Source organism: Gymnoscopelus braueri, assembly GCF_963280865.1.
Source record: "Gymnoscopelus braueri genome assembly, chromosome: 4".
Classification (NCBI taxonomy): domain Eukaryota; kingdom Metazoa; phylum Chordata; class Actinopteri; order Myctophiformes; family Myctophidae; genus Gymnoscopelus; species Gymnoscopelus braueri.
The window spans coordinates 3,128,366-3,200,060 of NC_137605.1; the positions used below are offsets into that span (position 1 = coordinate 3,128,366).

General features: G+C 41.8%; 1 protein-coding gene across 2 annotated transcripts; it reads right to left on the reverse strand.

Moving 5' to 3' along the window:
- Nucleotides 1–20,778: 20,778 nt before the first annotated feature.
- On the reverse strand, nucleotides 20,779–55,694 carry fpr1 (formyl peptide receptor 1). 2 transcript variants are annotated; one of them, XR_013932972.1, is made up of 3 exons: nucleotides 55,540–55,694; nucleotides 51,956–53,380; nucleotides 20,779–20,900 (listed from the first exon to the last, which is right to left on the reverse strand). XR_013932972.1 is itself a non-coding variant. In XM_080425303.1 (2 exons), the coding sequence occupies exon 2, from the start codon at nucleotides 53,367–53,369 to the stop codon at nucleotides 52,230–52,232; it is 1,140 nt and encodes a 379-aa protein (XP_080281429.1). In that variant the 5' UTR covers nucleotides 53,370–53,380; nucleotides 55,540–55,694; the 3' UTR covers nucleotides 51,916–52,229. The 2 variants fall into 2 exon arrangements, 1 of the variants encoding a protein (XP_080281429.1); XM_080425303.1 differs by lacking the exon at nucleotides 20,779–20,900 and having other exon boundaries at nucleotides 51,916–53,380.
- Between the last annotated feature and the right edge of the window lie 16,001 nt (nucleotides 55,695–71,695).

The following is a 71,695-nucleotide window of genomic DNA, read 5'->3' on the forward strand; positions in this document are numbered from 1 at the left end:
TAACTATGTTTCTTAAAAAAAACAGCATGTATTTTGTGAAAACGATAAGAGAAAGAAAAGAAAAGGCAACAAGAAGCTCAAGTGAGCAAACAAGTGAGAGACCCTGGTTTCCAGGGTACCGGTGCTTCAGGTACTTTCAACCTCAACAAGAAGGCTGACGCCATAGAGGGAAAGAAAGCAACTGGACCATTATTGCAGGCTGATGTTAAAAAGAACCCCAAGAACATTGAAGCTTGTAGTAAGGATAAGCATGTGACTGCAAGGAACACAGCAACTAAAGGTTCCACAATGGTACAAGGGAAGATTCAAGTAGACAGAGATGAGAAGGAGAACATCAAGAGGAAAAGGAGGAGACGGTCATCGTCCTCAAATGAAGATGTAAAAAGAAAGAAAATGACAAAGTTCAAAGAGCAAAGGAAAAAACGACCCCGAGGAACATATCAAGGTGGGAAAGGGCAAAATTGTGAGGCCGCCTGACCGAGGTCTTGGATTGGGAAACTGTAAAAGCCATTGCTTATTGAGTTGATCAGGTCAATGGTCTCAACCCTAAGTAAAAAGGTCAAAGTATCTAATTGAAGCCACAAGGTTGGCAAGGTTAATCTTGTTTTCGTTTTGTTGCACATAAGGTACAAGGTTCTGTTTGTAAAAAGAGAAACACTTGTTTGACTGCTTAAGGCAGAAGTGTCAAAGGTCAAGGTCATTTGTATTTTGTTAAAATGAAGGTGAACATCAAGGTTGATTTGGTGGGAGTGTAGCTGCTGCTACAACTATTATTTTTGTCATTATTTAGCAAGCGGTCCGGAAGTTGTATTCTGACAGCTTGACGGCTGTCGCCTTATATGGTGTGTACCTTATATGGTGTGTACCTTATATGGTGTGTACCTAATTGAGAGAGCAGCTCGGAGAGCGACACTCCCGTGAGAGCAGACGTTTGTTTGTAAGCAGCGTGGCGCTGACCTAAGGTTTGTTTTATTTTGAATGTCAGCGTTTAAGTTAGTAAGTTGTCAGTAAGTTGTATGTTATGTTTCATTATGAGTTTAATTGATCGATTTGTTTTGTTTCAGTTTGTTGTTAGTTGTTTTGGGTTCCTGGACGCATTCATTCTCTTCACTGCAATATGCAGCCAGTGAGGTCAATTTCATTTCTCAAGTGTATTTTCTTTCGTTATGTTTTTATATGCGTTACATGTTTATGTCATTCTGATCGTTGTTTATTTTTTGTCTTGTAACAGTTTTGACGTTGGTCAAGTGAGCCACAAGTGTGCCTAATAAAACCATCAGTGAGAAAACCATCTGACTTTGTTTGTGAAGGGAGTGACACTCATTATGCAGAATGTCCTGTTTCACAGTTATCGTCTAAATGAATAAGACATCTTTTGAAAATAGCAGAACTACAAGCTCACAATGCGTCACATAGCGATGCATTGTGAGCTTGTAGATCTGCTATTTTCAAATGGCCAACGTGTATATAGGGCTGGGCTGAAGTGGGTAATGTATGATTTGTAATAATAATCAAAATCTACAAAGTACCTAAAATTGTCAAATAATAGTAAAAGTACAATATTTGTCTCTGGGATGTAGTGGAGTAGAAGTAAAAGATACCTCAAAATTGTACTTAAGCACAGTACTTGAGTAAATGTACTTAGTTACTTTACACCACTGACTATAGTTACAGACAAGAGAAACCCAAGGGAACTGTGATACATCATTCCTGCCTTGTGATTACCGAACATTACATGTACATCATTGTGATTGCTTTACCATTTGTAACTTTCCTTTACTATTTTAATAAAAAAATAAAACCAGCGTCCCCGCACGGAACCAAATGGACCCGTGGTCCTGTACCCTTTTGCTCGCGGACTAACATAAGCCAAAAAGGCCAAAATGGCAGTAAATAGTAAATAGTTTATGAACAGAGCTAAATCAGTTTGTGTGCCTCAGTAAGGGCTTGTTTGTGTTGTCTTGTTTTTTCTGGGTCGCTGTTGGAGGCGGCGCTGTGTGTGTGTGTGTATGAGAGGAGTCAATTCAATAGTTTGTTTGGCGGTGACGACCACACTGTTTTTTCACGCAACAGCTCCACAGACCATAGAGATACATACACTAGAAAAAGTGCTCCTCGGAGCACAGGTCTCCGCAAGGTCAGGTAGGTTAGTGTGGGCCAGCAATGTTCGGAATTCGCCAATCAGGCAGGCTGGAATGTGAAAAACCGGACAGATCCGTTTTGATGACTTGACTAAAAAGATCATGTGTGCCGATTTGCGTGATGTTTGGACAACATTTGTAGGAGCAAAAATCGGCCTCCTGGTGGCGCTATAATAGGGCAATGTTGAAAGGGTGGCATTTGCCCCTCAATGTAGCGCGAATGTGCGTGCAAAGTTTCACCCCAATCAGACGTTCATGATTTGCGGCATTTTGTTCAAAACGGGCCACTCCTGCAAACTTTAGATGTCAATCTTAGCCAATCAGGATGTAATAAGAAAATCTAACAGATTCATCTTGATCACAAGACTATAGAGATCATGTGTACCAATGTGCGTAAAATTTGGACAAAATGTGAAGGAGTAATATCAGACTCAGTCTGCCTCCTGGTGGCGCTATAAAAGGCAGATGTGAAAAATGATGATTCTGATTCATCCAGTCAACATTATCAGGCAGGCTACGTGGGCGGTCATTATGTGTCATTATGTGCAGGGGTGCACATAACTGGTGCGCATGCGCACCCAAAATAAATGATGCGCGGCACATCAGACGACGGACAGGAATTTCCAAGCTTTTATTTTTCAGCAAAACTAAAAAATAAAAGCCTGGAGATCGAGACTAGGAATTTACTTCCTGAAGCCACACTCACACAATCACGCTAAAGCACGCGTCGGCCCCATGTACAACCATTGCAGGGGGAGAGGACGCATGCTGCACGTGATTGTGTGAGTGTCTCGCATCGCCTCGCATTGCCTCGCTGCGTGCACGCAGCCAGCAGCGGCTGTTAGAGGCACTCGTCACCGATGATAAACGCACCGTGATGGTGCAAAATATGCCGTGAACGTCCCAATCTGGTGGATAAAAGCAGCGCAGCACAGGGCACCAGCCTTGGGGGCTTCACCAAACGGCGTGAGAAAAAAAAAACGGCGAAAATCGGCGGAATTTGGAAGCAGAGCGTCCTTTTTTCTCGCGCAGCCCGCACGCCCCCCCCCCCCCCGCCCCCCCGTTGACAAACCGGCACGGGACCATTTATTTGGTGCAAGTTACATCTCCAGGTGCTCTTCTGAGTACTAGACCTAAAAAGTTATGTGCACCCCTGATTATGTGCGCAGTATCTTTTTTTCCCTCCCACTGTGGAGATGGTGACATTTCATTAAGACATAATGCTATAATTGTATTTGTTGTTGTTGATTAATTGTAGCCTATACTTGTAGCCTTTATCAAAGCACTTTAACTGTGTAGGTGTTTATTGTATGGGTGAGCATTTGCGTGCTATATAGGGTTGTTGAAAAATAAAGTGCCTCCTTTGGAAAAATGAAGGCCCCCCTGCTGATTAGTGCCTGGAGCCGGTACTGGTCACTTGACTCGGTTGAGAGACCTTGTCCTTCATTGGAGCTACTTAGCCCCGCCCCCTATTCTGATTGGTCGATATTTCAGAGTTTCTTTCATTTGTCATAGATTTTGAACAGTTTTTCGCCTCATTGGCGACTTTAAACCAAGTCATTGGACTCGGTTTAAAGTCCCTTTCCTTCATTGGTGTTACATAACTCCGCCCCCTCTTCTGATTGGTAGATATATGATAATTCCTATGTCTTGCCGTAACTTTTGAAAAATTTGTAGTACAGAGTCATGAGTCGTCTCATTGGACTCGGTTGAAAATCCTTGTCCTTCAGTAGAGTTACTTAGCTCTGTTCCCTGTTTTGATTGGTCGATATTTACCCCCAAAGTGGACAGAGGTACGAGGGCCCGGTCATTGCTGCTTGCAGATTTAATTTGTTTTGTTTTTGTTTCCTTTGATTGATCAAAAAAAGCTAAAAAATCCAAGATGGCGACCATTTTTTAAAAGATGGCCGCCACCTTAGCGAAGCAGATAATGAGAGAAGCTTTCAGGTTGTGAAACAAGGATGAATTTGGCACAAATACTCTGTAAGGGCCACTCTTATGGAAAAGGTGCTGGCCACTCAAAAAGTATTAGCATTTGGAAAGTTGTTTCTTATATCAAAATATTTGTATCCATAACTTTAATTTGAAATACTTACCCGTTTTAGCTGATGTTGTTGTTGGTGTTGTCGTCGTCGGTGTTGTTGTTGGTGGTAGCAGTGGTGGTGTTGTTGCTGTTGGCAAATGGCAAATTTGATAAGAATCAAGATGGCCGCCACCTTAGCGGAGCAGATAATGATATAATCTTTCAGGTTGTGATACAAGGATGAAATTTGGCAGAAACACTCTTTAAGGTCACTCTTATGGAAAAAGGTGGATCTAAATTACATTTAAGCCTTTGCATAAGCCTGCAAGGTCATCAAGGCTAGAGAAGTGCTACAGGCTGAGGTGGAGTCTGACACAGATGAGTTTCATTGCTTGCATGCAATAGCTATTGTTTTGTTGATGCACATTTCTAATCATTTAATTTTTCAGTTTGCAAAAAGCTAAACTTTGCTTGCTGGACATTATTCTTACAGATCGTTTTGGTAGGAACAAGTCAAAAGGCTACAGCTGTAGAAATATTGTGCTATTTGGCTATTACAAAATATATACCCTATCTCTCATGCACACTGCACACAATATATAGGCTAATAACAAACAGAATTAGGCCTAAATGAATGCAATAATTGTAACGAAATAATGTTCCTAAATGTCGACGTCTCAAGCCAGGGTACGTGCATTTAATAATGACATCAAAGTGCATGAGTGATAATTACTTTCTGTTGATAAACATTTCCAGTGAAATCCACACAAAGTAGTTTATAAATCGCCATCATTTTGGCCTGCTGCCATAATTACCATAGGAAGTTATTTCATCAAGAAATAAACAAATAATAAACAAAGCACGCACATCCAGATCCAAGCGATCAAATGCACGGCAACATCAGCTCACTGGATAAAGCTCCACAGGTGTTAGTCATCAAATAAATCAGTTATGGAGCTTAATTAGGTGGAAATGATTCCATTCAATACTGGATTCAAAGAATGATGCTGAAAGAATGCGTATTTTGACATCCACGGACTGGACCAATCTCCACATGTGTTGGTAATTAAATGAATCACTTGAGCGCAGACTTTATAGCTCTTATATTTAATTATATTCCATTCAAAGAATACCCCAACATTTAAATGAAGGCATTTAGGGTGGTGCGGTGCGGGCCGCGGCGCAGTGTAAACATCACTTTGATTGGCTGGGAAAAGGGTAGCCCTGGTCCAGAGCGTTAGTGAATTCTCTCTAACGCTCTGCCAGGCGCTCGGCTCTGCTCATAGACAAGGATTTCCACTGCCCTGCGAGGGCTCCAACTGTAGTAGAAATAAGGCGATTTTGTGTTGTTGAAAGTCTATTCTCGGAGGTGGGAAGCCTCTCAACACCCCACCTTCTCTGTGAAATACACTTTTTGGGCTGAAAATAAAATAATAATGTCCGAGAGACGGAAATTATTGTATTTGCTCCACTGCGCCCTCTACAGATCTGGTCAATATAAATTACCAATGACCAGATCTGTAGAGGGCGCAGTGGAGTAAATAAAATGAGTGCTAGGGGTTGAGGTGGAGTCTGAAGAGGTGAGTGCTAGGGAGTGAGGTGGAGTCTGAAGAGGTGAGTGCTAGGTGCTAGGGGGTGAGGTGGAGTCTGAAGAGGTGAGTGCTAGGGGGTGAGGTGGAGTCTGAAGAGGTGAGTGCTAGGGGGTGGGGTGGAGTCTGAATAGGTGAGTGCTAGGGGGTGAGGTGGAGTCTGAAGAGGTGAGTGCTAGGGGGTGGGGTGGAGTCTGAAGAGGTGAGTGCTAGGGGGTGAGGTGGAGTCTGAAGAGGTGAGTGCTAGGGGGTGAGGTGGAGTCTGAAGAGGTGAGTGCTAGGGGGTGGGGTGGAGTCTGAATAGGTGAGTGCTAGGGGGTGGGGTGGAGTCTGAAGAGGTGAGTGCTAGGGGGTGGGGTGGAGTCTGAAGAGGTGAGTGCTAGGGGGTGAGGTGGAGTCTGAAAAGGTGAGTGAGAGAGTAAAGTATTACTACCCAGCTATTCTGCCCACAGAGTTAAATCTACAACTGACATAAATACATATTTACCATTCTTTGGTGGGGGTGTTGGTTCTGGAGTGTTCCTTGCAGTGACAATCATGTACACAGCCACACACCCACCCACAAACAGGCACACAGACACACATGCATATAGACAGACTATACACGCGCGCGCAAACACACACACACACACACACACACACACACACACACACACACACACACACACACACACACACACACACACACACACACACACACACACACACACACACACACACACACACAATGGTAAAATATATAGCATTAAAATGTGCAACAGTACAGATGAAAAAAACTGTAGAAAATGTTTTTAAGCAAAATGTAAATTTGAAGTTACAAAAAGTTTAAATATGTAACTTCCCATTGATCCCGTAGGACCATCCACCAAGTTTGGGACAAATAGGACACTTAGTAAACATTTTCATGAATACTTTATGCTTTCAATCAAGTCTTCTTTTCAATTATCATATGTGTTTAGTAAAATTATGGCCCCAAAAATGTTTTAATTAATGATAAACTAGGGTAATGCTTCTAGGGCTTCTACTGGTTCTACCGAGAGAAGACCCTCCCTCTCTGCCCTTCCAGCCGTTTCCAGTTTGCTTTTCGGGACCAGAAGTTCCAAGATGGTGGATTTGAATTGGCTGAAAATGTGACCTCTTATCACTATTCTGCTATAATGTTGTTCTCTTCTCTCACTCTGTGCTTCTGTTCCAGGCCGTGTAAGCACACTGCTGTTACCCTCTGTCACACAGCAGGAGGTGTTCTTGGTCAAGTTGGTTAGGGTTGTTTCTGAGAATTGCCATCAACATGTACTCACTTTTTGCAATCTGGTGTGTCTGTCTGGCCCGAGGCTGTGTTGGATCTGACTCTTCGAATTGAAGGATCTGCTGATCTCCAGCAGGATCTGGAGAACTTGGAGGCGCTATGAATAAATAACATCATTACAACATGCTGAGGAATAAACTGTGATTCCATTTTAATCTACAATCTAGATTCATCTGTAAAAAGTAGTTCAATAAATCTAATTCAATTTCAGTACATCAATGTTATTGATGAGTTTTATTCTGTGTAAACACAGCCTTTGGATCGTTGTTCTATATTTTACATCACTTCTACCATAACTTCCATCTTTTAAATGATACAGTAAATACTACATTCCCACTGCGAGATCACAAAAATAACTATATAACTAACTTCTCCTTAACGCTATGTTACTTTAGAGCCGTTGCCCGCACAGCCTCGGTAGAACAGGCTGCGCAGCCTCTCGTCTATAGTCAAAATAAGAAATACACTTTCGCTACTCACCAAAACAAACACGGAAAAGAAAAAAATCCTTAGTCATCAGAAACATTTACCAGATCTGTAGGGGGGGGGGGGGCAGTGGAGTAACTAAAACATGTTTTCCTTCCGGTGAAATATTTTATTTTCTGGCCAAAAAGTGTATTTTAGACGTGAGGTGGGGGGCTCAGAGTGTTCCCACTAAGTAGAGTAGGCTTTGAAAATCTTAAAACCATCTTTGTTTTGGTGAGCAGCTCTAAAGTGTCTTTTTTATTTTTACTAGAGACGAGAGGCTGGCAGCCTGCGCCTCGGACAACCGCTCTAAAGGGGATGTGTGGACAACCGCTGTAATGTTGTTTTGTTTAGAGCAGTGGTTTTCAACCCTTTTCATATCAAGGTCCATTATTTGTTGGGAATTTGATGAGACCAGCCAAGACTTAGAATATTGTGTATCTTTGGATAAGATTGTGTCCACAATTCCATGCTGTATTGATGTGGTTCCATTAGGAGAGATAACAGGCAAACCTTGATGAAAATAACAATGCTTTAATCAAGTAATGCAGATGTTTAACAATCATTTAACTCTTGAGAGCGTAAAATGAAACGGGTCCATTTGGTTTAATTTTACACTCAAGGGTTAAAGATCTATAAGGGTCCATTTGGTTACCAAGTCTCCATCATTTATGGAGGACCACCTGGAACCCCCTCAAGGACCACCAAGCTGTGATTAATCTGATTAAAATATGTAATCGTTTGACTGCCTTAATATATGTGTGTGTGTGTGTGTGTGTGTGTGTGTGTGTGTGTGTGTGTGTGTGTGTGTGTGTGTGTGTGTGTGTGTGTGTGTGTGTGTGTGTGTGTGTGTGTGTGTGTGTGTGTGAGTGAGAGAGTGTGAGAGAGTGTGTGTGTGTGTGTGTGTGTGTGTGTGTGTGTGTGTGTGTGTGTGTGTGTGTGTGTGTGTGTGTGTGTGTGTGTGTGTGTGTGTGTGTGTGTGTGTGTGTGTGTGAGAGAGTGTGAGAGAGAGAGTGTGTGTGTGTGTGTGTGTGTGTGTGTGTGTGTGTGTGTGTGTGTGTGTGTGTGTGTGTGTGTGTGTGTGTGAGAGAGAGAGTGTGAGAGAGTGTGTGTGTGTGTGTGTGTGTGTGTGTGTGTGTGTGTGTGTGTGTGTGTGTGTGTGTGTGTGTGTGTGTGTGTGTGTGTGTGTGTGTGTGTGTGTGTGTGTGTGTGTGTGTGTGTGTGTGTGTGAGAGAGATGGTGGTTAAGTGCCCAGTGAATTGACTGTCCTATGTAAATAAATAAATGATTACCATCCAATAGTCCGGAAGTCACTGGAGCATCTGCAAGAGAGAGAGAGAGAGAGAGAGAGAGAGAGAGAGAGAGAGAGAGAGAGAGAGAGAGAGAGAGAGAGAGAGAGAAAGAATGTCAGCAGGACTTTATTAGTATTAGTATTTATTTATTATTAGCATCAATGTTTCCATCTACGTTTTTTAGACAAGCAGGTTTCATGTAAGGTTAACTCAACCTCCAGTTCTGTAGAATTCAAAGGGGAATACCACTCATTTTAACACTGAACTATGTCTTTAATACACCTTAGAGCTGTTGTGTGGAAATAAGAAAAAAGTCCCCCCCCCCCCCCTTCTGTGTTGCCTAGAACTGGAGTATTGATTGAGGTCATGTGATCAGTGACATACGCAGGGTGTACTTTTGGCTCCGCCCCCTCAGCCAAAGGTACACCCTGCGTAAAAATTATGCTTCACCGGCGCGTTTCACCATTTTTGCGCTCCTTTAGCAACCGCTTCTTCTACATTTCGGCACTTTTCGGGGATATTTCTTCTTATGTCTTCTTTCACTTTCTCCACACCTTTAGGTGCCCCCCCAAGGTTGGTGCCCTGTGCTTCATATATATATATATATATATATATATATATATATATATATTTTTTTTTTTTTTTTTTTTTTTTTTCACCTACCCATGAGAAGAAACGTCTTCAGTAGACCATTCTTTTTCATCTTCTTCAGAATATTCTCAGTGATCTGAGCTGCATCTTGAGGGTAAGTCTGCATGATCATATCTGTGGTTTTGGTCCTGTTAGCGTTCTCCAGACGACTCTTCGGGATCCGCTGGAGGCCTTCAAGGTTAACAGGCTCTAGCAGTTGCCAGTGGAAACGTGTCATCTCCTCATCTCCAAGCTCATCCAGAACATCCAAGATGCGTTCCTTAAGTGTCTTCATTGATTCCTACAGTGACACAGAGACAGACACATAGACACACACAGTAACCACATTAAAGGAACAAGAAAGCTACAAATAGTCTGTTGATAAAAAATTGTGTTTTGTTCACTTAATGACTCCAGAGCCATTTATTAGAGAGTTCCGCTAACAGAAAACAGCACCGGTCACGTGGTTCATGTAAACCGGACATTGTGACGAACGCTCATAGACTCCATTCCATTCCGTAAACTTCCGGTTCAGGGCTTTGTCACTATTCGCCAATAGAAGGCTATGTAGAAGACCTGGCCCGATGAAGTGAACAGAGGTGGCGTAACTCTCTAACAAAGGGCTCTGGATTGGTCCAAATTGTTGAATGTTGAACATGATGCAAAGCCATGTTAGAGATCTGACGTCATCACGTGCCTGCGTGCACACACTGTCTAATGCACTCTGCGACTATTATTTGATGGTGACGAAAGGAACTACGCGCTCTGGGAGACGCGGTTCTTAGCACACATGCAACTGCGCGGATTGTGTGACACCGTCGTGGCGGAGCCAGATATCGATGACGACGATGAAGATGCACTCGCTGAAGATGCGAAATACAAAGCTGAAGCATATGCAGAATTAGTACAGTGTCTTGATGACAAAAGTTTGTCTCTTGTGATGCGCGACGTGGACAGAGATGGAAGACGAGTTGAGTGTAAAGGATGCTATGATATTCACACATGGCATAAAATACTTGGCCATTGTAATTTTGAAGATGTCGCTAAACTAGAGAATGTGGTTGAAGGGATGACTATCAAAGGGAAACGTGATAAGTCCCAGTTTAATTATGAGATATGCACACAGGGAAAATTTGCTCAATACAGAAACAGACAGGCAGATGCCAGGGCAAAGGTGCCACTTGAGTTAGTGCGTATATCAATAGCTGGTCCAATAAAGCCTGCAGATAAAGATGGCTACAGATATGCTATTGGATTCACAGATGATTATAGTGGGATGAGTTTTCCTTACTTTCTAAAGTCAAAAAGTGACGCTGTCAAAGCAACAGAGAAATTCATAGCAGACACTGCTCCCTACGGGAAAATTCGGCACATAAGGTCTGATAATGGCGGCGAATATACAGGACAGGATCAGTCTTTATTGACCAAGAACGGTATAAGACATGAGAAAAGTGCACCCTATTGTACACACCAGAATGGGACAGCAGAAAGGAATTGGAAAATTGAGATGTCTAGATGTATGCTACTGGAAAGTAATGTACCTAAACAATTGTGGACATACGCTGTGCAGACAGCAGCACAGACCTGCATTAGGTGTTATTGTAAGCGTCTAGAACAGACACCATACCGTGCTGTGCATTTACTGGGAAAACACCTAACTTATCTAAAATGAGGGTTTTCGGTTCAGAATGCTATGCTTATAAGCAGGATGCAAATAAATTAGAATCAAAGTGTGAGAAGGGAATTTTCGTAGGATACGATAAATACAGCCCTGCATATTTGGTCTATTATCCTGACACAAGGAAGGTTATGAAACACTGATTAGTCAAATGTATTACAAAGAGCAACATGGATAGCCAAACTCCAACAGATCTTGACCTGAATTATGAGACAGTACACCCATAATACCGACTAAGACAGAAACAACAGGCCAGAGTCAAAGACAGCCTAGACACATCACAGTGATACTACTTCCCAAAATGAGGCTAGTCAGTCCAACGAGACAGGAGTTACTCACAGGGGTCAGGAGGAGAGCGCACAGCGCTACCCCAGTAGAGAAAGGAGAGCTCCAGGATATTTAAAAGAGTATCAATGCAAAGCTAAATCTGAGGGAAAAAATGAGGATGTATATTATTTCTACAGGGTTGCTTATGGTGTACCAAAAACCTACACAGAGGCTATGGGCTCGAAAAGGTCAAAACGTTGGGCTGAGGCAATGCAGGAGGAGATTAAGTCTTTGAAAGAAAATGAGACATTCACTTTGACCAAACTGCCAGAGAATAAGCAAGCAGTGGGGGGTCGGTGGGTGTATGTGGTAAAGGAGAGCTCAGAGGGGTCTGAGTCTTATAAAGCCAGATATGTGGCTAAGGGCTATAGTCAAATAGAGGGAATTGACTATAGGGGAACTTTTTCACCCACTGCCAATATGACTTCTGTACGAACAGTGATACAGGTGGCAGCACAGGAGGATCTCATCCTACATCAGATGGATGTAAAAACTGCTTACCTCCATGCACCAATGCACAGCCAGGTATATATGGAGCAGCCAGAAGGCTTTGAAGTAGAGTCAAACACAGGTGAACACCTAGTCTGTAAACTGAACAAGTCATTGTACGGTTTGAAGCAATCAGGCCCAGTGGTGGAAATGGCGTTGCACGCTTGGGAACGGCGTTCCCATAGCAACCGTTGCGGGGGAACGCTGTGAACACGTGTGGGAACGCTCTTCAGAGTGTCCAACTTTTTTATTTTATTTTTTATAATCGCTTATGAGGTTTAGCACTGTTTTCCTAAATCGTCCATAAGTCTTACGGCACTTGAATGCATCACTCCAGGGCTAAAATAGCATGTGAAGTAGTTTCAACTAGGCTACCTGGCTACTTCTATTTCCAGTAGTATTTCAAAATAAAACGTGTGTTGAATTATAACACATCTCAAGTATAGATTTAAAAAAACTCTTATTTTGAAATGCACATCGCTTTGAAAGGAAACAGACTTCTGTGGCCGCTTGCTTGACTACGTTCTTCTCACACACGGCTTGAGTAAAAGGTAAACAACGGGGCAACACACGGACGTGGACATATGGAATATAAAGACTTAAAGTTTGGGGCAAAAGTTCATATTTACCACCATGCTCTGCTCTCTGAAACCAAGACAATCTTTGCAGAAGGTGAGTAAGTAATTTTAATCTAACGCTGACAGTGAGAGTGAGTGGTGGAAAGTAACTAAGTACATGTACTCAAGTACTGTACTGTACTCGAGTATCAATTTTTTTATTGAGTAATCAGGGGCACCCAATCGAAAAAATAAGAATTAAACAACATAACCCTAACCTAACCCTAACCAGGGTTAGAAACCCGAATTAAAGTAACAAAAAAACGAAAATAAAGTACCCAAATCCACGAAATTAACCGCAAAAAAAAATGAATTAAATAACATAACCCTAACCTAGCCCTAACCCTAACCCTAAACCCGAAATAAAGTAACAAAAAAAACAATATAAAGAACCCAAATCCGCGAAATTAACCGCAAAAAATCTGTCACACATGCGGTCACAAAAAATCGGTCACACATAGGCTAGGGTTCCCAAAGCGAATCCAGGCCATTTCCACCACTGATCAGGCCATAATTGGAACAGGCTACTACATGATCACCTTACCAGGAATCATTTCGAACAAAATGATGCAGATCATTTTGTCTATTGCAGACAATCTGAGAATGACAAAGTAATACTGATAATATGGGTAGATGATTTACTCATTGCGGCCAGTGACAATGACTTGCTCAGTGAGGTGAAAGAAATGTTAAAATGGAAATTCAAAATGAAGGATTTAGGAAAGTTAAAACACTTTCTGGGAATTGACTTCACTCAGAGTGAAGGAGAGGTCAAAATGAATCAAAAGCGACACATTGAAAATGTGCTACAAAGGTTTGGTATGTCTGAGTGCAAACCAAGGTCAACCCCGTGTGAGCAAAAGTTAAACTTTGACACTGAAGGTGAAGTGATAGATACAACAGGGTAAGGAGAAGTCATAGGCACTCTGATATACATTATGACAAGCACCAGGCCTGCCTTGGGTTGGATTGTGGGCAAGTTGTCACAGCATTTGTCAGAGCCTAAGCAACAGCACTGGGTAGCGGCAAAACAAATGTTGCGATATTTGAAAGGCACTAGTGATCAAGAGTTGTGCTATAAGAAGAGAGAGGAAAACTTAAAACTTGAAGGGTACAGCGACGCTGACTGGGCAGCAGACCAGCAAGATAGGCGAAGCACAACAGGTTACTGCTTTAACTTAAGTAAGAGTGGTCCTGTCATATCTTGGAAAAGTAAGAAGCAGCCCACAGTGGCATTATCTACTTGCGAAGCTGGGTATATGGCACTTGCAGCTACCACACAAGAGAGCATGTACCTTGTACAAATGTTAAAAGAAATAGATAGAGGTAGCCAGCATACACCAGTTAAAATATATGAGGATAACCAGGGAGCTATCGCTCTTTCCAAAGACCCAGTTTGCAGACAAAGAAGCAAACATGTAGACATTAAGTACCATTTCATTAGATCTGCACAAGCCGAGGATACGATAGCAATAGAATATTGCCCTATACTACAGAGATGGTTGCTGATGTCCTAACCAAGCCACTGACAAAGGTTAAGTTTGACAAATTTAAACATTATTTGTTTGGGGGCAGTGGCAGTGGCAGTGGCAGTGGCAGGGGCGGCAGTGGCTCAGGGGTAGAGTGGCCGGGTAGAGTGAACTGGAAAACCGCAAGGTTCCCAGTTGGATCCTGGGCTGGGGCGCTCCCCTAGAGTTAGTGTCGAAGTGTCCTTGAGCAAGACGCTGAACCCCTAATTGCTCCCGATGAGCAGGTTGGTGCCTTGCATGGTTTCCTCCGCCATCGGTGTATGAATGTGTGTGTGAATGGGTTAATGGCACAATCAATGGATAGAAGCGCTATATAAATGCACCATTTACCATTTGGAGAGTGATGTGATTTGCCAAATGTAAGATTGTGTTCTAGTGAGCTATGAACATGTCTTTGAGCGGGGGTGTTGAATGTTGAACATGATGCAAAGCCATGTTAGAGATCTGACGTCATCACGTGCCTGCGTGCACACACTGTCTAATGCACTCTGAGCAGGCGCACAATAAATATGCCTCACTACCTGGCTGAACTCCACTGAGGATGTACGTGTTTTACTAATGACCACTGGTTACACTACACGCTGGGATAATGGCCAATGCAAACGCAACACAAATGTCAGTAATCGAAGTTTTCTTGGGAAGGATCAAGACGTGAATGGCTTGTTGGACTTTCTGCCCCGCCCCCATCACCAGTGCAGTTGTAAACAGAACAGTAACGTGAGAGAGGAGAGTTGTGAGACGCCTGAGAAGGAGAGATTAATTGACGTTTGTCTCATGTTATCTTTATCAAACATGAACCCCAAGCCCATTCCCAGTAAGAAAAAAAAGTGGTGGAGCTGAAGGGACAAGAAAAAAAGGCCTGTGTGTGTCTGTCCCAGCAGTGGCTGGTGAATCTTTCTCCAGGTAATGCTACACCAAAAATTAAGCCAACAATGACATTTTATCACACTAGTTGATTTTGATAGGCCCTGCCCTAGTCATTCATTTGTGAAAGACAGACATAATTAATGGCATGAGCAACAAAACAGTGTGTAAATTGGTTGAGAAATCAGCAAGTTGTAGTGCTTTTCATGCCTCAATAAGCTTGGTTTATACTTCGACACGCGACGGAAAATCGGCAATCTACAAATGCACAAAAAGTCACCTCTGCGACACTTGTGGGCGTGTACATCGACGATACCATCGTACGTCAAAGCATAACTCAGTATTGGAGGTGCTAACGCATGCACACGCGTGTACGCGTTCCCAGCACAAGCGTTTTTTTTGGGGGGGGTTTTAGTTACCTTAATTCGGTTAATTCGGTTAAGATTTTAACAAAAATATTTGTATTCGCTGACAGTGAAAAAAATACTTTTTGGTTGAGCATTTCTTAGGGGTGCTAAGGGGGTGCTATGGCTTCTTTGGAGGTGACCCCCCTATCGCCGCCGCTGCCAGTAGCGCGTTTTTTCAAATCGTGGCAGACAGTTGTGTTGTGTTTGGAGTGAAACTGCTCTGGTCTGTAACTGGTCTGTTCATGTGATACTGTTGTGTTGTGTTGTTGCATAGTAAGCTAATGAATAGATTCAGTCAAAACGATTGCTTATCAGACAGGCAGGCTATTTCTTTGTTCTGCTCTCTAACCGTGCCACTCTGCAACGGAATTGTGCGTGTTAATCACCTCCCCCCGACAACTATCCAACTGTCCATACTGTTGGATCGTCACAAACTGCGCTGTGGCTGTGATTAGGTGACTGATATTGCTTAACAAAAGACTGGGCAAGTGGGCAGGCAGGGCAGCTATTCACACCATCAACCTTCACTGAAACGAGGGCCGGGCACCGATTTATGATTATGCCGGTGGGTGCTCAACCCACCAGCCCCCACCCCCACGGCGAGGAGAAAAAAATAAAACGGTGTCATTGGAAAGGTTCGTGTGTGCGCCCGTTTCTGGAACCAGTTGTAGCACAACTATTAGAGCTTTATGGAAGTGCACAACGCGTTCCTCTGATACAAATGTGTTCCCTATAACACTGGGTATCATGCAGCCTGCACAGCGCGCACGTTACAAAGCATTTTAACCGTCCGACCGAATCTACAAACTAGTAACTAAAGTTTTAAAATAATTGTAGTGGAGTAAAAGTACACTATTTGCCTTAGCCTTGCCTTGCCTGTAGCTCATCAATTGGTAGGCTATTGTAGGGGTTTATCAATTGAATATTCCACAATGATCAAACCATTTCCTGATCCAAAACGATGGCCTCTTTTTGCTTTTTTACACATATGAAGGAGGAAGAAGGAGCCGTTGACCCCAGAGGTCAAATGCCCCAAACAGCTCCGTTTACACACACACACACGCACACACACACACACACGCACACACACCACGCAAACCAATTTCCCGCAAGGGACAATAAAGCTAACCAAAACCAAAACACACACACACACACACACACACACACACACACACACACACACACACACACACACACACACACACACACACACACACACACACACACACACACCCAATTGAAACAAGCCATTGGCTTTCTTTTTTTTTAAATCCTATTTAGTTGACCTTGTATTTGAACTGTACTTTCATGTGCTTTTCTTTCTGCAAACTTCTAAATAAAGTATTCAATCAATCAATCTATCCAGGTAATCTGTAATGTAAGACGGTGCTAAACAATGAAGTGCCTTAAAACGATTAAAATAATGTTAAAATCAAACCACTTTACTTTACTTGGCAAATATTGTGCTTTTTACTCCACTACAATTATTTGAAAACTTTAGTTACTAGTTACTTTGTAGATTTGAATTATTATTACAAAACATACATTAACCACTTCAGCCCTTTTTAAACTACTATAGCCGATATACAAGCTCACAACGTGTAGCAATGTGACGCGTTGTGAGCTTGTATTGTAGAGCTGCTATTTTCAAAAGATTACATTACATACATAACTCTTACTGTACAGTAACGCGTTGTCTCAATTAAACTGTTTGCCGTCTCTAATATTAATACTGTTGCACACATGTAACGTGGTTTACTCAGCACTGAAATGTTTGCAAATGTAGGCTTTTTATTTAGTCATGAAGGCATTACAATATGATGACAATAGATGCTGAGCTTATAAACATTTTTGGGGAAAATGGCCTATATTTCCTGGCAAATGCATTGGCATGTGGAATTATATTCATTTCATTGATACGATAGGCTTACACATCTGCAGGAATCACTGCTTTAATTTCCTTTTCTAATAAATATTCATGTATAAGGCCAACAACGTATGCTTTTATTTTAAGATATTCTTTATTTCCACTTTGAAATTGCACTATAAATAAAGTGTGGGGTCGCCAAAACAATTCCACCATGAAATGGGGTCGTGGCATAAAAAAGGTTTACGTCATCACATCAATCAAGTGTTCAATGTCATGCAGGTGTGTCTGATTGAATCACGTTGGTTTGTACTTGACTGACTGGAGCCTCCATCAAGACAATTAATCCCAGTGGAGCTGGACATTTAAATATTAATATAAAAGCAGAAATGCTCCGGGCTTCTTTGCCAAAACTGACACGTTTTTTTTTAAGGCAACAGATGAACCCAAACCAAATTGTATTTGTATCTATGGGGGATTGCTGATACTATGTTTCATTTGCATGATTAAACTTTAATTATACAACAGGTAGTTCCGACCAAGCAATCTGATTGGCTGAAATAGCTTTCTAGCCGTGCTTCAAACCAGCATCATAGCACGGGCCTAATCACATTAATAAATCACTCCGCACTGCAGTCCGCACCTGATTCGACCATATAGCGCACAGCTGTGCTGTGAAGTCACGCTGTCCCACGGTAGGAAAACAAACAGACAGTAGCCTGCATAGCCTGACCCACCGCCGCCACCGGAGAACAAACAGCTATGCAAAATGGACTATGTTGTAAATTTTGACTTATTTGGTGGACTTACGGTTGATCAATGGTTAGAAGGTTATAAATATCCTCCTGTGTTAAAGTAAAATTACTCCCATTTCGTTAACAGTCCAGTGTATGTTATACTTTATCGTACGAAGGTATCGCACGGTGAAAATAGCCGATCTACAACGCGACGCGTTGTCAGCTTGTAGATCAGTTATTTTGGCCACGTGACACGGTCGTACGACGGAGCATATAGCCTACTGGAATTCATTCCACTGCGCAAGCATTGATATCTCGGCTGTGTTGATGAGACGGTGCCTCAGGCTCATAGTGCTGCTACAGGGACTATTTAATGTCTCAGTGAAAAACTCTTCTCTTTACAGGGAAACGGATAATAGCGAAACATTCTCTGTGATGCGGAGGCGGAACTCGGCTTCGCCTCGTTCCTGACTGCATCACAGGCGTGCCAATAATGACGGTAAAGCACACCCTCTCGTGTAATATTGCTTAATTAAACGGCACTGTTACACTGCACTGTCCATTGTCACGTTCATGCTCAATTATGACACTTTTACAGTATAGGTATTGTACGGTTGGGGGGGGTTAACTTGTTAAATATGCCCCTGCGCACGCACGCACACACACACACACACACACACACACACACACACAGTGTGTGTGTGTGTGTGTGTGTGTGTTGCCTGTTTAACATGTAGAACCAGTGAGGTCAGTACTAGATGACCTGATTAGACAATCCCCAACCATAGCTGTTCATAAGTCCAAGTTAAAAACATATTTATTTAACATTGCTTACTCTACCCAATGATGGCTAAGAACAGCTAGGTCTTGCCTGGGCTTTAAATGAGCTGTGCTGTCACTTTTTATTATTATTTTTTGTATATTTTTTCTTTGGAGGCCAGAGTAATGAAGCGGCAGGAACCAAAGTGAAACCTGCAAACAACGATGCTAAGATTTAAAAGCAACGACTAGTAGGAGTGCAAGCACAGAGAGGACCCCACCAGGCGGGGCTAACGCCCCCCCCCCCCCCCCCCCCCCTGACCCTGTCCCCTGGCACCGTCCCTGTGTGTCCCTGTGTGTGTGTGTGTGTGTGTGTGTGTGTGTGTGTGTGTGTGTGTGTGTGTGTGTGTGTGTGTGTGTGTGTGTGTGTGTGTGTGTGTGTGTGTGTGTGTGTGTGTAAGACAGACAGACAGACAGACAGACAGACAGACAGACAGACAGACAGACAGACAGACAGAGGCTGTGTGTGTGTGTGTGTGTGTGTGTGTGTGTGTGTGTGTGTGTGTGTGTGTGTGTGTGTGTGTGTGTGTGTGTGTGTGTGTGTGTGTGTGTGTGTGTGTGTGTGTGTATGTGGCTTTAAAAGGAACATGGGAAGAGGTCTACTGTAGGAGGAGATGAGTTTCAGTTTATACATAAGCCTACCACTGGCTGCTATGTTTAAAGCTGCATTACACCTCAAGCAGACTTAAACAATCTAACCTTTTAATTAATTGTCTGGTTCTGGTCTTATTTTGTTTATAAAGTTTAGGCTATTCTTGTGTGACCCTCACCACCAGCCGTCACTGCAATCCTGAACTGCTGATCCATATTTATCAATAAGTATTCACTCAACTCCAACAAATTTTCTCACAATTACAACGCTACACAACCAAGGTTCAATATAAATATGACGCCAGTTGTGATTGTATTTTACTCTTACCTGTTTTGTTAGGCAGTCAAGACGTGAGCAGTGTCTCTCAGTGTCGGTGTGAATGCAATGACGTCTTAACCGTGTTGTGATGCAGTCTCTAGGCATCAGTGTCTCAGTGCAGGAATGCAACTGACCTGAGTCAGCTGGTTTTACAGCTCTGACAGGTCCAAAAATGCATGTCCATACGCCTTAAAGGTAGGGTAAGTGATATTTTTGGGTTAAAACAAGAAGTATTTTGTTAAAAGGTTAAAGCACTATATTCTGAAAGTAATCATTGCTATAGAGTGTTTGTTCAGTAACAGGAGTCCTCCCGTCTCTCCAGCTCTTTAATAAACAGAAAATAAATTTTCCGGTAGGTGTCAAAATCTCAGCCAATCAGGAGAAAGTACCCATTTTTAAGCTTATTTATTATAGTGTTCCAGTTCCAATTTTGCCTGCTCATTTCTTAGTGTCATCACTTCCAATTTCACTTGTTTAATCTATATCCTGATTGAGTTCTCTATCCTGATTGGATAAAATTGGAAATGAAACGAAAATGCATTTTCTGTTTTATAAAAAGCTGGGGAGACAAGGAGACTCCTTTTACTGAACAAACACTCTATACCAATGAGTACTATCAGAATATAGAGCTATTTAACACTTATTTTAACCAAAGAAAATCACTTACCCTTCTTAAGGAAACAAATTCCTTAAGAAGGCCTGAGGCCGATTCTACAAATGTCTTCAAAATCACAACAGTATATTCTGAAAAAAAAAGTTTCTCAGTGGTACTCAAACTTTTTCATGTCAATGACGCACACATTTTTTATGTGTTTGGCCGCCAACCCCCATCTCAAAACATTTTGTTCCAGGGACCCTCAGAAGCAAAGATTTTAGTTAAAAGTGTTCGCTTTAAAAGAATATATATATTCAAAGATTTGCAAAAAAAAAAAAAAAAAAGCAGATCCACAAGCTCATAGCGCAGCACCGAGTGCCGCGCTATGAGCTTGTATATCTGCTATTTTTAGAAAAGTGTAAAATCATGCTTTTAAGCTGCAAATCAAAAAATTACACAGCTGCGTCCCAGGTCTTAAAGGGTTAAGTATTAAGTACAATATTTGCCTCTGAGATGTAGTGGAGTAGAAGTAAAAGTACTGAACATTGGAAACACTCCAGTAAAGTAAAGATTCCTCAAAAGTGTACTTGAGTAGTGTACTTGAGTAAATGTAGCCTACTTAGTTACTTTCCACCACTGGTAGATAGCATGCTATTTAAACAGATGCTAGTTTCATTGTCTATCTGGTATCCTGTACTTTCACTACCTGTTTACTGGGACCTTTGTAATGATTTTACATTAAATCATTAATAACTGGATAAATGATCAGGAGTTTAAAAGTCTCCTCTGAGTCTGTGTCTGTGTCTGTGTCTGTGTGTGTGTGTGTGTGTGTGTGTGTGTGTGTGTGTGTGTGTGTGTGTGTGTGTGTGTGTGTGTGTGTGTGTGTGTGTTTGTGTGGGGGGGGGGGTGTCAGTCACCTGAAGCAGAGACGTGTGTTTTCTGTGAATCTATCATAAAATGGAGTTTGAAGTTACAATGGGTTTGTATGGGAAGGGGGCGTGTCTGATAATATCTATATCAAATATTTAAATACTGAATACAGCAACTTCAAAACTGTGTGGGGCGAAACACAAAAGCCTGAGTAGACGTTAAAATGACCCCAAACATGTTGGAAAGAGAAATGACATGGACGTCCGATTATTGACTTTTAACTTGAGTGACGCATGGCTGCGTTTACATGAAGAATATTGATTCATTCAGAATGAACTCATTCCGAACAGAGATTCATAGCCAACTGTTTACATGGAACCTGAGTAAAAGTATTCCTCGTTTACATGACCCAAAGCATTCATTTGGAATAGAACTTTTGACATGCGCAAAGTGGTTCCTGCCAACGCCCGGGCATGGACCAGGGGCCGCCCGGCTCCACTACCCGGGGCAGAGCATCCCCTGGTGGGCATGGGGAGGAGGCAATAGCCCCCTTGTGCCGCCGTGGCGGAGGTTTGTCGGCCGCAGGCAGGCCGGGAAGCGACGCACCGACTCGGTGCGTCGCGTTGGATACGATGCGCCAACCCTGATCCGATGAGCCGCCCCGTGCACCGGTGCGAGCCTGCGTTCCTTTGTTATCGCTGTTTTAACGTGAAAGTAGCAGATCTACAAGTTCAGACCTGCAGTTTTCTTTTTGTATTGGTACCAGACAGCACCACCATGTTTCTTTCATTATGTCACCTGCTCCAGCACTACGGCTGTCAAGTTCAACTAATATTCCATATTGGAATATTTTTAAAACATTATTATTATAAACAAAAAGAAGGTATTCTGCCTTGCGAGTTCTCGCGAGACTTTGGGCACCTGTAACATTACACAGCATCTGGTCTCGCGAGATTGCATCAGCGTGAGCTCTGAGCAAGCAGCTTCAAGTCAAACTCGTCGTACAACGGTGTCCCGCACCAAACACGAGCCGATCTACAAGACCACAACGCGTCGCCAATGCAACGCTTTGTGGTCTTGTAGATCGGCATGTTTTCCAGGACACCGTCGTGCAGCTAAGCATAACTCAGGTACGCCCCTGTGGTCATGCTGTAAACACAGACAGACTGAACACAGCAGAACAGTCATTCGTAGTTGTAACGGTGGAAAGTAAGCGCTCTACTGGTTAACTACTGAGGCTGTAGCGAATTTTTTTGTGTTCTAATAAACTGTCCCATTTGTTTAATTTATCCTTTTTAATGTCCCATATCTGCCATCTCGATATACTACCCACAATATACTATAATATATTCCATCAGTATGTCAAAACCGCTAGCATCGGATATCTAGAGTTTATATGGTAGGCTATATACGTCACGGACGCATCCCTTCAGGTTTTCAATACCCAGAAAACTGGAGAAAGTGGCCGTTTTCAATATGTTTTGGTCATTATCTCTGGAACAAAAGGTCCAATCTGCTCGGTTCAAAGCTTGTTGGATGCGTGACTTTGAGGACAATAAGCACGCACTGACACATTTTCGGGTGATTTTTTTTTTTTAGGGGAGGCGAGATCTTAGTTGGGCAGGCGCTCACCGCTCATAAAGACAGTGATGTCACTGAAATGCGACAACTTGTCTGTCTGCCGTCTCGCCTCTGCTGTGTTAACATTATGGGTAACTCGTTAAAGTGGCAAATTAAATGTGAAACACATCAACTATTAAGAAAACAAGAAAATATGTTGACAAAGACACTCCATACATTTGGAAACATATTTTTATTTAAATCAATATCGTCTCCAGTTAATGTAGGAATATTTTAAAAGTAGGCTAATTCTCATATCCTCTCATAGGGATTGGATTGAGAGCTGCAGTTCATCGTTCTAACGGACCTCGAGTAGCGGCGCTGTCTCAAAAGTGGGCGTGAATTTGTAGAACTTCCGCTTCCGGCCGTGTGTCTCTATTCTACAATCAACTGCTGCCACTACAAAAGCCCAGTCTGCACTTCACTCCTCGCCAGAGCTTCACCTGTCAACACATACGGTAAAGTACAGGCCAGCCTACAGTTAGCGTTTCCCAGTTGTAGTGCTAGTTTACCATTTAGTCTTACACTGCTATTTGCCAAGCTGTTTAACTTTACGCAGTTACAGCCCCACTGCCTTCTGTTGTTATCCTGTGGTGGTTAGGCTATTTGTCACTAAACCTGCCTCTCCTCTCCTCTCCAGTCTTCCGGTGAGGTAAAAATAAGTGAGTTTTTACACTACAGTGAAACAGTGGTGGAAAGTAACTGAGTAAATGTACTCAAGTACTCTTGAGTACTTTACTTGAGTGTTTCCAATGTTAAATACTTTTCTTCTACTCCACTACATCTCAGAGGCAAATATTGTACTTTTACTCCACTACAATTATTTGAAAACTTGAGTTACTATAGTTACTTTGTATGTTTTAATTATTATTGTAAAACATACATTAACCATTTCAGCCCTATTTCAACTTTGGCTATTTGAAAATAGCAGATCTACAAGCTCACAACAACGTGTCTTAATAAGAGGCGTTGTGAGCTTGTAGATCTGCTATTTTCAACAACATAGTTTTCTCTCAACAGTAAACAAACCAACATACAGTATAAGTGTTTACAGGGTATCTGTACATTTATAAAGAGACTATTTAAGGACTTTTAAGAGCTTTAAATACATAAATACAATGACAAGCCAAATACACATTACTGTGTCATGAGTAATGACACACACACACACACACACACACACACACACGCACGCACGCACGCACGCACGCACGCACGCACGCACGCACGCACGCACGCACGCACGCACGCACACGCACACGCACACGCACACACAAACACACCCCACCCCCTTCTCTTTTACCCCCTCTCTCTCTCACGCACGCACGCACGCACGCACGCACGCACGCACGCACGCACGCACGCACGCACGCACGCACGCACTTAAACAAGGCCATTACTGTGTCAAAAGTAATCACACACACACACACACACACACACACACACACACACACACACACACACACACACACACACACACACACACACACACACACACACACACACACACACACACACCCTTATCTTCCCTCCTCTCTCTCTCTCTCTCTCTCTCACACACACACACACACACACACACACACACACACACACACACACACACACACACACACATACACACACACACACACACACACACACACACACCCTTCTCTTCCCTCCTCTCTCTCTCTCTCTCACACACACACACACACACACACACACACACACACACACACACACACACACACACACACACACACACACACACACACACACACACACACACACACACACACACCGCCCCCTTCTCTTCCCCCCCCCTCTCTCTCTCTCTCTCACACGTTACAAAGCATTTTAACCGTCTGACCGAATCTACAAACTAGTAACTAAAGTTTTGAAATAATTGTAGCGGAGTAAAAGTACAATATTTGCCTTAGCCTTAACACACACACACCCACACACACACACACACACACACACACACACACACACACACACACACACACACACACACACACACACACACACACATCTGACATGCTGACAAGCTGCTCTTGGAGGTTCCCCCAAAACCAGACTTAAAACCACGGGTGACCCCCCCCCCTAGATCTGCTAGAGCTTGTAGATCTGCTATTATAAATATGACTCCAGTTGTGATTTTATTGAATTCTTACCTGTGTTGTGAGGGAGTCAAGACGTGAGCAGTGTCTCTCAGTGTCGGTGTGAATGCACTTAACCTGAGTTGTGATGCAGTCCCTCTCAGTGCAGGAATGCAACTGACCAGTGTCAGTACTCTTACAGGATGTGTCACAACCTGCATGTCCTTAAGCCTTAAGGAAACACATTCTCATTTGAGGTTTGGTTTGTTGACCACAATGTTAAACATGTAATGTAGATAGCAGTGGTGCAAAAAGTACTCAAATGTTTTACTTCAGTTAAAGTATCAACACTGCAATGTAGAAACACTCTGTTACAGGTAAATGTCAGAAAATCACATTTTACTTGAGTAAAAGTTCAAAAGTAATGGCATCAAAATATACTTAAAGCACTCATTATGCACAATGTCTCGTTTCAGAAGGTGTATAACAAGTCTTTTTCTTTTTCTTTTTAATAGCAGATCTACAAGCTCACAATGTGTCGCAAGTGAAATTGTAGTTCTGCTATTTTCAAACGGACTAACTTTAAATAGGGCTGAACTGGTTAATGTTTGTTTTGTAATAATAATCAAAATCTACAAAGTAACTAGTAACTAAAGTTATCAAATAATTGTAGCGGAGTAAAAAGTACAATATTTGCCTCTGAGATGTAGTGGAGTAGAAGTAAAAGTACTGAACATTGGAAACACTCCAGTAAAGATTCCTCAAAATTGTACTTGAGTACAGTACTTGAGTAAATGTACTTAGTTACTTTCCACCACTGGTAGATAGCATGCTATTTAAACAGATGCTAGGTTCATTGTCTATCTGGTATCCTGTACTTTCACTACCTGTTTACTGGGACCTTTGTAATGATTTTACATTAAATCATTAATAACTGGATAAATGATCAGGAGTTTAAAAGACTCCTCTGAGTGTGTGTGTGTGTGTGTGTGTGTGTGTGTGTGTGTGTGTGTGTGTGTGTGTGTGTGTGTGTGTGTGTGTGTGTGTGTGTGTGTGTGTGTGTGTGTGTGTGTGTGTGTGTGTTTGTCTCCTCACTGCTCCTCCCACCCCTCTCTTCTCCCCTCCCTGTGTGTGTGTGTGTGTGTGTGTGTGTGTGTGTGTGTGTGTGTGTGTGTGTGTGTGTGTGTGTGTGTGTGTGTGTGTGTGTGTGTGTGTGTGTATGTGTGTCTCCTCACTGCTCCTCCCACCCCTCTCTTCTCCCCTCCCTCTGTGTGTGTGTGTGTGTGTGTGTGTGTGTGTGTGTGTGTGTGTGTGTGTGTGTGTGTGTGTGTGTGTGTGTGTGTGTGTGTGTGTGTGTGTGTGTGTGTGTGTGTGTGTGTGTGTGTGTGTATGTGTGTCTCTTCACTGCTCCTCCCACCCCTCTCTTCTCCCCTCCCTCTGTGTGTGTGTGTGTGTGTGTGTGTGTGTGTGTGTGTGTGTGTGTGTGTGTGTGTGTGTGTGTGTGTGTGTGTGTGTGTGTGTGTGTGTGTGTGTGTGTGTGTGTGTGGAAATAGCCCACCTCTCAACAAGCCAGTACAAGCCATTATACATCTAGGCTGTACGTTTTAGCTCATTGTTTTCATATTTGGCAGCTTGGGCCATGTGGTGTCCACAGGCTGGTGGTCAGAGGCTAGAGGTCAGAGGCCATGACGTCCACAGGCTGGTGGTCTTGGGGGGCTTGAGGATTATGAGGCTGTCCAAGTGTAAGGCAGAGCAGCCTTACAAAGCAGCTTGCAAAATATTGCTCAATCTCCTCCATTATAGGCAGTGGATCTATTTGTAGGAGAAGTCACCACGCATAAGTGTACTCACATATACTGTGTCTACTTTTTATTCTATTGCTTTTCACAATACTCAATGTTGCCATTTGAATACAAATATACTTGTATTAATGTCATTAAGACTGAATAGGACCTTGCTAAACTGTATCTATAGTATGCGTTTTGAAACCTCATTTTCTACCCGCTAAGATTTTGAAGAATTTGAACATTTGTTATACTGTAATAATAAACCCAAAGTCAGTCCGGTAAAAAAAAAAAAACGTATACATTAATATGGTGTAATAAGCAATGTCAATCAAACAACAGGACATATGAAATGTAACGTCTTACGTTTGACCACAAGAGTGATTGTGGTTTCAGGACCCGGTGCCTTCGGTTCATCGTATATTATGTGACACTTCTACCTCCCACTGTCGGAACCTTTCAGATCGCACATGACTATGGTTCTTCTGGTGTGATCCACCAGGCTGCGTTTTTCTGATACTCAGTATAGGAGCGTATGGTTTTGATCTGTAGAACTTACTGTAGTATTTACTATTATAGGCTCCTTATTAGTCTCCTCTATCTGTAAACCGATCATATACAGTGTCTTCTGTTTGTCAGGTGGGCAGTGAAAGGTCACATTCCCACCAACCTCTCCATGGATCTCAACCGCAGAGCCTGAGAAAGACAGACAGACTTGGGGTCAGAGGTGAAGGGATACAAAGTACACTTTTGAGGTATTTTTACTTTGCTGGAGTATTTCCAATTTTCAGTATTTCCACTACATCTCAGAGGCAATTATTGTACTTTTACTCCACTACTTTACTATTAAAAAAAAAAAGTTAGTTTCTAGTAACTTTGCAGGCATAAATTATTATATTATAAAACATACATTAACCATTATAGCCCTATTTTATACCTAGGCTATTTGAAAATAGCCGATCTACAAGCTCACAACGCGTCGCATCGCAACGCGTTGTGAACTTGTAGATCTGCTATTTTCAAACATTTAATACTTCTACTTGGTACTTTAAGTATATTTTCATGCCTATTGATTTTGTACTTTTACTCAAGTAACATTTTGAACACCGTCTTTTACTTGTAACAGAGTATTTTTATATTGTGGTATTGCCACTTTTACTTAAGTAAAATATCGGAGTACTTTTTTTCCACCACTGGCATTAATGTGTAAGGGTGGAGGGATTTGAGGCCAGGGGCGTGCTGGGACCAAAATTCAGCTAACCCAGCAACCCTATGTAAATTACGCCGCTGCTGAAAAACGTCCCAGCCCAACAGTAACGTAACTAATAATTGGGTCGCGCGACCCGGAAATTACCATAATAATCCTAAAACGGGAGCTAAAAAAAACTTTTATTAAAAAAAAGAAAAGAATTTAAAACTTTTTTTTTTTTTTTTTTTTTTTGGGTGGCCCATCGGCCGTCTGGTGGCCCGTAAATGGCGCGGCCGTTCTGGAATTTTCCCGAATTTCCCAGTGGCCAGCACGTCCCTGTTTGAGGCCCTGGCACACTGAAAGCCTGAGACACTCAATTAATCAAAGCCGTCACACCAAATGCTTTGGGAACACATCAAGGTGCACCGGACACCCTGCTGAGGCGGGTCACACATCCCACCAGGAGAGAAACAACAACACAAATCATTTTCAAAGCTTTGATTTGAGTCTGCTCATGTATTTGTTTAATCACTTTCAATTGAATGTGTTGGTCCTGTATCCTGTATGAGTTCTCTCTACTGGTTGGGTGAAGCTGTTATCCCGATCTGAATGTTTTCTGGAGAGACGGGGAGACTCCTGTTACTGAACAAACACTATAGCTATGACTAGCTATAGTGTTATAGCTGGAATATAGCTATTTAACAAACAAAACAAAACAAAACAAAAATAATCACTTAATGTACCTTTAAAATGGTCTATTTTTGAATCGATATCAAGAGGGAAACAGTAGTAGTAACAATTGTAGATATTAATCTCTACTATATACATTTCGGCCATTTGAAAATAGCCAATCTACAGGCTCACAATGCGTTGCGATGCGACGCATTGTGAGCTTGTAGATCTGCTATTTTCAAAAAAATGTATACATTTGAAAACTTGAAATGAGACATTCTGCATAATGACTACTTTTACTTTTTGTACTTTAAGTACATTTTGATGCCAATACTTTTGTACTTTTACTCAAGTACATTTTGAATTCCGGACTTTTACTTGTAAGGGCGTGCTCCCACCAAAACATGGTTGGCTGCTGTTAAACGCAGGTTGTGCACGGCCACAGGTTTTTGCAACCAGCGGATTCTAAGAAAACGCAGTGACGCACCCGTCACTCACTTTCGGGACCCTCCCCCGTAGCCCGCACCGCCGGCGCCTTCTGCCTTGAGCTCCATGGTGCTTCCTGAGTCTTGGGACGGTCCGCCTTCGACTCACCCGATTGGACAGAGGGGGAAAAGCAGCTCCGGCCTCCAGCAGTTTTATGCTTCAACTGGACAAGTCGTGTAGAGCGGATAAACGCACGGTCTGCGCGACAGGCGGAAAGATCCGCTTCTTGCGTGAATCCACGCATTTACACTGACAAAGCATTGGCAGATTCTGCCCCAGAGGTAAAATAAAAGTGCGGTGGGAACGCACCCTAAGGGCGCGCCCCCACCAAGAGTTGGCTGGCCGCTGATTGCAGAATCTGCCAATGCATTGTCAATGCAAATGCGTGGATTCCTGGTCTTGCATTGGCAGATTCTGCAATCAGCGGCCAGCCAACTCTTGGTGGGGGCGCGCCCTTACAGAGTATTTCTACATTGCAGTATTGATACTTTTACTTATGTAAAGCAATTGAGTACTTTTTCCACCACTGTTGACATGGAATGGAATGATTGACATTAGCTTATTTGTATGTTTCCATAGTTACAGAGTCAGATATACTGTACACAGGTACACACGTACTGTACTGTGCAGCACTGGTTCTCACATTTTTCATGTCATGGACCCCCCCCAAATCAATATGTATTTGGCCCCCATCTGACAATTTGGGGGTCCCCAGACATCACTTTGAGAACCACTGTATAGAGGATCTAGCGGGGGCTTAAGTTGCTTTAAAGGGATATTTCACTTTCAAAAAAACTTTTGGTCATTTTATCTTCTATTCAGGCTTTTGTGAGCCCCCCAGACCGTTTTTAAGTTGCTTGATTCAGTATTTAGATATTTGATAATCATTTTATCAAACACGCCCCCTTCCTATACAAACCCATTATAACTTCAAACTCCATTTTTAACCCGTTAGATTCATCAAAAACACCCGTCCTTGGTTCTGCTGACTCACCCTGCCCTCCAGATACGTGAGGGGGCCGTGTTTTTTCGATTACTTTTTTCATTTATTTAATTAATTTTTTTTAATGTATTTAATTTTTTTAATTTTCCAAAAAAAATATTTAAAATAAATGAAAAATGTTATCGAAAAAACACGGCCCCCTCACGTATTAGGGTGGCGGTATGAGTCACCAGAACCAAGGACGGGTGTTTTTGAGGAATCTAACATGTTAAAAATGGAGTTTGAAGTTATAATGGGTTTGTATAGGAAGGGGGCGTGTCTGATAAAATGAATATCAAATATCTAAATACAAGCAACTTAAAAACGGTCTGGGGGGCTCACAAAAGCCTGAGTAGACGATAAAAATTGAAAGTGAAATACCCCTTTAAGTTGATTATAAAAACATCCATTTGAATTAATTCACGTCAATTCGTTTTTTATGAGCTAGACTGACTGGTGATTATGCTGAATCAATTCAGTGTTTGTTTTTTTCGACAGCCAGCTGCCTCCGCGCGTGCGTGCACACGCACACACACACACACACACACACACACACACACACACACACACACACACACACACACACTTCGTGCTTCGTCTTATCACGGTGCATTGCGTCAGAGCTGATCTGCATGCTCACAACGCGTCTCATTGTGGTCTTGCATATCGCATAATGTTATCCGCTCGACACTATCACGCAAAGGAAAATAAACCAGGTTGACATGGCAGGCAACATTGCAACAATTTGGCCATGCAACATTTTGCAACATTTTGCAACATTTTGCAACATTTTGCAACATTGCAACATTTTGCAATGGATTTAAGGACTAAAAGGGTGCACATTGTGTGACCAACATGAAAAGGTAGAGCATATAATGATCAGCATTGATCATAACATCGCGGCAGCAGCTACAATGAAGATAACAGCGAGCCAAGCCAATCTTCCAATATACTGTGTAGGCTACTCAAAGGTTTATACAACATGTCACAAAATGACAGCATTCACAATTGTTCAAAATGTTACTTGAGTAAAAGTAAAAAAGCATTGGCATCAAAATATACGAGCTACACCATGAATTTAAAAAAAATATTTGATATTTAATATCATATGGTGTATGTCCCTCAAACCTTTTTCAAAAGGTTTGAGCTTAAATCATCACTCAGATATACTCATCCCAAGTCAATGGACCCTTCGCTAAGCCCCACCCACTCCACTCTGTGACTGGTGGTGCGAAGTTAGTCACACCCAGGCCTGGCAGCGCCTGGCAATCTCTGCTTCTCACCCATTGACTTGCATGTTAAATGACAGCTTTTCCCCTTTAAAATAATCGATCATTTCAGCAGCAATAGCTTCAAAATCTCTTCTAAATCTAGTCCACATGGCCTGCAGTAGGCTATGCACTGGACAAATGTGCATGACATTATTTCAATAAACTAAAAACACGGGAAATGTTAGAGGGAGTAATAGCCATGGATTCACGACGGTCGTCTGTCTCGACCGTCATGGATGAACTTCAACCTGGTGTTTGCACTTTCTCCATTAATAGCCCGTACATCTACAGAAACGTTCATATTTCAAATATAAAGTGCTTATCCCATGGCCACGGATGTTACATTTATGTACGGGCTCTCAAAAGTACCCGTATCATCCCTATTGTTCAATAAAAAGCATTTTAATCTGATCGGTGGCCATTTTCTTCATATGCTTTCAACTAAGTGACCCTATCGGTTGGTAGGTGTATTGCACTCTGATACATTATAACTCTGTGAGAAAATGGCCACCGATCGGATTAAAATGCTTTTTATTGAACAATACAGAATATACGGGTACTTTTGAGAGTCCCGTGCATCATTTTAACATCCGTGGCCATAGGGTAAGCAATTTATATTTGAAATCTGAACGTTTATATAGATGTAAATGGAGAAAGTGCAAACACCAGGTTGAAGTTGATCCATGACTGTAAGAGGAGTTTTCATGTACCGCAGGGTAAGACTACAGTAGCAGTTAATAAATAGACGAACAAATGAATGAATATACTTTAACCGAAACAGGCAGCGATGTGATTCTGAATTTTGTTACGATTACGGTGATTAGTGACACCACCTGGGCGAGTGAGTCGTGTAACTTTCCCGACGTTAAGCTGTGTATGTGTTCAACAACACAACCATTCAGCCTTGCAGTTTAAACGCAGATTTCAGCTTGGGAAAATAACCCTCCAACGGTTTTGGGTACGTGGAATCTGTTGCTGGTTCATAGTCCCCATTGCGTTATCGTGGTATTATTCCTGTTCTTGCTATTATGTTGCAAATTATTGTGTGCGTGTGTGAGGGCGAAATAACATTGACAGCTATGGCAGGTGACGAAAGCTTGCCAGACCTATGCCAGGCTAACAACGGTCGCTAAGCTGGCATTGGACAATCGCTTTTGGGGTGGGGTTTAGCGAAGGGTCCATTGTCTCTGGCTTATACAGCACTTTCAGCTGCAATACCAAAACGTCCTCTTGTGCAGGGGGGGGCTACTGAGCAATTCTGTCTGTTAATAAATTAATTTTTTTTTAAAAAAAACTTTAAAACAAAAAAAAAAAAAAAAGGAAAAATTCTGCATAAAAAGAAGCATCTAAGAAAAATACAAAATCGAAAAAAAAACACTTTGAACATTTTTGAACAATTCCACCAAGTGTTTGAGGTGCCTGTTTCACCCACTTCCGGGGGGCGGAGCCAAAATCCGAGCCCGAAGTATTTGTTCGTAGACCCCCACTTAGGGGGGGTAGAAAAAGTTTCGGAGCGATTCGGGCACTTTTCATTTAACATTGGGTTTGCCATCATTAATGTTTGTGACATCATAAACATTTCCATTCTGAGATCGCCTGTTCAGACACGCCAATTCTGGAAATCCATGAAATGAGAAGGAATGACTGAATTAAAAAAAAATTCATTTTTTTGGGTACAAGAGACACTGGGGACCCCAAAAAATACAAAAAACCAAGAAAAAAGTGATTTTCATGGTGTAGACCCTTTAAAGTAGGCTACCAAAACTAAAGGACTAAAATGTTTGAAAATGGCAGATCTGCAAGCACACAACGCGTCATGTTGTGAGCTTGTAGATCGGCTATTTTCAAATAGCTTAGATATAAAATAGGGCTACAATGATTAATGTATGTTTTATAATATAATAATTTATATCTGCAAAGTAACTAGTTTTTCAAATAATTGTAGTGGAGTAAAAGTACGATATTTGCCTCTGAGATGAAGTGGAGTAGAAGTAAAAGTATTGAATATTGGAAATACTCCAGGTAAAGTAAAAAGTACCTCAAAAGTGTACTTAAGAATACTTAGCTACTTTCCACCACTGCATTTTACATTGACTTTATAAACCGACGTGGATATAATGAATGACCTACTGTACAAGCACACACTGACACGGTCAATAACATACCAGTAACCTGAAAGCTGATTGTATGACATTCTGTATAGTAGTGTGTATATCTGTCTGCCTCTTATATTTCATCATGATTTGTGTGCATGGGGTTCTCATCTTAAACAAGCTTAGTGCTTAATGAGGGTTTCCAGTTTAGTAGACCTTGTATTGTGAATTTGTACTTCCATGTACTGTTATGTACTGTCATGTACTATTCTCATGTCTTTCTAAATAAACTACATCAATCAATCAATCAATGGTCACATGGAGAGAACATTTTGGAAAGTTATGGAAGAACAGTGTCACCCCAAATGACACCATGTAGTGTCTGCACTGTCCCTGCGTCTGTCCATAGTTTCATAAAGCAGCATTTATCTACTTGTCCATCATGCAGGGTGTCACTTAATAAAAATAACATATTGCTACAGTATCCATATATTGGACAGTGTCCATCCTGATCCTACATAAACAACCAACCTGATGGTATGAAAAGTGTGTGTGTGTGTGTGTGTGTGTGTGTGTGTGTGTGTGTGTGTGTGTGTGTGTGTGTGTGTGTGTGTGTGTGTGTGTTTATTTGCTCAGGAGGGTAGCTGGTTGTCGGAAAAAAAAACAGCACAATCGCCAGTCAGTGTATGTTCATAAGAAACTTTAAATTTGATTGTAATGATTGAACATGTACATATTGTAATGTTTACTTTATTTAATATAAAATAATATAGGCTACTAATAATTATAACAACATCGCGGAGCAAGGCAGCCTTTTGTTCGGGCAAGCCAGAGAATCTGGATAGAATCCTGTAGCGTGTGATGCCTTTAAAATAAAACATAAGATTTCTCTGCTGTATGATTATTCTTTTCTCTTTCTTTGCTCTCTCTGTCCACAAAGTGAATTTCACTCACTTCATCTAAACCTGATGATCATGTGACCATGAAGCTGATTCTGATTCAGCTCATCTCCACCTCCATGCAGTGCCAGAGAGTCATGTGACATCCTGTTCTTGTTTATGTGAAGTTCAGACAAGTTCAGTACTGTAAACCCCCCCCCCCCCCCCCAACACACACAACTATAGATACTTGAAGCCAGGTTGAAAGCGGGTGAAAATAAGTTATGATTTTCTGCAGCATGTTAGTCTACCCTCAACCCCCCCACCCCTCCCCCACCCCGCCCCCCAGCAGGCAGGCCAATACGTAACGGAAAATAAGCGCAGGCTTCCTGCATTTTATTTATACATCAACCACAGACACCAGGTGCAACAGTCAGAAAACGTTCCACCTTATCATCCATTTCACATGTAATACTTAACTTACACAGGACTGTTGATTTGTGTTCATTAAACAACCTTCCACATTCTGTCTGTTAGGCTACGTTCACACTAACAGCACAAACCAGACTGCTTTAGACTGAACAGCAAAGAAAAAAAATCAAAAAACTAAACTGAAAACATGTTTTTCAGTGTGAACTCAGTGTGAACTCAGTGTGGACTCAGTGTGGACACTCTGACACTGAAGCCTGGTTCATACCTTGTTGTACGATGGTGCCACTCACCGACTGTATAGCTGATCTACAAGCTCACAACGAGGTGCGCTGCGACACGTTGTGAGCTTGTAGATCAGCTATTTCCGGCTATAAAGTCTGAATACACAAATCTGATCTGCGAATAATGTGTGTCCAGTCATATTCCTTAAAGATCAGATCTGAGACATGGGATTTGCCTGCGGTCTGAACTCTCAGAGTCACAGACCGGTAAGGGTCCCACCTGGTGGCCCTGGGTCCCTATGTTGAAAACCAGTGTCTTACAGGACTGAAGACCCCCCCTTCTACTGAGAGCTTCTCAGTGCAGCACTTCACCCTTATGACCCTTATGACCCTTATGTCCCTTATGACCCTTAGGGCAGCAGACGGCTGTACTCAGACAGGGCTGAGGATTTCTTCACTCCGTCCCAGATACGAGCTGCATAGTGATACCTGGAACAAAGCAAAACACACACATCTGCATTAAGCACAGTTCACACACATTTTAACTATGTATTTATGTCCACACAAAAGGAAATGTATACAAGGACACAAACATTACGATGCAGCAAGGTTACATCCACAAAGTCAAGGCATAATGTCCTCATGAAACAACTAGCATGTCATGTGACCCAGCCCTCCATGGGCACCAGCAGCAGTGTCTCTGGTCATGTGACCCAGCCCTCCATGGGCACCAGCAGCAGTGTCTCCGCATGGCGGCTGACAATCATAGCAGAGACAGCACAACACTCTGCCAGCCCTCCTGCTTCGTTTCTGGGCATCCCAAGTTGTGGAAACCCGCTCGAACAACCAGTCCACGGGCATATCCCAGGCTGGACCACAAGAGGAAACAAAGTTCCCAGTCCACTCCCGCACTGCCGCCCGGTGTCAAAGCGCTCTCCCTAGTGTAGCTGCTCCCATGGGCCCCAAAGTCCACCCATCGTCGATAGAAGGCCGCCGTGTGGTAGTTAGTTACACCGCCTCTCTTCCCGGTATCTGCTCACGGGAAGCGCCGCCAGGCAGCGTAGGCTGTCGGTATACTCCATCGGTGAGCAGCGCCTTTTTGAACGCAAGCTTGTGATCGTAATGAAGCACACAGTCCCCAGAAGTTGCGAATGCATCTTAAATGTGCACCTACTACATTAACGGTGGTAGTTACAACGGGGCAGTTTAACGTCATGCCCAGGACACACACACACACACACACACACACACACACACACACACACACACACACACATCGTGCTTCGTCTTATCACGGTGCATTGCGTCAGAGCTGATCTGCATGCTCACAACGTGTCTCATTGTGGTCTTGCATATCGCATAATGTTATCCGCTCGACACTATCACGCAACGGAAAATAAACCAGGTTGACATGGCAGGCAACATTGCAACATTTTGACATTGCAACATTTTGCAACATTTTGCAACATTTTGCAACATTCTGCAACAATGCAACATTTTGCAATGGATTTAAGGGTGCACATTGTGTGACCAACATGAAAAGGTAGAGAATATAATGATCAGCATTGATCATAACATCGCAGCAGCAGCTACAATGAAGATAACAGCGAGCCAAGCCAATCTTCCAATATACTGTGTAGGCTACTCAAAGGTTTATACAACATGTCACAAAATGACAGCATTCATAATTGTTCAAAATGTTACTTGAGTAAAAGTAAAAAAGCATTGGCATCAAAATATACTTAAAGTAGGCTACCAAAACTAAAGGACTAAAATGTTTGAAAATGGCAGATCTGAAAGCTCACAACGCGTCGCGTTGCGTCATGTTGTGAGCTTGTAGATCGGCTATTTTCAAATAGCTTAGATATAAAATAGGGCTACAATGATTAATGTATGTTTTATAATATAATAATTTATATCTGCAAAGTAACTAAAGTTTTCAAATAATTGTAGTGGAGTAAAAGTACAATATTTGCCTCTGAGATGAAGTGGAGTAGAAGTAAAAGTATTGAATATTGGAAATACTCCAGGTAAAGTAAAAAGTACCTCAAAAGTGTACTTAAGAATACTTAGCTACTTTCCACCACTGCATTTTACATTGACTTTATAAACCGACGTGGATATAATGAATGACCTACTGTACAAGCACACACTGACACTGTCAATAACATGGTCACATGGAGAGAACATTTTGGAAAGTTATGGAAGAACAAAGTCACCCCAAATGACACCATGTAGTGTCTGCACTGTTCCTGCGTCTGTCCATAGTTTCATAAAGCAGCATTTATCTACTTGTCCATCATGCAGGGTGTCACTTAATAAAAATAACATATTGCTACAGTATCCATATATTGGACAGTGTCCATCCTGATCCTACATACACAACCAACCTGATGGTATGAAAAGTGTGTGTGTGTGTGTGTGTGTGTGTGTGTGTGTGTGTGTGTGTGTGTGTGTGTGTGTGTGTGTGTGTGTGTGTGTGTGTGTGTGTGTGTGTGTGTGTGTTTATTTGCTCAGGAGGGAAGCTGGTTGCATGTACATATTGTAATGTTTACTTTATTTAATATATAATAATATAGGCTACTAATAATTATAACAACATCGCGGAGCAAGGCAGCCTTTTGTTCGGGAAGCCAGAGAATCTGGATAGAATCCTGTAGCGTGTGATACCTTTAAAATAAAACATAAGATTTCTCTGCTGTATGATTATTCTTTTCTCTTTCTTTGCTCTCTCTGATTCAGCTCATCTCCACCTCCATGCAGTGCCAGAGAGTCATGTGACATCCTGTTCTTGGTTATGTGAAGTTCAGACACGTTCAGTACTGTAACCCCCCCCCCCCCCCCCCCAACACACACAACTATAGATACTTGAAGCCAGGTTGAAAGCGGGTGAAAATAAGTTACGATTTTCTGCAGCATGTTATTCTACCCTCAACCCCCACTCCCCCCCACCCCGCCCCCCAGCAGGCAGGCCAATACGTAACGGAAAATAAGCGCATTTTATTTATACATCAACCACAGACACCAGGTGCAACAGTCAGAGAACTTTCCACCTTATCATCCATTTCACATTTAATACTAAACTTACACAGGACTGTTGATTTGTGTTCATTAAACAACCTTCCACATTCTGTCTGTTAGGCTACGTTCACACTAACAGCACAAACCAGACTGTCTGTTAGGCTACGTTCACACTAACAGCACAAACCAGACTGTCTGTTAGGCTACGTTCACACTAACAGCACATACCAGACTGTCTGTTAGGCTACGTTCACACTAACAGCACAAACCAGACTGCTTTAGTCTGACCAGCAAAGAAAAAAAATCTAAAAACTAAACTGAAAACATGTTTTTCAGTGAACTCAGTGTGAACTCAGTGTGGACTCAGTGTGGACACTCTGACACTGAAGCCTGGTTCATACCTTGTTGTACGATGGTGCCGCTCACCGAACGTATAGCTGATCTACAAGCTCACAACGAGGTGCGCTGCGACGCGTTGTGAGCTTGTAGATCAGCTATTTCCGATAAAGAATACACAAATCTGATCTGTGAATAATGTGTGTCCAGTCATATTCCTTAAAGATCAGATCTGAGACATGGGTTTTGCCTGCGGTCTGAACTCTCAGAGTCACAGACCGGTAAGGGTCCCATTTGGACCCCTGGTGGCCCTGGGGCCCTATGTTGAAAACCAGTGTCTTACAGGACTGAAGACCCCCCCTTCTACTGAGAGCTTCTCAGTGCAGCACTTCACCCTTATGACCCTTATGACCCTTAGGGCAGCAGACGGCTGTACTCAGACAGGGCTGAGCATTTCTTCACTCCGTCCCAGATACGAGCTGCATAGTGAAACCTGGAACAAAGCAAAACACACACATCTGCATTAAGCACAGTTCACACACATTTTAACAATGTATTTATGTCCACCCAAAAGGAAATGTATACAAGGACACAAACATTACGATGCAGCAAGGTTACATCCACAAAGTCAAGGCATAATGTCCTCATGAAACAACTAGCATGTCATGTGACCCAGCCCTCCATGGGCACCAGCAGCAGTGTCTCTGGTCATGTGACCCAGCCCTCCATGGGCACCAGCAGCAGTGTCTCTGGTCATGTGACCCAGCCCTCCATGGGCACCAGCAGCAGTGTCTCCGCATGGCGGCTGACAATCATAGCAGAGACAGCACAACACTCTGCCAGCCCTCCTGCCTCGTTTCTGGGCATCCCAAGTTGTGGAAACCCGCTCGAACAACCAGTCCACGGGCATATCCCAGGCTGGACCACAAGAGGAAACAAAGTTCCCAGTCCACTCCCGCACTGCCGCCCGGTGTCAAAGCGCTCTCCCTAGTGTAGCTGCTCCCATGGGCCCCATAGTCCACCCATCATCGCTAGAAGGCCGCCGTGTGGTAGTTAATTACACCGCCTCTCTTCCCGTTATCTGCTCACGGGAAGCGCCGCCAGGCAGCGTAGGCTGTCGGTATACTCCATCGGTGAGCAGCGCCTTTTTGAACGCAAGCTTGTGATCGTAATGAAGCACACAGTCCCCAGAAGTTGCGAATGCATCTTAAATGTGCACCTACTACATTAACGGTGGTAGTTACAACGGGGCAGTTTAACGTCATGCCCAGGACACACACACACACACACACACACACACACACACACACACACACACACACACACACACACACACACACACACACACACACACACACACACACACACACACACACACATCTGCATTAAGCACAGTCCACAGCAACATGGACTCTAAGTCGCCTCGACTGATTACAGACATTTGGAAGCATGTCGTGCACGGAAAATAGCCGATCTACAAGCTCACAACAACGAATGAATTGAGTACAAAGGACCTCAATGGAAACAAGCCATAGTAGTGCTTTATTGGGTTTAAAATCCTCTTAACAGACCTTGTATTGAACTGTACTTTCCTGTGCTTTTTTTTTGCAAACTGCTAATAAAGTATTCAATCAATCAATCAATCAATCAATCAATCAATCAATCAATCAATCAATCAATCGTGTTTCTGCAGGTAAACACCACCACACTACTCCAGAGGCTGATAACTGCTGCTATAGAGGGAAATGATTGGCATAAAAATGGTATATTGTTTTATGGTGCATTTATATATTTATATTGATATATTTATTACACCAAAAGGTTTTTAACCACAGGAAACAGTTCTAATAAGACATTCTGTTGGTTCGTCACTGTACACATCTTCACATGTTGATTCTGTCTGTAACCTGACCTAACTGAACAACATGTAACCGTGTCTGAATGTATTCAATTAAATTCAAACTTCATTCCAGACACACAGGGGGTCCATAGAGCACAAAAATAAAAACATCACACAATAAATAAAAACACATAATAAACAACAAAAACCATACAAAGACATAAAATCATACATAGAGGCAGAATTTTCAGACCTTTTCCCGGGCTTTTAAAGGGTAAAAAAAAAAAGAAGTGCCCACTAAAATGCATTTATATGTAGATACTTAAATAGCCAATTTTACATCGAGGTGTCCAAATGTCCCCATTGTGTCCACCTATGAACTTGCACTAATAATGACTTAAGTTGATTTTTTAAATCAATAAATATTGTATTTCTTAATTGGCCTGGCTTGGCGGAGATCTGCCCTGTTGTGCAGCAGCAGGAGAAGACAATTAACTTAAACGAGGAGCTGCGCTGTGCACCCAAAACGCACTCAAACAATGTCAAACTATCACATTCTAGCTGCTGAAATACACGTTCCATTTGTATCATTATTGACAAGAGAACAAAACATGGATTATTTATTTATTGTCCATCAGAGCGCCGGTGAGGGCACAGTTTATCTCTACTTTTGTAGGATATTGATAGCCTAAACTTGTAATTTGTTTGCAGTTATTAATTTATATTAGGCTACATGCTGGATATTAATGCTCAATTTTGTGATGTTGGCTGTATGTTGTCAAATGTATTAATCTATATTTTGTTGTTGATCAAATGTCGGGTTTTGTAGTGTGATTTTGATGTGCACATGCATGCGCTGCCGCCCGCTGCCACTGACAATCAATGAGACAGACAGCTGTTGTGCAGTTCACTTGTTCTACTGGGTAGTTCTTGTAAAATGGTAGTTTGAAGGTTCTAAAATGTGTAGGTAGGGTAGGCTACATTAATGATGATTAAAAAATCGGACCACATCTGTCTAATACTTTCTCTCTCTCTCTCTCCCTCCCTCTCTCTCTCTCTCTCTCTCACACGCTCTCTCTCCAGCTCTCCAGTCTCTCCTCTCTCTCTATCAAAAGCATTGCTTGGCTTGCGCGCATTTTAAGCTGGAATATAGGCTCCAAATCAAACCTACCCACTGTTTATGCAGCGTTTCACTTGATGTTGAATCTAGTCAACTGGTGTCTACCGTATTGACAGCAGAGGAAACGGTGAAATCAGCGAGGGCAGGCATGGGGTATCACGGCCACTTGTGTTTTATTTTGTTCATTACTGTTACATTCAGTGCGTCCCATATAGAGAATGGGCATAGGGAGGAGTCGAGGAGGAGCCTAGCTACCAGTGACGTATTTCGGCGGCCATCTTAAATAGGGTCGTATCAACAGCTGGCCGTATCAACAACAACATTGACAGCTACTCACAACGTCTCCTGAACGCACAGTCTGTGTAAAGTCTACAACACATACACACACAATGCGTGACAGAGACATACCATACAGAGAGAAGCTGAACACGGACGCAAAGGCACGCTACCTGGAAAAAGCCCCAGATCATGTAATGACAGTGTGCCCAGTCAGAGTCACAATCATTCATTTCATAGACTGATTCACCTGAACCGAAAATAAAATAAAGTCATCTTGAGTACTGATTATTTATATATTATTATTGATATTATTAGCGAAGTATTATTATTATTATTATTATACTGTTCATTCATTAATCATTGAGCTAGTAAGTGAACGGAAGGGAACCTGTGTTGCCAGATTCTGCGAGAGAAATAAGCAACCAGGTCTATGAAAACAAGCCCAAAAGAAGTGGCTTAGTGACATCAGCTACTTGAAAATAGCCGATCTACAAGCTCACGTGAGCTTGTACATAGGCTATTTAAATGCTCTTGCAATAAAATAAAGAATACTTGTTTTTTTTTTTTTTTTACATTCTAACAACACAATTGCTCCCTGGCACAGAACATTTTCATGAAAATATTTGAAAACCACTGGTTTAAAAAAAAAAAAAAAATTGGAAGCAAGCCTAAATAAGCAAGAACACTTTATAAGTAAGCCACACAAAAAACGCAACCCGCAACTACCAATTTTACAAGCAACTTTACAGAAAAAGCCAGAAAAAGTTCTGCCCAAAGTCGCTTATAATAAGCCGACATGGCAACGCTGATTCTCATTCAGACTCGGTCTCATCAACACAACATGTTTATATTTTTATTGTGTGCTGTCATGCTTGTTTGAGCACAGGTAGAGAGCCTAAATGTGTTTGTTTCACTGTATTTAAGATATTCGATATAAATTCTTTTTTTTAAAAATGCCATATTTAGCTAATACGGCCGTAAACGTCCCATTCAAACTGCTAGCTTAGCCACTAGCCACTTAGCCGGTGCTCTGCTCTCTGCGACTCAGCACAACAGATGTTCATATTTTTATTGTGTGCTGTCATGCTTGTTTGAGCACAGAAGCATATGTGTTAGAGATTATACAAGTTAGATATAGATAGAAGAGAGATGGAAGATAATGTACACCGTCTACACTTGCTGCTTGCTGAACAACGAGCACAGTACTACAGCGCGACCAGATAGATAGAAGAGAGATGGAAGATAATGTACACAGTCTACACTTGCTGCTTGCTGAACAATGAGCACAGTCAGGACTACAGAGTGATGTACCAGGATGTACCAGCGTGACCAGATAGACAGTAGAGAGATGGAAGATCATGTACATTGTACACCGTCTACACTTGCTGCTTGCTGACTACAGAGTGGTGTACCAGCCATAGAGTTAACTTAAGGGTACCAGCAAAGATTGTTAATATAGAAAGATACACATTCTCCATTGGAGCCACTAGAGGCGAAGTAGTACACTAATCCTACAAATGGTCTCCTAAGTAGGCGTGGTTGTCTTCTCCCCCGACCATCCCACCACCCTCCCCCTCCCCTCTCCCTGGCTGACAACATCATATGGATGTGTGTTTGTGTATTTTCTTCATTAAAGAAAATAAATGCTTTACATGTTTGAAAGTGCACTATTATTGGCAAAGATGATTTTAAAGAAACCCCAAAAAATCCCACCACAAACTCACACGTATTATTCAGTCTTATCTTCTGCTAGATATGCTCCTAATTCTGCTCAACATTGTAACAGGTCCTTTTATTTATAAGGTATATATTTTACCACTATAGACTATAATGTGTTTAGCATGAATGTTTAGCAAAATGTCATGCCAAATCATACCCATCAACCAAAACATTTAATAATGGAAAATGATATTATTGAGCATTGGAACACACATTTTATTTAATTTTTGAAATGTCCATAATGATTTCACGTAGGCCTACCACATTCACATATAGAATCTCAGTTTATTAGTTTTTAGAACATCTTATGGGGACAGAGCATAGAGTTCAAATCTAATATAAGAATACAATATAATATAAGGGACAGACAGAGCCCTCTATGTCTCGTCCGTCAGACTGCAGATGGACTCTTCAGATATCTTCCCAGATCTCGCGAGAGTGTGTTGCTAGGATAGAGAAAGGTTGATAACAAAGTAGATTTTCTCCTAATTTGTGTCAATAAAAAAAAAAGGCATTTTAGTATGAAAATCGTGCATATTTTGTGTCTTGTGACGATCGGGTCCAATATTTAGTTCAGTGACCATGGAGCTAAAGAATGGTTCAGAAGCTGTGTTCACGTTGACTCTTCCATTGGAATCAAATAGACTCGAACTTGCTTCCTGTCTCCTAAAAAGGTGTCCACCTACGTCACGCAGAAAATAGGAGAAACGGGAAGTAAACCGGAGAATGCGCCTCTTGCTATTTTCCTCTTGGGTACCAGCGCGACGAAACAAGCCTAAGTAAAATGGCGGCCAAAGTGGGCGGAGTTAACGGAGTGACGTAACCTTTGACGTATCTCTCTGTCACGGCAATGCGTGACAGAGAGATACCATACAGAGAGAAGCTGAACAGACGCAAAGGCACGCTACCTGGAAAAAAGTCATTTAATGCATCTGTGCCCTAGACCAGATGTAATGACAGTGCCCAGTCAGTCACAATTATTCATTTTACCTGAAAAGAACAACGTTTTGTTGCTTAGTTGTGTAACCAAAATAAAACATAGTCATCTTGAGTACTGATTATTTATATATATATTTATAATATTATTATAGCGAAGTATTATTATTAATTTTATATTGTTCATTGATCATTGAGAAAGTGCACAACGGACCTGTTGCGATCAGTGTTGCCATATTTTGCAAGAGAAATAAGCAACCAGGTCTATGAAAACAAGCCCAAAAGAAGTGGCTTAGTGACATCGGCTACTTGAAAATAGCCGATCTACAAGCTCACGTGAGCTTGTACATAGGCTATTAAAACAAACTCTTGCAATAAAATAAAGAATATTTGGAATATTTTTTTAAACATTCTAACAACAAATGCTCCCTGGCACAAAACATTTTCATGAAAAGATTTGAGAACCACTGGTTTAAATTTATTTATTTATTTTTAAAGCCTAAATAAGCAAGTACCTAAATAAGCCTAAATAAGCAAGTACACTTTATAAATAAGCCACACAAAACTACCAATTTTACAAGCAACTTTACAGAAAAAGAAGCCCAAAGTCGCTTATAATAAGCCGACATGGCAACGCTGATGCTCGCCTCGCCCTCGCCTCCAACAGATGTTTATATTTTTGATTGTGTGCTGTCATGCTCGTTTGAGCTTATATGTGTTTGGGAATGTTGTTGAAGGTTTTGTTATTTCGTCAGCTGACACCCAAGCCATACTACATTTATTTGATATCTCCGACGTCTGAACACTTGCTGACAGACAGACAAGAGTCCCTGGCTGTTTACTCAGCCACTGTGACCGTGAGCCACCCACGTTAGACAACGTTTCTCAGACTGGACACATAGAGAAACACAATTTAGCTGTTAGCTCAATCTCATTGTATTTAAGATACCCAAGCCAAGTCATACGACGTTTCTTTGATATCTCCGACATCTGATCTCCAAAGCTTTTCTTCCAGGTTGGAAATGTGGGCAATTTAACTTTTTTAATTTAACGTCTGAAACCTTGGCATTGCATCCAATGCAGCACTGTCGTACCATTGCTAAATTAGAGCAACAGACAAGTTAGAGATAGATAATAATGTACACCGGCTACTTGCTGGACAACAAACACAGGACTACAGACTGCACTACACTACTCTACACTTGTGGCAGCTGTCAATCTACTCACTCAGGGACGTCACAGGCTCTCAGAAGGTGGGGGGGATGGACTTTCGGTGGACTATACCCCTTACTTTACACGCGCACTCGGTGCCGTGCTATGAGCTTGTAGATCTGCTATTTTTGAAAAAGCGTGAAAAACATTTGTAACTGTCAAATGTAAACAAATTCTGTATTGTCAAAAGTTTTTTGGGCGGATTTTTGTTAAAATAATCATATTTGAACTGGGGACCCCAAAAATAATCATATGTAAACTGGGGACCCCCAAAATAATCATATTTGAACTGGGGACCCCAAAATAATCATATATAAACTGGGGACCCCAAAAATAATCGTATGTGAACTGGGGACCCCCAAAATAATCATATTTGAACTGGGGACCCCCAAAATAATCATATGTAAACTGGGGACCCCCAAAATAATCATATTTGAACTGGGGACCCCAAAATAATCATATATAAACTGGGGACCCCAAAAATAATCGTATGTGAACTGGGGACCCCCCACCCTAACAAGCACTTGGAATTGTAGGAGTAGAGGCATTACATTTAGTTTGACTCGGTTCCACAGATAAATATTGTGAAAATAGCCGATCTACAAGCTCACAACGCCTCGCATAGAGCTCCATAGAGACTCCATAGAGCTGACATGGAAAGCAAGATAAACCAATTAACAGGAGGTGGCGTTAGAGAGTCACAGACAATCTCATACAGGTCAGACCTTAACATACATGTCTGATGTCACGTAATGTGATTTAAAGCATTATTAACATTACATTAGAGTCTCCGGTCAATAAAACATGGACTGATGCACTTGGACACATCATCAGTGTCGCCGTCTCTCCGGCCGTCCTCTGTCTCTCCAGATGTCACCACTCTCTTCGTGGTCGTCACCCTGTCTGTTCCTGGTTGTCACTGTCCCACTTGCTCCCACTCCCAGGGTTTTCAGTCAATAAAACATGGACTGATGCACTTGGACATCATCAGTGTTGTTACCTGGAGTCACTGGGTGTTTGGGGTCTCGCAACAGACACCCTCCTCCAGGCGACCCGACCGAGGCTGATCAGACCCCGGCCTGTGTCTCCATATATACAGTAAGCATGTGCTGACAGACTGTCATTAACTGCCTATAGTCTCTCAACACACATGTGCTGGCTGCATTTAGCTATATGGCTCCCACAATTCTTTTGAGTGTTTCTGTCTTAACCAGAGGCAGATCTAAGGTTTTTCTGAATCAGGAGCCACAGAGGCCATACTTTTATGTTTTAGACACATTTCCTGCTTGCTTTTGAAATGTTACGTAAACAGTTCATGTTTAGAGCAGACATGCACTCAATTCAAAATGACATACAGTACATAGGTGCTGCATTTGAGCAATCGTTGAGAGTCGAACCCTCAACCTGGGTGCACCGGTCAGTCACGGTACATGATGACACAATCTGAATGTGAACCGACTTCCAAAGTTGACCTGAGCAGACAGACTGAACCGTAAGCACACAAACAAAGACATAAACATCACTTTCACTGTCTGACAGCAGCAGTTCAGCCTTGTGGTTAGTGTCTGGGCTGAGATAGGGAGGATGGAGGTTCAAACCCCCAACCTTCAACCCCCCACTCTGTGTCTAGAGCAGTGGATCCCAAACTTTTCAGCTTAACACCCAAAAGAGAAATTGAATGTCTCCCCGGTACCCAAACTAGTGAAAATAGCCGATCTACAAGCTCACAACACGTCGCGATGCCACGTGTTGTGAGCTTGTAGATCTGCTATTTTTCACTACTTCTTAAAAGTGTTTTCCCCTCTAATTAATAGATGATTATTATACTTTTTTTAATGGAATTATTTTGAAAAAGAAATCGTTTGAATTCGTTTTTAACTTGTGAAAAATGTGGGATTTATTTTTTAATCTTTTGAAATAATAATTAAAAACTAAATGTAGGAAACAATAAAAGGGGTATTCACTCGCGACCCATGAAAACTGGTCCGCGACCCACATATGGGTCCCGACCCCTTGTTTGGGAAACAGTGGTCTAGAGTGATTACGTAACCTTTGCGTGCATATATGGATAAGGGGAGCAGAACTGCTCAATTCAAGTAAGAGAACCAGGCTTTTGTTTCCAGCCATGTGGAAAGCCTGGTGGTGAGGATGAAGTTGGCCCTCTGGTCATTCTACTGTTGGCTGAACCAACAGTAGAACAGTACCCTCTGCTGGCCTAATGTAGTATTACAAGAATTCAAACGGGTGACTGCTGACATGTACTGTAGGTATTATAATGACACAGGAAATCACTCAAAAAGCAAATCATATTTTAATAATAAGAACAACAATACTACTGTAAACAACAACAGTATAAAAAGGTAAAAAAAACACAGCTGTAAATCACCAGAAGTTACAGAGATTACAGGTGAGCTTATTTAAGAGGTAAATGGTTGGTTTACACGAATAATGCTTTATGGGAGATGAGACATTTAATCACTATGAGATTATAGTGTTGTGAGATGATGTGAGATATTTTACAAAGGCTGACCGGTAATCAAATGATAACATTGTTAAAATTCAACACTGACTGACCTGTATAAGTTTCATTCATTTAATATTCCACATATTTCAGAAGGTTATAATGTAGCAAAAGGGAAATGGGCACACAATATATCCAAACAAAGGTTCCATGCAACATTGCATGTAAACACTAGTTGATCAGCTTTCTCAAGACCTTCCACAGAGCATAATAGACTAGAGAATGAAGTGACAGTGTCCTACCGTACCTGATGTCTACTTCAAAGAGGACACGTGTCCTCAATCAACAAGTCAATCAGGCATTGTCATGTCTTAGAGCAGGCGTCTTCAACAGGGGGTCCGGGACCCCTAGGGGGTCCTCAGAGCTACTACAAGGGGGACGCCAAATCTTTGTGTGATAGGATAACTTTTTACATTAACCACTTCAACCCTAGCATCCCTATTCTGAGGGGAAATTTAGCCAAACATAGCAGAGCGTTGTGAGCTTGTAGATCTGCTATTTTTGGCTAAGGGGTTTGGTGTAGAGGAAAAGGAGAAGACCAAGTACAGAGTGAAAAGTCAAGTTTATCAAGTATTGACGGTTTAAGTGGTTAAATGTCTGAAAACACACATTAACATGAATCCAACATGATGGTAGTGTCTGTCAAACAAGTCTATGAAGCTATCTATGAAATCTATGAAAAGGTTTAATCTGCAACACAATGTTATACAGTATGTAGTGGGGGGGGGGGGGGTCCCTGCTTCATCTCTCTCTCAGCTAAGGGGTCCTTGGCCGGAAAAACGTTGAAGAGCCCTGTCATAGAGGCATGGACATACAGGCTGACCAACAGCATAAGAACTGGAATGGTCCCCTGCATAACACAATAATAGACTCTCATAACGCAAAATAATAACTTGTTCTAAAGTCAGTAAGTCACTGACTGGAGTTTGAGGAAACAGCACCTTATTGATGACCTTTGCACTTCTATCAATAGGAGGCAGAGTGTTTACAAAGTGTTCTCTCACTGAGCTAACAGTCTATGTGTGGAGTCACACTGCCCTCTCCTGGCAACATTGGTGTACTGCCACTCTTGTTGCTGTTGTGTGCTGCTGCTGTTTAATATTGATGCAAGGTTCTTGGTTTACCTGTGATCCTCATCCTAGTTTACTGAGGCACTACACCATCTCTCTACATTTTATGTATGTGATTACCTCTGTCCCTCTGGATAAAGAGCGTTAAAATACCTAAATTGTAAATATAGACTCTGTACTTCTTGCTTTTGTTTGTGTTTTATTGCCATTAATAATGCTGCTATAATATCCAAGGATCCGACCAAATAAATGATGTTTATTCTTATGTACCATGTTCTGAGAAAGCTTTTCCTACAATACGGATACTGGGATTTAAGTGGTTAATGTTAGGTTGTCACTATTGCACTATTTGCCAAGCATTGAACTTCCATTATACCCGTGCTTTGTTTTGGGTTTGGTAAAGGTAAGAAGAGGGTCTTGTTTTGAGTATGATCTTATGTTCAGGTGCCCGCCCTGAGCTAACATGGTCTGTAACTCATAAAATAAAACACTGTACTTGAATTTGTATTTTAAACTGGTGTTGGCTGGCTTTGGGGAGTGGGGAGGAGGAGTACACTTTTATGTTAGATCTGAGTGTGAATTTTAACCATGTCATGTCATGGTCATCTGTGTTACTAAGATGTTACACGTCGAAAATAAACATTGAATGCTTGTTTTCTACATACCTACATGTACTGTTTTTATACTCGTATTGCTCCTAGTATTGATGATTTCCTGTATAGTATTGTATGTCTTTATATATATGTCTTGATGAATTGAATACACAGGACCACAATGGAAACAAGCCCAATGGGACTTTTGTGTTATCCTTTTGGCATTATTGTATAACTGTACCTTTTTCTAACTGTACTTTTAGCTAACTGTTAAGTATTCAATCAATCAATCAAAACCTGTGTGTATGTCATTAAGGCAGTTTTATGGTAGTGTTACACAATGGCATTTATAACATTTATTTATAACAGTCTTTACAAACATCATGGTCACCAAACAATTCTGTAGTTGCGAGTATAAATAGCTTAACTGACAGTGCATCATGCTGCCTAAAGCTGCAATCTGAAGGATATGAGCTTGTAGATCTGCTATTTTAGAAAAATCGTGAACATTAGTGCAAATCTTTGAATATATATTCTACAAATGTCTTCTAACTCCTAACAGTTTTTTGAAAAAACGTATGTTGCTATATCAGTGGTGCTCCAACTTTTCCATGTCAAGGACCTCCAAAATGATATGTATTTGGCCACGGACCCCCATCTCAAAACATGTTGTTACAGGGACCCCCAGAAGCACAGATCGGAGTTAAACATGTTCGGTTTAAAGCATATATATATATATTTAAAGATTTGCACACATTTTCATGATTTTTTTAAAATAGCAGATCTACAAGCTCATAGCGCCGCGCTGAAGAAATCTAAAATGACACAGATGCGTTCCTGGTCTTAAAGGGTTAACCTACTCGGTAACACTTATGCATCCCCATGTCTATAATGCATTATAAACACACTTATAATACAATATAATCTGCTCATAACATTGTATAATCATAGTTAAAAGCATGTATTTGTCAATGACATGTTTTAATGCGTTAATATTCTATGCTCTGTAGATGAATTGAATACACAGGACCACAATGGAAACAAATCTGGGAACTGTTGACTTTTTTGAGTTATCCTTCTAGCCTAAATGTTTTTCGTGCCGTTCCGCGTTCCTACATTTCTTGACTAACAAAGTATTCAATTCAATCAATCAATAATGCTTAATAACAATAATCATAACACATAAAGCATTTCATAATGATTCATAAGGTCTAGTATTATAATTCTCTAATATAATCTTGCACAGATGTAATATTCTTCTTAAAACAACAAATAACTACTTATAATGGGAGTACAGTATTGTATAATGCATTCTAACATGGATTACAATGTATTATAAGAGTGATCAAAGCTGTATCAAATGATTATAATGCATTATAAAATGATTATAATGTCTTACAACTATTAGAATTAACATGGGATGCATAGGAAGTGTCATTACAAAATGGTTTATAATGTGTTATGATTGCATTATGAATACTTATAACTGTAATTATAGAGTGTTATGAGCATACTACAATGCAATTATACATGACCTTATAAGTCAGTACAAAAAGCTTTATAATGGGTTATGATTGTTATGAACAATCATGAACACTGTGTTATAAGTATGTTTATAACACATTATAGACATGGATGCCCATACAGATGTAGTCATTATACTGCATTAACATAACAATGGTACCGTTAAAGTCATGTTTTAGTGATTAAAACAAGTTCCAGACTGCAGCTTTAGACAACACTAGTACACCAGACTATATTCATGGCAAATAACCAATGGCCAATGGTGGAAAAGGTACTCAGATATTTTACTTAAATAAAAGTAGCAATACCACAATATAAAAAATACTCCGTTACAAGTAAAATGCTTGTGTTCAAAAATGTACTTGAGTAAAAGTACAAAAATATTGGCATCAAAATATACCAAAAGTAAAAGTACTAAAATGTTTGAAAATAGCAGATCTACAAGCTCACAACGAGTCATGATGCGACGCGTTGTGAGCTTTAGATGTATAAAATAGGGCTGAAGTGGTTAATGCATCTTTTACAATATAATAATTTATATCTCTAAAGTAACTAGTAACTAAAGTTTTCAAATAATTGTAGTGGAGTAAAAGTACAATATTTGACTCTGAGATGTAGTGGAGTAGAAGTAAAAGTACTGAAAATTGGAAATACTCCAGTAAAGTAAAAGTACCTAAAAATTGTACTTAAAGGGATACTTCACTTTCACATAAAATAAACATTAAAAAAATATATTAAAAAAAAATGAAAGAAGTTATGGCAAAATCACGGCCCCCTCACACATTAGTAGGACACTCTAATGCGTGAGGGGGCCGTGATTTTTCCATTACTTTTTTCATTTATTTTTTATATATTTTTTAAATGTTTATTTTATGTGAAAGTGAAGTATCCCTTTAAGTAGAGTACTTGAGTACATGTACTAGTTACTTTACACCACTGCCAATGGCCAAAACAAACTAATAAAACGTAAACATGTTTTGTGACCGTGTACAATTTCAAACTCATACCTGAAAACTGTTTTGAAAACTCTGGCATTGAACATATTCCTTTGAAAAATGTTGGTTTCAATCTCAAGAGAACGTACAGTATTGTAGGTACAATGGACAATATACATGTACTGAAAAAATAATGATAATACAAAATAAAGATCTATTTACAATTGTACATAATAAAATAAAGTCAAAGGGGAGGAGCCTATACCTCTGCGTCGGAATAGGACTTCTCCTTGCTGCGACTGGTGATCCCTGAGTTTGTGTACGTGTTGGAGCGAGACACCTCCTCGGTGAAGGCACTCTCCAGCACTTTGAGGATGGACTTGCGGACCTTATCCTTGAAGTCCTGACCCATGAACACGTAGAGCAGCGGGTTGAGGCAGCTGTTGAGGAACGCCAGGCTGGTGGCGATGGGCACGCCGATGGTGGTCACGTGATCCAGCGTCTCGCTGAACTCCGTGGCCATGTGGTTGATCATCTCCACCAGGGCCATGATGTGGTAGGGCGCCCAGCAGAGGAAGAACGCCGTCATGACGGCCGCGATGATCTTGAAGGGCCGGCCCGAGTGGCTGGCCAGCGAGCGGTTCCTCCGCAGGCGGTGGACGATGACGGCGTAGCAGGAGACGATGATGGAGAACGGCACCACGAACCCCAGGAGGAAGCGAGTGACCGTCATGGCCTGGTGACGGAACTGCCTCAGCTGGACCACGGTGGGCGACTCGTAGTCGTCGGAGAACGCAAAGTTGTTGAAGCAGTTGATGATGTCCTCGTTGTGGAAGGACGGCCCCGTGTCGCGGAAGATGAAGTACGGCGAGCTGAGGACCAGGGCCAGCACCCAGACGCCCAGGCTCACGCAGGACGCCTTCCTCACGCTGCGGTGGTTCTGCGCCCACACCGGCCACACCACGGAGACGCACCGGTCCACGCTGATGACCACCAGGATGTAGACGCTGGCGAACATGTTCAGGAAGCTCACCGTGCTGTTCAGCTTGCACATGAACTTGCCGAAGGGCCAGTGGAAGTCCATGGCCGTGTACGTCACGCTCAGCGGCAGGAAGGCCGTGAAGAGGAAGTCGGCCACGGCCAGGTTGAGGAACCACACGGTGTTGATGGTCTTCTTCATCTTGAAGCCCGTCACCCAGATGACCACGCCGTTCCCCAGCACGCCCAGCACGAAGGCCAGGCAGTAGACGATGAGGGACATGATGTTGAGGGACTGCCGGAGCTCGGCGTGGTCGTCCTTGTAGTCGTCATACTCGTCCTCGCCGAACGAACCGTTCCCGCCGGAGAGATCCGTGGCGTTGTTGGGATAGACGGAGGTCGTGGTCATAAACTCCATCATTGTTCTGAAACCTACGATGGCAAAACAAGAAGGTACATGCTCAATGGAAACAAGTCATAAAAAAAAAACATTAAGGCCAGGAAAGCATTCGTGTTGTTATAGATTTGATCTATTTTCGATCATATTAACCACTTTAATCATTATTTTATACTTTGGCTATTCAAAAATAACAGATCTACAAGCTCGCGCTAGAGCTTGTAGATCTGCTATTTTTGATAAATCGTGAAAAGTTGGCAAATCTTTGAAAACATTTTTAACTCAAATCTTTGCTCCTGGGGGTCCCTGGAACAACATATTTTGAGATGGGGGTTGGCGGTCAAATACATATACTATCATTTTGGGGGTCCTTCACATGAAAAAGATTGAGCTCCAGACATTTTTAGAATCGGCCTCTGGTCTTAATGTGTTAAACTCATTATGCTACATGTATTTACTGTATGTTTTACATATCAGGAACATTGTACTATTTCACATGTTTCTATCCTTGTTTTTTCCTGCTCTTCTTTCCATCTCTATTCTTCCTCCCTTCCTGAACACATGCTGGCGCATGTACAAACCACTACTACAACTTCTGAGGAACTTTGACTTTACTTATTACATTTTGTATACTTTTTGTTATACCTTAGAGGCAATATTGTACACTCCACTACAATTATTTGACACCCTAGTTACTAGTTACTTTGCACACTGTGCTTATTAATACAAAACATGCATTAATAAATGATACTATATTAGTACTGTATTAGTATACTGTAGGTTAAGCTACCCAGCAGCATAAAGTAATTACATTCAGTCCCACCTTTACCATCACTATCCTGTCAATTGCATGAACATAATATATTGGCATGAAAATATACTTAAGGTACCAAACATAAAGGTACTCATTATGCAGAATGGCCCATTTCACAGTCATATTATTCTATTGTAATTTATGCATTACTGTGTTTCATCACTTTAATGTTACAGCTGGTAAAGGCACTGCATGCATCAGTGTTCTGCCTGCTATGTCTATTATCATCCTCTAGGGGTCAGTAACACTCCACATAACTTCCTAAACACGGTCTAAATACATTGATCAAACATTTTACACGTCAACGTTTACAATCCTCAATTAACACTGATATAGCTTATCATTGCATCAATTAACACCGATATAGCTTATCATTTTATCAATTAACACTGATATAGCTTATCATTTTATCAATTAACACTGATATAGCTTATCATTTTATCAATTAACACTGATATAGCTTATTATTTCATGAAAGGTGTTGAAAAATAATAATACGTGTGTCATCTTCTAGGCCTATGTAAAGTTTGGGGAAAAAAAACCTGTAAATATAAGAATATTTCAAAGTCAGTGAAAAGTAGCAGAAATGTAAAAGTCTAATCTTGTTCAAGAACCTAAAGGAAGGCTTAACAAAACTTGAAACGCATACTTTGTTCTTTAATGCCCTGTGGTTTTATTGTGTCTGAATCTGGCTTTTGTTTTTATTTGCGCACAATCTGTGGAGATGAGCAATAAATACATGATTACTGTTTTAGAAAGTGTTTTTAAGAGATGTAACTACCTGAAAAATAAATATAGAATTGAAAAAGTTCTCTTTTTTAAAAACTTTTCATCCCATCTGTTCTTGCAAGTCCTGACTTATAAAATTACTTTTACAAGTTAAAATGCTTGATTGACTGAATTTAATTCTTAATTTCCTTTAATTTTCGCTGAAGTCTTTTTTACAGTGTGCACAGTCTGAACCCCTATACTGTATATATATATACTGTATATACTGTATATATATACTGTATATACTGTATGTATACTGTATAAAGGCACATCTGGCTACAACACACTGATAATACATGCATACTGACTCCATATAAATTAGATGCAGTCCCCCCCCCCTCTATAAAAGCATGCTATATTTAAACTGCTCAATTAATTGAATATGCTACATACAGGACCACACTGGAAACAAGCCCCTAGGGCTTTTTATGTTATCCTTTTAACACTCATTGTAAAATCATACCACTGCACCATTTACAAAATGTTAATATACAGTATTCAATCAATCAATCAATCAAAACTCCTCTCCTTCTTAGTATAGGCACTCTAGAATAAACTCTGGATAAAACAGAAGGAAAAATGAGTTAAAAAGAGTAAAGATAATCCTACCTCTCTGTGGATGTGTTGGAGAAGAGATGTCAGACTGATGTTCTCCTCTATGAACTGATGTGTGTGAAGGAGAACAGTCTCCTCCTCACTGAACTGTGTGTGTGAGGATCTGAAGGAGAACAGTCTCCTCCTCTCTGAGGATCTGATGGGGCTTTGAAACCAGACTCTGTGACGTCACAGGCAGCCTGTCTGTACAGTGGTCGTGCGGCTCACAGCGCTTTGACACAGAGAGAGTTGCTTCACTCCAAACATCTATTGTCTGTTACGATTGAAGCGACCAGTCAACGCAACCTTGGAAATAATAATAATAACTCACATGGACACATAGTTTACAGTTGCTTTAAACTTGACGCACAATCTCTGCTGCCTCTCTCCCCCTCTCCCTCTCTCTCTCCCCCCTCTCTCTCTCTATAATAACACGCACGCACTTAACTTACGGGTCTTACGCAAGTCTCTCTCTCTCTGTGTCTCTCTCTCTCTCTCCCTCTCACTCACTCACTCAACGTGCACGCAGTTGTTTCTTTGTTGAGCCAAATGATAGAGGGTTGTGACAGCTAAGTACATACATGGTGGGGTTGTTGTCACCGTGTTCACAGTAATATATAATATATAACCCTGAGACTACAACCTGCTGCAGATAAATGTCAACTGGTGCTCAATGTCTGGTTCGTGGGGCCACTTAGGGGCCCAAATGGACCCTTTTAGTGGTCTGTAACTCTGAGAGCGTGCAAATAAAACCACATGGATTTGCCAAAATTGGTTCTGAATGAACACAAATGAATTAAGGGATGATAGAGGTTCTATTTGAATTTAAAGGGGGTGTATAGCCTAGCTGTACATTCCCATAGTAGCCTAATCATTGAGTGATTGTTCACTAACAAGGGTCTCCCCGTCACTCCATAAGTGGTACATGGTGCATTTATATCTCACACACACACACACACACACACACACACACACACACACACACACACACACACACACACACACACACACACACACACACACACACACACACACACACACACACACACACACACACACACACACACTCTTTAGTATAAACCCAAAATGCATTCTGAGGTCAGGATACCAAATTTCATCCAATCAGGAGAGAGATCTCAGACATGCCAGGATATAGACCAAAAGGGTCCATTTGGTTCCATTTTGAACACTCTCAGAGTTACAGACCCGTTAGGGTGCATTACAGGACCCCTGATGGGCCCCGGGCCCTAAGTTGAGCCCCGGTGGTGTGTCATGTGTTTTGGTGTTGGAGGACTGAGGTCATGTTTGTTTGAGGTTAGTGCTGTAATTGTCCCGTACTGCACCGTACCGTACGTACAGTGTGTCGACTGTAGGAGTCATCCACACCGTACCGTACGTACAGTGTGTCGACTGTAGGAGTCATACACACATCTGGACATACACATGTTCTACATGCAGTACTCTGAGCTTTTGAGTAAAAGTACTCAAGTAAAACGTTGCAAGTTTCTTATCTCCATATTTTAACTTTTTGTGTTTTTTCTTATAAATTAATGTCCTACCTGTTCATAATACAGCGTCACACAAAAAGCATCAAAAGTAGCAGATCTACAAGCTCTAAATGCAGCACGAAGCGACACGTTTTAATGCTTAGATCTGTTACTTTTGCTAAGAATTTGAATCCTGAAAAGTAACCGTTTTGAACATATGAGGTTTCCACCTGACAGACGATATACTTACAGTACCAAAGTAAAAGTATTCATGATGAATGGCCCCCCATTTGCTAATTTAAAAATACATTTAAAACACAGTAGTAGTTTTTCATGTAATTGTAGTGGACTAAAAAAGTACAATATTTGCCTTTGAGTTTTAGTGGAGTAGGATATACTAAAGTAAAGGTACCTCAAAAGTAAATGGTGCATTTATATAGCGCTTTTATCCGAAGCGCTTTACATAGATGGTGCATTACACCCACCCACCCACCCCCACCCACCCACCCACCCACCCACCCCCCCACCCACCCACCCACACACACACACACACACACACACACACACACACACACACACACACACACACACACACACACACACACACACACACACACACACACACACACACACACACACACACACACACACACACACACACACACCCCCCCCCCCCCCCCCCGAGATGGAGGAGGAAACCATGCAAAGCACCAACCTGCTCATCGGGAGCAATTAGGGGTTCAGCGTCTTGCTCAAGGACACTTCAACACTAACTCTGGGGGAGCCCGGGATCGAACATCCGGCCGCTCGACCCCTGAGCCACTGCCGCCCCAGTACCTCGAATGTGTACTTAAGTGCAGTACTTGAGTAAGTGTACTTACTGCTACTCTGTCCCATTCATACGCTACAAGTAAAAGTCTCGGCAGCATCTGTCAGTAATTTAGGGCCCAGAGGTTGAGTCAACTGGAGGACGGAAGGGAAGGGAAGGAAGGCCACTGCCTGTCACTGTCCACTGGTGTCTGAAGGAAGGCCACTCCCTGTCACTGTCCACTGGTGTCTGAAGGAAGGCCACTCCCTGTCACTGTCCACTGGTGTCTGGACAGCAGCCATGCTCCATAGCTTCACTGCAGCGTAGACAGAGAGACATCATGCACCCGTTCAATGAGGAAAACACACATAATATACACTTTACAGAGCAGGGGTCTTCAACGTTTTCAGGCCAAGGACCCCCTAGCTGAGAGAGAGAGGAAGCAGGGACCCCCTCCTCTATATCGTATAAAACTGTGTTCCAGATTCAACATTTTTTGTTTACGTGGTCTGCTCCTTTTTTCCCTCTACACCTATACCTCTTTGCTAAAAATAGCCGATCTACAAGCTCACAACGCCTCGCGCTGCGAGGCGTTGTGAGCTTGTAGATCTGCTATTTTTGACTAAAGTTCTCCTCAGAAAAGTGATGCTCAAAATGATTGATTTCCAATCAAGATATTTTGTTGTTGTTGTTGACATGTTGGTATAGCCAACGCATTCAACTGGGGTAAAGTGATGCTATATTAACCAAGGACCCCTTGGAACCCCCCTCAAGGATCCCTGGGGGGCCCCCAGACCCCACTTTGAGAACCACTGGCATAGAGTTAACTCTATAGACCATGGCTATAGCATGGACACACAAACCATGGTGCCCGGCCAGCTGCAGAACCCACCCTACAACCCCAGGCACACGTCCAATGCTGTATATCATCATGTGTTGTGTGGGTGAGGGCTATCACATGTGTTGTGTGGGTGAGGGCTATCACATGTGTTGTGTGGGTGAGGGCTATCACACGTGTTGTGTGGGTTAGGGCTATCACATGTGTTGTGTGGGTGAGGGCTATCACATGTGTTGTGTGGGTGAGGGCTATCACATGTGTTGTGTGGGTTAGGGCTATCACATGTGTTGTGTGGGTGAGGGCTATCACACGTGTTGTGTGGGTTAGGGCTATCACATGTGTTGTGTGGGTGAGGGCTATCACACGTGTTGTGTGGGTTAGGGCTATCACATGTGTTGTGTGGGTTAGGGCTATCACATGTGTTGTGTGGGTTAGGGCTATCACATGTGTTGTGTGGGTGAGCCCACATTAATCTATCATCATTTCCACATGGGACACAACTTGGTTCCACATGAACATCAATGAAGGGGTGGCTGACCCTCTGTATTTCAAGTAAAGGACCACTTCACCCATTTTCAACCTTATCTTCGTATAATTAGTCCCCGTTAATTCTCATTATAAGATGGGCTGTCAGAATCAGAATCAACTTCATTGTCACATCACAGGTTTGGTGTAAAACGGTGGGCGAAATGCGTCTTTGTGCAAGCTCCATCGTTTTAGTTATTTCCATAAAAAGACAAATGGAAAGAGAGAGAGAGAGAGGGGGGGGGGGCAAAGGATATCAATGGACAGTTCAGAAACCTGTCTACCAGTGACATCATCGGTGGGGATTCCAAGCGAACAGAAACTACAGTGTTTCACTCTAGATGTATATCAATGTTTCCTAATAGGAGGGCGAACATTCTAATATTTCAACAGCATCCAACCCCCCCCCCCCCCCCAACCCACACTTTTTTTTCTCACCTTCTGTGAAACCCGGGAGTCTCCATTTCTCTGTTACGTAATCGGTTGTGAAATAACCAACATTCACCTCTAACAGCTATAGGGTCTCTCTGTCTCTCCACTCCAGCTCTTTAATAGACAGAACGTACATTTTCAGGTGCATGGGTTGCCAATTTCAGACAATCAGGAGAGACATTTATCAGCTTCAATTGTATAGGGTTCCAGTATTCAACTATGTCTGCTAATTTCTCTGTGTTAATACTTACAATTTCACTGATTCATCCTGTATTTTGTTCTCTCTCCTGATTGGTAAAATGTGTACCCTGAAAATACATTTTCGGTTTACTAAGGAGCTGGAGAGACAGGGAGAGTCCTGTTACTGAACAAACAATATAGAGCTATTTAACACTGCTACTGAACAAACACTCTATAGCAATGATTACTGTCACAATATAGAGCTATTTAACACTGCTACTGAACAAACACTCTATAGCAATGATTACTGTCACAATGTAGAGCTATTTAACACTGTTACTGAACAAACACTCTATAACAATGATTACTATCACAATATAGAGCTATTTAACACTGTTACTGAACAAACACTCTATAACAATGATTACTATCACAATATAGAGCTATTTAACACTGTTACTAAACAAACACTCTATAGCAATGATTACTATCACAATATACAGCTATTTAACACTTATTCTATTAACATGGGCTATACCTTTACGTATTGAAACAGTTAAAGCAGCTGAATGAATATATTGATAAATGTCTCCTATGAGAGTGAACATTTTAAGACGTTGTAGTTACTGTGATCCTCTTTTCAACCTCTCCACCCTGTGATCACGTCCTCTTTTCAACCCCTCGACCCTTCTTTCACCTTTTTGTGAAATGCTGGCACCAGCGTTAGAAACCGGTTGTGCAACAATAGAGCCAACATTCACCGCTACCCGTAAGTGTGAGGAATAGTATGATCCATATTTATATATATCTTTGTCGGGTGGATAGATAAGAGGTTTCTGCCTGACAGTGACGATACAGACTGTGGATATGATTCAACCTTATTCATACGTATACAGTAGTTGCTCGTCTCGTCTCGAGGACCAGGGAATAGCAGATCCACAAGCTCACACTGAGTTTGTAGATCTGCTATTTCCGATACGAGACGCCAGCGCTCAACCAAGCAGCGGTGGAAAAAGCACACATTTGTTTTACTTAAGTAAAAGTATCAATATTGCAATATAGAAATACTCTGTTACAAGTAAAATTCCGGAATTCAAAATGTACTTGAGTAAAAGTCCAAAAGTATTGGCATCAAAATGTACGTAAGGTACCAAAAGTAAAAGTACTCATAATGCAGAAGGTCCCATTTCAAATGTTCAAATGTATAAATATCTTCTGAAAAGATCTACAAGCAGATCTACAAGCTCACAATACGTCGCATCGCAACGCATTGTGAGCTTGTAGATCGACTATTTTCAAATGGACAAAATGTATATATAGGGCTGCAGTAGTTAATGTATGTTTTGTAATAATAATCAAAATCTGCACAGTAACTAAAGTTTTCAAATAATTGTAGTGGAGTAAAAGTACAATATTTGGATCCGAAATGTAGTGGAGTAGAAGTAAAAGTATTGGAAATTGGAAATACTCAAGTAAAGTACAAATCACTCAAAATTGTACTTAAGTGCAGTGCTAAAGTAAATGTACTTAGTTACTTTACACCACTGTTCATACGTACAGCAGTTGCTCATCTTGTCTTGGGACCAGGAAATATCAGATCTACAAGCTCACAATGAGTTTGTAGATCTGCTATATATATATTTCCGATACGAGACGCCAGCGCTCCAAGTATAACCAAGTATAAATCAAGCGTTATGAGACAAAAAAAAGAAAAAACGACCCACTAAAACCTTTTCCTCTCTTCTCCCCTGGGATTAATCTCCTGTCAGTCAAACACATGTCATATAGTATATATATATATATATCTATATATATATATATATATATATATATATATATATATATATATATATATATATATATACACACACACACATCAAAGACATGCTGCCTTCTCTTCAACATATGGATTTCAGATCTCAGTGACTTGCAGTGATTTACTGGCTCCAACAATTTGCATAAATTCCCTGGTGATGAACCAGCCAGCCGTCTGATCTCGCTGTGTGTGTGTGTGTGTGTGTGTGTGTGTGTGTGTGTGTGTGTGTGTGTGTGTGTGTGTGTGTGTGTGTGTGTGTGTGTGTGTGTGTGTGTGTGTGTGTGTGTGTGTGTGTGTGTGTGTGTGTGTGTGTGTGTGTGTGTGTGTGTGTGCGTGCGTGCGTGCTTGTATTGCTATACTTGTGAGGACCAGATGTCCCCACAATGAATGAATGAAGACCCGAGAGGTGCAATGTCTTCTAAATCCGTTTACAGTTTTTTGTTTTTTGTTTTACTATCTGCACTATCTATGTAAAGTGCTTTGGATAAAAGCGCTATATAAATGCACCATTCTTCTATTGAGACATTTTGATCGTGTCAAAGGTCATGTCTCACCTAGACACAGGTTCTGACACAAAGTTTGACCTGATGGTCAAGATTCAATGTATCCCCTGAGCAAGCAGACGGGCTCTATTTAGCTCAACGGTAAACATTCCAGCACTTGCATAGGAAACCAGGTTCAAATCCGGGGTTAGAAGAGGAAAGTTACGTAGTGCAGCTTTAAGCCAGTTAGCCTCAGCTGAAAGATGCTAATGAGGGGAAATTCAAACATCCTCTACAGAGCTTTATGCTGCGTCAGCATAAAGTCACTCCAACTGGAGCTCATGATTAAAATATGCTCCACACACACACACACACACACACACACACACACACACACACACACACACACACACACACACACACACACACACACACACACACACACACACACACACACACACACACACACACACACACACACACACACACACACACACACACACACACACACACACACACACAGTTGTAGCAACAGTTGTGGTCTGCTGTATGCAAAACAATACAGACAACCTGAATCAATGTCGTTCATTAACCATTTAAACCCTAAAATACATCCCATCTCACCCTTTTTTCCCTCTACACCAAATCTCGACCATAGCTGACCACTTACATTACATTACAGTCATTTATTTAGCAGACGCTTTTATCCAAAGCGGCTTACAATAAGTGCATTCAACATAGGTAGGGAACTAAACTACTAATCACCAGAAGTCCTAAGTGCATTTTCTGCTAAAACAAGCAACTAAGAGTATACCTAGCGCTAAGGTAAAAGTGAAATATATCAGCTACCTACTTTCTTAAACAGATGAGACAAAATAGCAAAATCAAATGAGCAAGAGCTAAAACAAATAAGTGTATCGACTAAACTAAACAATCCAATAAAACAATACAACAATAAAACAAGAGTTCGTACAACTTACAATGTAGGCATTTAGCAGACGCTCTGAATCCAAAGCGATTCACAGTAAGCAAGGACAACACAGTCATCAAATACATAGAGACAGTGTAGTGTCTCAGTGATCTAGGATCACAGGTAAACCTAAGGACCTATCATCAGTCTAAATATTATAATATCCCAAAACATTGAAACTATACAAACTATAGGATGCCAGGTCAACAAATGAACCTGGCATCTGTCTACATAACATGCTATCTACATTATATTTGAACTTATTTGCATAAGCCTGCAAGGTCGTCAAGGCTAGGGCAAGAGCTAGTATCTGAGAGGGTAGAGAGGCCCATCTGGGAATTATAAGGTCCCTGGTTTGACCTCAGGCCCTCCTCTAAAGTGTCAAAGTGTCCTTGAGCAACCTTAACCCCTTAACTGCTCCCCGGGCGCTGTATTAATAACACCCACTGCTGGTAATAATTAGGATAAGTAAATGCAGAGGACAAATTTCATGTACAGTATGTACCAAATTATTATTATTACTCGTTGGAAATAGCATGAAAAAAACGCATCGTATTTTCGTTGTATTTTCATCAAATGTTTGTCCATTATGACATGCCCAGAAACGGGACTTTATAAGGTCTGAGTGGTTAAACTGACAGAGCTGGTATATAATCATAAGGTTTAATATCATAATGATGAACAGCATACTGTAGTAAGCCATCGTAAAAAAATCAAAAGTTATCCCAGCTTTCCCACCGTAATCACTGTAGTCAAAACCAAATGTATCTCCACCGAGGCCAAGATAAACGTTCTCTGTACAAAGGTATTCTTATAGAGGACATGCTGACATGCTCTCTGAGTTAATGTGTGTGTGTGTGGGGGAGGTTGTTGGAAGAGCTGACATGCTCTCTGAGTTAATGGATGTGTGTGTGGGGGAGGTTGTTGGAAGAACAGTAGAGTGGGAGAGAAGTGATTGTTAGAAACCTCTCTCTAGTGCTGTGGTTCTCAACCTTTTCAGGCCACGACCCCCCAAAGTAATCATATTTTTCAACTGGGGACCCCCAAAATAATCATATTTGAACTGCCCCCCCCCCCCCCCCCCCACACACACAAAGTTATCATATTTTTGAACTATGAAATAATCATATTTGAACTGGGGACCCCCCACCCGGACAAGCATTTGGAATTGTAGGAGTTGAGGCATTACACAGATACATGAAAATCAACACAGTGAAAATAGCAGATCTACAAGCTCACAACTCAAGCTTGTAGATCTGCTATTTTCCAAATGTTTGCCTCTTTCTCAAATTATCGGCCAAATGTTTTACCAGTTTTTATAGTTTGTTGATTACTTTTGATGCAGTTAATGATCTTTTTTCCAATTCATTTATTTTTTGTTATATATATTAAAAAGGTCTTCAAAGTCCTTAAAGTGTAACTTCACTGTCATCTGGGGATCCCCCCCCCCCACCTTTCAACCTGTGGTCCCAATCCACAGGTTGAAAACCACTATGTTAATGCATGTGTGGGGGAGGTTGTTGGACGTATACAGTATAAAGGTCGTAACACACGGCAAGCGGTTCACGCGGGCGGCACCGCTCTCGGATCAGCGGTGATCGCGTCGCAATCATTGTTGTTTTTTTTCCTCCTGCGCGGCGCGGTGAAAAGAAAAGCTCACCACAATCCAGCTCTTGCCGCCCGCACGTGCGCCGGCGTGCACAAACGAGCACGCGCACGAGAATTTCACGGGGCTGCGCCCGCCTGCCTCACCGCCCCTCAACTTCTCCGCGCGTCCCAAATAATCGCCCGCCTCTCATTGAAAATGAATGACATAGGCGCGTTGGCCGCTTGCCGTGTGAAAGGACCTTAAGTGGGAGAGAAGTGATTGTTTAAACCCTCTCTCTCTAGTGTGCTGAAATCACGTCTCAGTGCAAAACATTCATCAAACCCATGACTTCCCACCTAAAGCAATGTACATAGTCCTACACTCCTCCCGGCCAAACAGCGTGCAGGAACGGATCAAAGCACGACAGGAACGCACGTGTCAACCTTTATTTCCCTGAGCCCCGAACTGAAGCGTAGGAGAGGAGCGTCAGGGGAATACGCTTTAACCAGAGCAAGATGGGAGACATGCGGGGTTGGCTGTGGACTTGGAACAGATCCTTATCCTCGGGGTCCGGCCGAACCCGGGCCCTAGACACCCCTGCAGATAGGATGCAACTGGGAATGGAGAACGTAGGGTTTTCATCAACGTTGTTCTGCTCACATTTCCACCCACTGGTTCCTCCTCAGAGTTGACTCTTTTACACCCACACACACACCACACAGAGAAGCAGCCAGTGGGCTGGCTCTGGTGTTCGCTCTGTTGAAAGCTAGACCAGAGCTGCTGAAGTGGAGGTTTTTGTGTGGAGTTTTTTTTTTGTCTGTGTTGATGTTTTAGAAATGGTTTGTCTAGGATTTAAACCACATTTAAAACCCATGACGGTGTCCCTATTCTCAGAATATATAGGCAAACATTCGGCCAAAACAGCAATTTGTTGCTGTCCGGGCAGAAAGTAACCTATTATCTCCATAACCTTTTGTGTTTTTTTTTTTTGTAAATTAACGCCCTACTTGATCATTTTACAGTGTCACGCAAAAGCATCAAAAGTAGCTGATCTACAAGCTCAAAGCGCGGCGCGAAGCGACGCGTTTCGAGCTTGTAGATCAGCTACTTTTGATGCTTTTGAATTTAACAGTTTTGGAACATATAACATGTATACGTTCCACCTGACAGAGGGGATATATGGGTCATATATATATATATATATATATATATATATATATATATATACATACATATACAGGGCTTTCCACACACTTACGGGTAGCGGTGAATGTTGGCTCTGTTGTTGCTCAACCGGTTTCTGACGCCGGTGCCGGCATTTCACAAAAAGGTGAATGAAGGGGTCGTGGGGTTTGAAAAGAGGACGTGATCGCAGTAACTATGACATCTTAGAATGTTGGCTCTCTATAGGAGACATGTTGATCAATTGTGTTCATTCAGCTGTTCAGTTCACCCCTAAAATGACTTTTTTAGCGGGCATTCCCCGGGAGGAGACACAAAGAGTCTCCTTTGAGTCTCCTACCGGAACCGCTGCCTATATACCGCTTCCTGGTCATCAAATTATTGGCTTAGGAATGAGACAAAAACAACACAATATCCATTAATTCAAGTCTCCATGGAGTGACTAATCGATAGGAAAAAAGTAATTTTTAGGGTGAACTATCCCTTTAACGCAGGGGTCTTCAACCTTTTCAGGCCAAGGACCCCCTAGCTGAGAGAGAGATGAAGCAGGGACCCCCTCCTCTATATTGTATAAAATTGTGTTTCAGATTAAACTTTTTTTGTTTTACTGGTCTGCTCTTTTTTTCCCTCTGCACCTATACCTCTTTGCCAAAAATAGCAGATCTACAAGCTCACAACGCCTCGCGCTGCGAGGCGTTGTGAGCTTGTAGATCAGCTAATTTTTGGCTAATGTTCTCCTCAGAAAAGGAATTCTAGGGTTCAAACTGGTTAATGTAAAACAAAAAAAATCCTATCTCACAAAGATTTGGTGGACCCCCTATAGTAGCTCTGAGGACCCCCTATAGTAGCTCTGAGGACCCCCTATAGTAGCTCTGAGGACCCCCTATAGGGTCCCGGACCCCCTGTCGAAGACCCCTGCTTTAACAGTTTCAATAATGAAAGGTATACATTGGGCCAGGGTAAGTGAAGACAGACAGGGAGATCCCTGTCAGAGGGGAATGTTGGTTATTTCACAACCCATTACGTAACAGACAGACCTTTACAGGCAAAAACAGCCAGGCAGGCACTCGCCTAAAAGCGCTTCCAAGCGGCCAAGTTGAAAATATTTCAGCTCTCTGCAAACAGAGAAAAACTCCACGCGTTGGTGGACACGTTGCCTAAAGTTCCTCACCCACCGCTGTGGATAATGCACCAGAACCCCACTGGTGGAGTTGGAGGTGAATGGGAGGCTGACAGGGAAGGCGCCATCAGAAAGTGGTTGGAAAGACGTCGAAAACAAATTCTATAAACTGCAGTCCATTTCTATACCATTTACAGCAGCTCACACAATAATGTACCGCAGCAAACAGGGTCAGTTAATAACATGTTATGCAACAATGCAATATATATATACGCGCAAAGAACGTGATGCTCTTTCTACTCAGACAGATTATGTCTTGGAACAGTATGTAAAAAAAACACAAACTATCCCTTTAACTTATCAACTTGTAGGGGTTGAATTGATCCGAAAATGTGACAAAACATTTTGCTTATTTTGTGAATTTGGCCCAATAGTTATACAAAACTTTAACAGACTAACCTGAATTCGGGGCATCCGGGCACGGTAGCGGTGTACCGCCGCCTTGACTGGGTGCTCACATGCGGGCAGGGGTGGGCGATCTCTGTCGCTGCACTATAGCGCCTCCTACAGGTTGTACGGATCAGGAGGGATCGGGGGACCTGCAGGTATAAGTAAGTAAGTACATTTTATTTATAGGACTTACTTACAGTGAGATTAAAACCAAAGCAGCTAGAACAGAAAAGGCCTGTACAATTCATCCCAAACAGGACAGCAGATAACAACACAAACATGGATATAAAATCATGTAACTCCCGCAAACGCTTGTTCAAATCGTATCGTTTTGAGGTTGTTCGTAGCGCGGCACTTGTGGCACTGCACTCCTCCTATTGATTGATTGAATACAGAAATGTAAACAGCATGTGGTACAGTAAGACATTAAAGCTAAAAGACAAAAAGTCCTGGGGACTTGTTTCCACGTAGTCCTATAACTCTATGATGTCACCTTAACACGTAGTCCTATAACTCTATGATGTAGTCACCTTAACACGTAGTCCTATAACTCTATGATGTCACCTTAACACGTAGTCCTATAACTCTATGATGTAGTCACCTTAACACGGTGAAACATTGTCTAAAAATGATGTAATTCATGAATCAGACGTCATGAGCTCTAGCTCAGTGTGTCTTAATTATTAAGCAAATGTATATTATTTGAAGTATTTATAATAATAATAATAATGTTGTTCTGGCACATTTTACACACTTCAGTTTTGTTACTCAAAAAAAAAGGTAAAAACTACTCTATGTGGCACAAGCACATTTGTATGACGTGGCAGAAATACCTGACGTCAGTTGTGACAGTTGTGACAGTCTGACTCAGAGAGTGCCGCGCTATGAGCTTGCATATCTGCTATTTTTGAATAGCCAATGTGTAAAATAATGTTTTTTAGCTAAAATCTAAAAATGCGTTCCAGGTCTTCATGGGTTAAAGATGTCCACAGAGGCTGCAGCTCTGAAGACCCATGGAAGAGCGTCCGTTCCAAAGCTTGGGAGCTGCAGCCTTTGAAATGCTTTGGCACCTTTTGCTTTGAGTTTAGCTAGTTTAGTTTAGTTTAGTTAGTTTAGTTTAGAACGGGGGTCTTCAACAGGGGTCCGGTATAGGGGGTCCTCAGAGATACTGCAGGGGGGCCGCCAAATCTTTGTGTGATATAGGAACTTTTTTATTTTAATTTTTACATTAAACCCTCGCATCTCAATTCTTGGGGCAACATTAGCCAAAAATGGCAGATCTACAAGCTCACAACACGTCTACAACACGTTGCGAGCTTGTAGATCGGCTATTTTCGGAGAGGTTTGGGGTGTAGGCCTACAGGTATTGATTGATTGATTGAATATTTTATTAGGCAAAACATGTAAAACAGCAGAGTTACATTTAAAATACTTTGTCTAACAGGTCCGTTCATAAAAGTCCTTGCGGACTTGTTTCCAATGAGGGCCTTGGTATTCAATTCATAGACATATATAGTGGCACCACAGTTCGAATATCATTACAAAAAAAACAGCAAAAAAAATAACACTATGTACAACAAAAAAAAAAAAAAAAGAGGGGGAAAAAGATATGTACAAGAACAGGGGGGGAGGGGGGTCTGCTGTCTAACGGGAAAATGGTACTACCTCCTCTTTTGGCCTCCTGAAAGGTGATTTTTTAAGGCTCTTTTAAATGAGCCCAGCGAACTGCATTTTTTGAGGGATGGAGTTAGACTATTCCAATCCTGGGTGGCAGTGCTGTAGAAGGAGAATTTGCCCATGTTTGTTTTATGGGTGGGTGGTACCAAATTGTTGTTAACACTCCCTCTGGTATTGTGACTGTGGGTGTCGCTAACCTTTTGGAGGTATTTACTCAGATATGAGGGAATATTTGCATTTACAATTTTGAAGGCCAGTCCCATTTTTAGTTGTTTACCCTGTCTTCCACCCTGAGCCAGCCTAGGCTGGCAAAATGGGTGGGAGAAAGGTGGGTCATGGGCCCCAATCCGAGGAGTAGCCGAATCAGTTTGTTTTGGGAGGTTTGAAGCTTAGTCTTCAGTGACACTGAGGTGTTGGAGTACCAGGAGGTGCAAGCATAGTCAAAAAGTGGTTGAATCAGGGCCCCAGAGAGGGTCCTGAGGGCCTGAGGGTTGACAAAAGAGGAAACTCTGCCCATAAATTTGGTTCTCTGGTTTACTCTTTTGACCACCTTTGTAGCCATGCTTTCACCTGTCAGGTATTTGTCAAGAACACAACCCAAATAGGTAATCTCTTCTTTGCTAGAGATAATTGTGTCATCGACTTTGACCTCGAAATCATTTACATTCATCTGTCTGAGGGAATGTTTGGTCCCAAAGAGAATGGATTCAGTTTTCCCAAGGTGTAGTGACAGTTTGTTATCGGTAAGCCAAGTACGGATTTTTGAGAGTTCGGAGCTGAGCGCCTCCTCAACTTGCAACCTGTCCTCTCCCGAGATCAGGAGTGCCGAGTCATCAGCGAACAGGAACAATTTGCAGTTACAGGCAGCATTCATGTCGTTAATGTATAGAAGAAACAGTAACGGCCCTAGAATGCTGCCCTGAGGAACCCCACAGCTCACCGGGAGGGATGAGGACATGGTTCCGTTGATGTCAACCACTTGTTCTCTTCCCTCCAGGTAAGATCTCATCCAGTTTAGATGAACCAGTTTAGAGGTAAAAAAAAAGATCAGACCAAGCACAGAGCCAAAGGTCTCAAAGTTTACGACGTATTGAAGGTTTTTAAGTGGTTAGATGTCTGAAAACACACAGTTAACATGAATCCAATAACGTAGTGGTGTGGGGGGGGGTCCCTGCTTCATCTCTCTCTCTCAGCTAAGGGGTCTTTTGGCCTGAAACTGGTTGAAGACCCCTGGTTCAGAACAAGCAGCGGACAAGGTGTTCTCCTCAGCGTGAAAAGCAGCAGCAGCAGCTGGTGGTCTGCATGGTGGCTCCATGTGCATCAGAGGAGACATGTGGTCGTCTACACCCCCCCCCCCCCCCTCCCCACCAGACCAAACAGTGGGTTTGGCAGGCGGTGACACAGAACACGAGGGGGATTTTTTTCAGTGACTAAATTGGGCGAAAATGACAAAACACACAAAAAAAAAAAAAAAAACAGCAGTTGATAAAAACAACAACAAAAAAACTGCAGAATTTCCCCAACAAATATTTTGTGCACCCAAGAATGTTCAAGCAAAAATACGTATAATTATCACGCCTGACATGATTTATACAACTCTTAACGCATGCGGTGGTGGGAAAAAAGTACTCAAATGTTTTACTTAAGTAAAAGTATCAATACTGCAATGCAGAAGTACTCTGTTACACGTGAAAGTACGGAAATCAAAATGCACTTGAGTATCAAAAGTAAAAAGTACTAAAATGTTTGAAAATAGCAGATCTACAGTACAAGCTCACAACGCGTTGCGATGCGACGCGTTGTGAGCTTGTAGATCAGCTATTTTCAAATAGCCTATGTATAAAATAGGGCTAAAGTGGTTAATGCATGTTTTATAATGTAATAATTTAGATCTATAAAGTAACTAGTAACTGAAGTTTTAAATGATTGTAGTGGAGTAAAATTGAAATATTTGCCTCTGAGATGTAGTGGAGTAGAAGTAAAAGTATAGACAATTGAAAATACTCCAGTAGAGTAAAACATACCTAAAAAATACAGTACTTGAGTAATGTACTTAGTGTTACTTTACACCGCTTAATGCATGCGTATAGTTTTTCATCGTTTCAACTTGGCGTTGCACGACTGAAGCGTTGTAAAAGATGAAACGTTGAACTGATCAGATGTCAGTGAGTACATCGTTGTTGTCCGGCAGAAACCTCATATCTCCACATTCTAACTTTTTGTGTTTTTGTGGCAAATCGTTCTGTGATAGCATGTATGTTTTATTTTGTACATTAACCACTTAAACCCTATAGCATCCCTATTCTGAGTGGAACGGCCAAAAATAGCAGATCTACAAGCACACAAAGCTTTTCCACTCCAAAATACTCAATGCATTTTTCCATTGACATTTCCAAAAATATTTATATCAATTAATTAAGCGTAGAATCAAGCCATCCAGGGTCCTGGTGAATCATGACCATTAAAAACATTTGATTCTGTGAAAAAAAGCTTTTGAAAACGGCAAAACAAAGGGTATTTCATTAAATACAGTATATCATATAATTAAATATAACATTTTCAAATATCACAGAAAAAATATTTTTGGAAATGTCAATGGAAAAATGCATTGACTAT

Bases quoted from the DNA above. Each gene is read 5' to 3' on its own strand.
- fpr1 (XM_080425303.1), bottom strand. From the start codon at position 53,369: ATGATGGAGTTTATGACCACGACCTCCGTCTATCCCAACAACGCCACG.